General features: G+C 48.8%; 1 protein-coding gene across 1 annotated transcript; it reads left to right on the forward strand.

The window, feature by feature from the left end:
• The first annotated feature begins 11,929 nt into the window (after positions 1-11,929).
• LOC122922595 (transcription initiation factor TFIID subunit 11-like) lies at positions 11,930-44,314 on the forward strand. The gene is made up of 4 exons (XM_044273265.1): positions 11,930-12,186; positions 22,310-22,385; positions 25,493-25,587; positions 44,025-44,314. The coding sequence occupies exons 1-4, from the start codon at positions 12,037-12,039 to the stop codon at positions 44,100-44,102; spliced, it is 399 nt and encodes a 132-aa protein (XP_044129200.1). The 5' UTR covers positions 11,930-12,036; the 3' UTR covers positions 44,103-44,314.
• The last annotated feature ends 27,775 nt before the right edge of the window (positions 44,315-72,089 follow it).

Here is a 72,089-nt window from a genome sequence, read left to right on the forward strand (position 1 = left end):
CTCTATACTGTAAGAGCAGTGAGACTATGGACTCTTTACTGTATGATCAGAGAGACAATGGACTCTTTACTGTATGATCAGAGAGACAATGGACTCTTTACTGTAAGAGAAGAAAGACTCTGGGACTCTTTACTGTGAGAGCAGTAAATCTATGGACTCTGTATTATAAGAGCAGTGAGACGATGTGATTCATTACTGTAAGAGACGGCTGAGCTCAGCTTAGCTCTGGCACATCGTGGTTGTTCTGTGGGAGGTACATCACCTCTGCTCTTTATTGCTGCCACCACCCTCTGTTGTTGCCTCCACCTCAGCACCCCATTTCTGAAGCCACGGACCACTGTGGTCTACTACTACTACTACTACTACTACTACTACCACTACTACTACTACAACTACTACTACCTCTGGATGGATAGCTCGTGCTACTACTACCCACTGGACCTGGGTCTTTCATTTGGAACCCTCCTGTATTCCAGACATTTTTAGCCTAAATGTACATAGTCACACAAAATAAGGAACGGTTTGTAAATCTGATTTCTGGAACTTTAAGATAGAGAGGCGCAATACGATGTCCTTCCTTTCCAAAAACACACTGAAGACACTGCTGTTGACAACTGTCTTTGTATCAGCGCCAGTAACAGATTTGAGCCCAATGTCTTTTGCTTGTTAAAATATGTGGATTCAGAAAAAACATGTCTCTAGTGTAAAACACAATTTGACAAACAAAAGTTGATTTTAAGATAAAGGTATTAAAACGCGCTCCACAAGCTCCTGGAATTTGTCCAGAGGTGGAGAGCGCGATAAACTGGATGAACGTAGGGGGAAAGGTTTGTGGTGAAGCCCCCGGACGGGAGGGCGACAGCAATCTGATGAGAATCTCTCTGGAGCAAAGTGAGTTCATGTAAAGCTAAATGTTCTGTGAAAAGATAAACTGTCACCTGATGCCACAAAGTCAATATTAGAAGTTGATGTATCTGGTTGCTCGCAGCATCAGCTACAGTATGTTTAAAAATGTGTTGTTTTTTTTATTTTATTTTTTTATATATTATGTACCGAGTCAGTCCAGTGATTGCCTGCAGTGGCCACGTATCATATATACTGTAGCTATAGCTCTAGTGTGGACTGTAAGCACAAATTTAAGGTGGGTACCAGAACGGCAGCACTGGAAATGGCGGGGGACTAAGTGGTCACCATATATCGCATTTGGAATGTTTTTAGCCCCATTACTCGGGACATAAGTCTTCAGCCCCTTTACTCGGGACATAAGTCTTCAGCCCTTTTACTCGGGACATAAGTCTTCAGCCCCTTTACTCGGGACACAAGCAAGTGCGGATGCGGTGCGATTTTCACGCATGGGTTCTAGGTGACAGTCTATTCACTGTATTATTTTCCCTTATAACATGGTTATAAGGGAAAATAATAGCATTCTGACTACAGAATGCATAATATAATAAGGACCTGTGGTGATGTCAGATCACATGCTCCATCACCATGGTGATGGACCATGTGATTGGAGCATGTGATCTGACGTCACCACAGGTCATTTAGCCCACAGCTAGCAAAGAACAGACCGGGAACTACGCGATCAAGAGGATAAGGTGAGTTAACTTTTTTATTTTTTTAACCCTTCCAGCATATTATATTATGCATTCTGTAGTCAGAATGCTATTATTTTCCCTTATAACCATGTTATAAGGGAAAATAATACAATCTTCAGAACATCAATCCCAAGCCCGAACTTCTGTGAAGAAGTTCGGGTTTGGGTGCCAAACATGCGCGATTTTTCTCACGCGAGTGTAAAACGCATTACAATGTTTTGCACTCGTGCAGAAAAATCGTGCATTTTCCCGCAACGCACCCGCCTCTTATCCGGGCAAAAAACATGACGCCCGTGTGAAAGAGGCCTAAAGAGTCCATAATCTCACTGCTCTTACAGTAAAGAGTCTATAGTCTCACTGCTCTTACAGTAAAGAGTCCATAGTCTCACTGCTCTTACAGTAAAGAGTCCATAGTCTCACTGCTCTTACAGTATAGAGCCCATAGTCTCACTGCTCTTACAGTATAGAGCCCATAGTCTCACTGCTCTTACAGTAAAGAGTCCATAGTCTCACTGCTCTTACAGTATAGAGTCCATAGTCTCACTGCTCTTACAGTAAAGAGTCCATAGTCTCACTGCTCTTACAGTAAAGAGTCCATAGTCTCGCTGCTCTTACAGTAAAGAGTCCATAGTCTCGCTGCTCTTACAGTAAAGAGTCCATAGTCTCGCTGCTCTTACAGTAAAGAGTCCATAGTCTCACTGCTCTTACAGTAAAGAGTCCATAGTCTCGCTGCTCTTACAGTAAGAGTCCATAGTCTCGCTGCTCTTACAGTATAGAGTCATAGTCTCACTGCTCTTACAGTATAGAGTCATAGTCTCACTGCTCTTACAGTACAGAGTCATAGTCTCAGCTGCTCTTACAGTAAAGAGTCCATAGTCTCGCTGCTCTTACAGTAAAGAGTCATAGTCTCGCTGCTCTACAGTAAAGAGTCCATAGTCTCAGCTCTTACAGTAAGAGTCATAGTCTCGCTGCTCTTACAGTAAAGAGTCCATAGTCTCACTGCTCTTACAGTAAGAGTCCATAGTCTCACTGCTCTTACAGTATAGAGTTCCATAGTCTCACTGCTCTTACAGTAAAGAGTCCATAGTCTCACTGCTCTTACAGTATAGAGTCCATAGTCTCACTGCTCTTACAGTAAAGAGTCCATAGTCTCACTGCTGCTTACAGTAAAGAGTCCATAGTCTCACTGCTCTTACAGTAAGAGTCCATAGTCTCACTGCTCTTACAGTAAAGAGTCCATAGTCTCACTGCTCTTACAGTATAGAGTCCATAGTCTCACTGCTCTTACAGTAAAGAGTCCATAGTCTCACTGCTCTTACAGTAAGAGTCCATAGTCTCACTGCTCTTACAGTAAAGAGTCCATAGTCTCACTGCTCTTACAGTATAGAGTCCATAGTCTCACTGCTCTTACAGTAAAGAGTCCATAGTCTCACTGCTCTTACAGTAAAGAGTCCATAGTCTCACTGCTCTTACAGTAAAGAGTCCATAGTCTCGCTGCTCTTACAGTAAAGAGTCCATAGTCTCACTGCTCTTACAGTATAGAGTCATAGTCTCGCTGCTCTTACAGTAAAGAGTCCATAGTCTCACTGCTCTTACAGTACAGAGTCCATAGTCTCACTGCTCTTACAGTAAAGAGTCCATAGTCTCACTGCTCTTACAGTAAAGAGTCCATAGTCCTCACTGCTCTTACAGTAAAGAGTCCATAGTCTCGACTGCTCTTACAGTAAAGAGTCCATAGTCTCAGCTGCTCTTACAGTATAAGAGTCCATAGTCTCACTGCTCTTACAGTAATAGAGTCCATAGTCTCGCTGCTCTTACAGTAAAGAGTCCATAGTCTCACTGCTCTTACAGTAAAGAGTCATAGTCTCAGCTGCTCTTACAGTAAAGAGTCCATAGTCCTCAGCTGCTCTTACAGTAAAGAGTCCATAGTCTCGCTGCTCTTACAGTATAAGAGTCCATAGTCTCACTGCTCTTACCGTATAGAGTCCATAGTCTCACTGCTCTTACAGTAAGAGTCCATAGTCCTCACTGCTCTTACAGTAAAGAGTCCATAGTCTCACTGCTCTTACAGTAAAGAGTCCATAGTCTCACTGCTCTTACAGTAACGAGTCATAGTCTCGCTGCTCTTACAGTAAAGAGTCCATAGTCTCACTGCTCTTACAGTAAAGAGTCATAGTCTCGCTGCTCTTACAGTAAAGAGTCCATAGTCTCACTGCTCTTACAGTACAAGAGTTCCATAGTCTCACTGCCTTACAGTAAAGAGTCCATAGTCTCACTGCTCTTACAGTAAAGAGTCCATAGTCTCACTGCTCTTACAGTAAAGAGTCCATAGTCTCACTGCTCTTACAGTAAAGAGTCCATAGTCTCACTGCTCTTACAGTAAAGAGTCCATAGTCTCACTGCTCTTACAGTATAGAGTCCATAGTCTCACTGCTCTTACAGTAAAGAGTCCATAGTCTCACTGCTCTTACAGTATAGAGTCCATAGTCTCACTGCTCTTACAGTAAGAGTCATAGTCTCACTGCTCTTACAGTAATAGAGTCCATAGTCTCACTGCTCTTACAGTAAAGAGTCCATAGTCTCACTGCTCTTACAGTAAGAGTCCATAGTCCACTGCTCTTACAGTAAAGAGTCCATAGTCTCACTGCTCTTACAGTAAAGAGTCCATAGTCTCACTGCTCTTACAGTAAAGAGTCCATAGTCTCACTGCTCTTACAGTAAGAGTCCATAGTCTCACTGCTCTTACAGTATAGAGTCCATAGTCTCACTGCTCTTACAGTAAAGAGTCCATAGTCTCACTGCTCTTACAGTATAGAGTCCATAGTCTCACTGCTCTTACAGTATAAGAGTCCATAGTCTCACTGCTCTTACAGTAAAGAGTCCATAGTCTCACTGCTCTTACAGTAAAGAGTCCATCTCACTGCTCTTACAGTAAGAGTCCATAGTCTCACTGCTCTTACAGTAAGAGTCCATAGTCTCACTGCTCTTACAGTAAAAGTCCATAGTCTCACTGCTCTTACAGTAAGAGTCCATAGTCTCACTGCTCTTACAGTAAGAGTCCATAGTCTCACTGCTCTTACAGTAAAGAGTCCATAGTCTCACTGCTCTTACAGTATAGAGTCCATAGTCTCACTGCTCTTACAGTAAAGTCCATAGTCTCACTGCTCTTACAGTAAGAGTCCATAGTCTCACTGCTCTTACAGTAAGAGTCCATAGTCTCACTGCTCTTACAGTAAGAGTCCATAGTCTCACTGCTCTTACAGTAAGAGTCCATAGTCTCACTGCTCTTACAGTAAAGTCCATAGTCTCACTGCTCTTACAGTAAGAGTCCATAGTCTCACTGCTCTTACAGTAAGAGTCCATAGTCTCACTGCTCTTACAGTAAGAGTCCATAGTCTCACTGCTCTTACAGTATAGAGTCCATAGTCTCACTGCTCTTACAGTAAAGAGTCCAAGTCTCCCTGCTCTTACAGTATAGAGTCCTAGTCTCACTGCTCAGTTAACAGGTACAGTCGTCTCACTGCTTTACAGTAAGTCCATAGTCTCTGCTCTTACAGTAAGAGTCCATAGTCTCACTGCTCTTACAGTAAAGAGTCCATAGTCTCACTGCTCTTACAGTAAAGAGTCCATAGTCTCACTGCTCTTACAGTAAAGAGTCCATAGTCTCACTGCTCTTACAGTATAGAGTCCATAGTCTCACTGCTCTTACAGTATAGAGTCCATAGTCTCACTGCTCTTACAGTATAGAGTCCATAGTCTCGCTGCTCTTACAGTAAAGAGTCCATAGTCTCACTGCTCTTACAGTAAGAGTCCATAGTCTCACTGCTCTTACAGTAGAGTCCATAGTCTCACTGCTCTTACAGTAAAGAGTCCATAGTCTCACTGCTCTTACAGTAAAGAGTCCATAGTTCTCACTGCTCTTACAGTATAGAGTCCATAGTCTCACTGCTCTTACAGTATAGAGTCCATAGTCTCACTGCTCTTACAGTATAGAGTCATAGTCTCACTGCTCTTACAGTATAGAGTCCATAGTCTCACTGCTCTTACAGTAAGAGTCCATAGTCTCACTGCTCTACAGTATAAGAGTCCATAGTCTCACTGCTCTTACAGTAAGGAGTCCATAGTCTCACTGCTCTTACAGTAAAGAGTCCATAGTTCTCGCTGCTCTTACAGTAAGGAGTCCATAGTCTCATGCTCTTACAGTAAGAGTCCATAGTCTCAGCTGCTCTTACAGTAAGAGTCCATAGTCTCACTGCTCTTACAGTAAGAGTCCATAGTCTCACTGCTCTTACAGTAAGAGTCCATAGTCTCGACTGCTCTTACAGTAAAGAGTCCATAGTCTCACTGCTCTTACAGTAAAGAGTCCATAGTCTCACTGCTCTTACAGTAAAGAGTCCATAGTCTCACTGCTCTTACAGTAAAGAGTCCATAGTCTCACTGCTCTTACAAGTAAGAGCTCCCATAGTCTCACTGCTCTTACAGTAAAGAGTCCATAGTCTCACTGCTCTTACAGTAAGAGTCCATAGTCTCACTGCTCTTACAGTAAGAGTCCATAGTCTCACTGCTCTTACAGTAAAGAGTCCATAGTCTCCCTGCTCTTTACAGTAAAGAGTCCATAGTCTCACTGCTCTTACAGTTAAGAGTCCATAGTCTCCTGCTCTTACTAGTAAAGAGTCCATAGTCTCCCTGCTCTTTACAGTAAAGAGTCCATAGTCTCACTGCTCTTACAGTAAAGAGTCCATAGTCTCACTGCTCTTACAGTATAAGAGTCCATAGTCTCACTGCTCTTCCAGTAAGAGTCCATAGTCTCACTGCTCTTACAGTAAGAGTCCATAGTCTCACTGCTCTTACAGTAATAGAGTCCATAGTCTCACTTGCTCTTATAGTATAAGAGTCCATAGTCTCACTGCTCTTACAGTACTAGATTCCATAGTCTCGCTGCTCTTACAGTAAAGAATCCATAGTCTCACTGCTCTTATAGTAAAGAGTCCATAGTCTCACTGCTCTTACAGTAAAGAGTCCATAGTCTCGCTGCTCTTACAGTATAGAGTCCATAGTCTCACTGCCTCTTATAGTAAAGAGTCCATAGTCTCACTGCCTCTTACAGTATAGAGTCCATAGTCTCACTGCTCTTACGTACAAGAATCCATATAGTCTCACTGCCTCTTAATAGTAAAGAGTCCATAGTCTCATGCTTTTACAGTAAAGAGTCCATAGTCTCTTGTCTTACAGTAAAGAAATAGTTTACCATAAGTCTCAATGCTTTACAGTAGAGTCCACAGTCTCAATGCCTTACAGTAAAGAAACCACAGCCCCTCTACTCTGACATAAAAGCCCCATGTGGGACTGTCCTCAGCCTCAATGCTTTTACAGTCGAGTCCTAAAGTCTCAATGCCCTTACCGGTAAATAACCCACAGCCCTCTACTCGGGACATAAACTTCAGCCCCTTACTCGGAGACATAAGTCCTCAGCCCCTTTACTCGGAGACCATAAGTCTTCAGCCCCTTTACTCCGGGACCAGACAGTCTTCAGCCCTTTACTCGGGACATAAGTCCTCAGCCCTTTACTTCGAGGACATAAGTCTTAAGCCCCTTTACTCGGGACATGTCTTCAGCCTCTTTGGCAGTGTTGCTAGCCTCCCGTCTTCTTGGAGATGATGCCACAAGGTTTACTCCTGGATTTGGGGATTTTCTGACGTTTTTTTCTGCAGATCCTCTCCAGTTCTGTCAGGTTGGCTGGGGGCCGTCGGTGGACAGCCATTTTCATCTCTCCAGAGATGTTCCATTTGGTTCAGGACTCTGGTTGGGCCCCTCAAGGACATTCAGAGTTGTCCCTTAGCTTCTCCTGTGTTGTCTAGGCTGTGTGCTTAGGACCATTGTCTTTTTGGAAGGTGAACCTTCATCTAAGGTCCAGAGCTCTGCATCAGGTATTTTTTTAAGAATATCTCTGTACTTTGCTCCATTCAGTTTTCCCTCCAAGCTGACCAGTCTCATGTCCCTCACCATGGTTATTACCACCATGCTTCACTGTAGGGATGTTGTAGTTGGTGCAGTAAAGGGTCTCAATAACGGAAAAAACGCATCCGTTTTGTCCACATGCATTCTGAATGGAAAGCAATCCGTTCAGAATGCATCAAGATGTCTTACATTCCGTCCCTTGTACGGTATTTGACCGGCCAAAATCCCGGAACACTACCGCACTTGCCGTATCCAGCATTAATTTCCATTGCGCATGCACAGTTTTCCAGTCTGTGCATGCGCAGTTCAGAAAACCTTTGAAAAAATGTAATGCCGGATCCGTTATTCCAGATGATACCGGAAAGGGGGATACGGTATTTCAATGTATACGTCCAACGGATCCAGATCTGGAAAAAAAAGATATCCGTTTGCACGCGGATATCCGGATCCGGCAGGCAGTTCAGGCAACATAACTGCCTGCCGGACTCTTCTAACACCAGTGTGAAAGTGCCTTAAAGGGAACCTGTCACCGGGATTTTGTGTAAAGAGCTGAGGACATGGGTTGCTAGATGGCCACTAGCACATCCGTAATACCCAGTCCCCATAGCTCTGTGTGCTTTTATTGTGTCAAAAAACACAATTTGATACATATGCAAATTAACCTGAGATGTGTCCTGTCGGCGATCTAGTAACCCATGTCCTCAGCTCTATACACAAAATCCCGGTGACAGGTTCTCTTTAAGTAGAGTCCAGATTTGGTGAAGTTCAATGGTTTTTACTTGAATAAACTTGCAATAAATTTGTGTCATCCAAACAATATGTGATCTTTCTCTGGGCTCCAGCAGGTTAAGGGTAAACTGGCAGCTGGACCTGAATGCTATGCTGTATCCGTCTCTGCTGCGCTAATCTCTGGCTCCAGTCTGGTTACTGGACTTTCTAGCAGCTCTGGTACCTTTGAGTGGGGTGGCTTTAGCCATTGACCCCCCCATATAATACTTCATCTGTGAACTGCCTGGAGCCAGGGTGCCCTAAAAGCTGCTTCCCGGGGCTCCTGCAGAGGGAGGGAGGATCACTCCTCTCACTGCGCCATGTCTGGTCCCTTTGGACTCTAAAACTCAACTTCTAGTTTCCTGCAGCCCCTCCCTTGGTAGGAAACTGAACTAGCCCACTTCTGCCCAAAAGGGGTGGGGGGGTCGGAATGGTAAGTTCCATTCTATGTAAAGGTACTCCCTGCCAGATACACTGCCACCTGCTGGACAACCTGGCACATTATATGTAATAACAGTTGCATAACAGTTATTCTTTCCTAGCCATTAGAGACAGTAGCAGGGTGTAAGAATGGTAGTGCTCCCTCTGGGTACTGGGCAGGTATGATGATGCTGCCACCACCATGCTTCACTGTAGGGATGGTATTGGGCAGGTGATGAGCGGTGCCTGGTCTCCTCCAGACATGATGCTGCCACCACCATGCTTCACTGTAGGGATGGTATTGGGCAGGTGATGAGCGGCGCCTGGTCTCCTCCAGACATTACCATCTGCACGCAGGATCTTTGGGGCTCAGCCAGAGGGACCCTTGGGCCCTTGGTCACCTCTCTTACTGATGTGCATTGGAGTGCACCTAGCCTTTCTGTTGGCTGAGGTTTAAAATAAAAGCAGCGCCGCTCCAAATTCTCAACCTAACCTCTTCCATCCTAATATTACATACAGAACTACGATGCACACAGGGTAATACAGCATCATAGTGTCCATACTAGTAATCATGTTCCCCATAATCCTCCAGTAATAATCCTTCTCCTTATAATGTGTGGCAGTACAATAAATGCCCCCTGTTAGTGCCCCCGATAGAGCCAACGTCTCCATAGTGCCCCCATAGTATGTACCAGTCAGTTATATTGGATTTGTTTTCTTTCATCAGATGATGCAGGATGGAGGGGACGCCGCAGAACCTGAGACGGAGGAGAAGCTTCCCCGACAGGAGTCATGAGCGGCAGATGTTTATCTTGTATAATTTGCTGTTTGCCCGACTTTCACCTGATCGTTCTGCTGATCTTGGGATAAATCACATTTCCTGCCTCCTGTAACGGCTGCTAGAAGATTGCGTCTCGCTCTCCGGGAACTAACACTGATCTGAATAAACACCGTGTGATGCTTCATTTACCCTGCGGGGGGCGCTGCAGAGAAATCCAAACCCCACAGATCACAGCTGATTATTGGGGTTCTCCAGGCTTTTATTATTGATGACCTATTCTCAGGATAGGTCATCAATGTCAGACTGGCGGGGGTCAGACACCCAGCACCCGCTCCGCTGTATGAGGAGACGGTGCACGCAGCGCTATGTCAGGATTAGCTGAGCGGAGCCGACTCCTGCCTGTGCCTGCTCCGCTAAAAGTCCTGCATGTCCACTCATAGCACAGGCAGGAGCCGCCAGCAGTTAGTAAACCTCGGGGGGGGGGGGGGGGGGGGGGTGCACAGGCAGGAGCCGCTCCATCCCGCTAATCCTGGCAGAGTAATGGTTACAGGGCACCTATGTGCTATGCCAGCATTTAGTAAACCTTGGAGCTTCACTGGGCTTTTTCACATATACGCCCTTAAACCAGCCATGATCTACTCCTGCGCCTTATCTTAGTACGTGTTCACACAGAGATTCACATGTGATCCCAAACAGCGGCACTGCCTGCAACCTTACAGAGCGGATCCGTTTTTCCATTGTGCCCAATCTGATTATTACTAATTGTATCGCTTCTGCCTTTTATTGTACACCTAATACCACCAGCACTGTTTTTTAAATACTCGCACACTAACATGAGAAGTTTTATAGCCAGCCTGTCAGTATAGCAGAGCCATAGAGCGACAGATGTAGCAGAGAGGAGTTTGCCTGCTGAGACCAAGACAAAGTCTGTAAACCGTTTGGAGAAATGTTTATGCAACGTAAAGCTGTTATTCAACTTAATTACAAGGTCTGGACTTAAAAAAAAAAACATTTCTCAGCTTTTATTTACATTTGAGCCAAAAATCTCCAGTCCAAAATTATTCCTACCCTCCTCAATAATCAATAGAAAAGCCTTTATTGTCTATTACAGCGATCAGATGCTTCCTATAATTGCAGACCAGCTTTTTGCAGGTCTCCACAGGTATTTTTGCCCATTCATCTTTAGCAATGAGCTCCACATCTTTCAGGTCGGAGGGTCTTCTTGCCATCACCCAGATCTTTAGCTCCCTCCACACATTCTCAATTGGATTCCAGTCTGGACTCTGGCTGGGCCGCTCCAAGACGTTAATGTTGTTGTCTGCTAACCATTTCTTCACCACTTTTGCTGTGTGTTTTGGGTCATTGTCCTGCTGAAATGTCCACTGGTGCCCAAGGCCAAGTTTCTCTGCAGACGGCCTGATGTTGGCGTTGAGAATCCTCATGTGTTGCTCTTCTTTTCATGGTGCCGTTTACTGTGATTAGGTTCCCTGCTCCATTGGCTGAAAAACACCCCCAAAGCATAAGGTTCCCACCACCATGTGTGACAGTGGGGATGGTGTTCTTTGGGTTGAAGTCTTCTCCTTTTTTACGCCAAATGAAGGAAACATCATTGTGACCAAACAATAAAATTTTTGTTTCATCTGACCATAACACAGAAGACCAGAAGTCTTCTTCTTTGTCCAGATGAGCTTTTGCAAAGGCCAAGCGAGCTTTTGTGTGCCTTATCTGGAGTAGTGGACGTCCTCCTTGGTCTGCATTGTGCAGCGTCCGTTGGATTGTCTGCCTTGAGACATTGCCACCAGCAGAGCCCAGATTCACCAGGATGGCCTTTAAGTCAAAATTTGCCAGGGGTATGAATAATTATGGGCAGCACTGTATATATGTATGATGTGGAGTTACGCAATATACTAAAAGTGGTTTTCCGAGAGCTTTTTGTTGATGACCTACCTGGATAGCTCATCAGTATCTGATCGGTGGGGGTCCAACACCTGGTTCCCCTGTAGATTTAGCTGTTTGAGAAGGCAGTGGTGCTGACAGTAGCGCCGCGGACTTCTCCAGCTTTTTCTAGTCCATGTGACAAGTTCATCAGTCGTGTGGCGTAGGCGATGCTGAGCCCCATAGAAGTGAATGGGGCGATTCCAAAAACAGCTGCTATACAATGTACGGTGCTGGGCTTGTTGAGCTCGGAGAAGGCCGTGAGGGTCCCGGGTGTCAGACCCCACGATCAGATATCCTGAGGATAGGCCATCAGTAAAAAATCCTGGAAAACCTCTTCAGGTATGTAGTGTAGCTCCACAATACTTTTACAATATTCCTTTAAAGAGGAGTTACACTTTATGGAGATTTCCTCGCCGTCTCTTCTCCTCCTTGTTCTTTCCTTCCAGTCTCTATAAAAGGCACTCACTTTCCTGATTCTCTTCAGACTTAGTTTCCTCAGTCGCTCGGCAGACACATAAGGTGCAGCCTGCAGCGCAGTCAGTGTAGCGGAGCTGTGTTCCTGGAGCGGGAGCGATGGGCGTCTTCCTGATTTACTTCTTATGTCTTCATACGTGTTTTGTGCTCTCAGCCCCCGGATCTGAAGATGACTCCTCTGTCGATCATGTTTCTGAGGAAGAGTCTCAAGAGGAGGCAGACGACTCGGGGAGTGATGAATCCGACCTGGTAATATTACACTTATTATTACTATGTGTATTACTCTGCTGCGGTATTATTAGGTATTAGCAGTAACAGTTTTATTATCAGAGCACCTGTTCACAGTTGTATTTCTTTACTGCACAGATTTACAATAAATTGCAGCTTTTTTTGGTGCAGGTTATTTTTCCGTCATAGAATCGCGTCATGGTCTGTGGTAACGGAATCCATAACGCAATTCACATTATACCACAACCCGAACACGAACTCAACCTTCAAAGTATGAAGTTCGCTCATCCCTAGTAGTAATATTATTAGATTTATTATTCTGATTTTATGGTTTATTAATTTATTCCATATGCTTATGATATTTATTACTTATTATTATTACTATTATACATATAATATTATTGCACTTTATTTGCAGTGATTGATATTACTGTATATAGTGTCAGCATTAGGCTACTTTCACACTTGCGTTCGGGGCTCTGCTTGCGAGTTCCGTTTGAAGGCTCTCACAAGCGGCCCCGAACGCATCCGTACATGCCCTAATGCATTCTGAGTGGACGCGGATCCGCTCAGAATGCATCAGTCTGGCTCCACTTAGCAGGCGGACACCTGGCCGTGCGGAGCCAAACGTATCCGTCCAGACTTACAATGGAAGTCAATGGGGACGGATCAGTTTGAAGTTGACACAATATGGCTCAATTTCAAACGGATCCGTCCCCCATTGACTTTCAATGTAAAGTCTGGACGGATCCGTCTGCGGCTACTTTCACACTTAGAATTTTTTCTGAAATATAATGCAGACGGATCCGCTCCGAACGCAAGTGTGAAAGTAGCCTTATTCCCTTTTATTAGTAGTAGTTATTGTATGTAGTATTTTTATTCAGTTTTTCATTATTTATAATTTTGCTTTCATGTTTTTTTAACTTTTCATCAAAACTGATTGCGCTCATGCGGAAAAAACTGAAAGACTGAACACAAATGCAGACAAAACTGACTGAACTTGCTTGTGAAATGGTGTGAGTTTCACTGAACGTATCCTGAGCCAATCAGTATCGTTCGTGTGTAAAGCGGTCTTATAGCGTCACTGGGTGAGGGGAGGTTCCAGCACCAGCACAACAAAACTAAATATACACCTGCCCGTCTGGGCTCTGCCTAATACTCAGACGGTTCTGCAGCGCACGGGGGTTAACGTCCATGGGATCCCTTTAAGATGGTATAAGTGTTTGTCGTGATACCAGTTGCCCGGAAGCAACAGGGGCTCAGGGCCCCCTTTTCAGTGATGTGGATGGTACCCAGGGTAGGAATGCCAGAGTGGTGTTGGGGGGCCTAATGTCCCTTAAAGTATAACTGTCATATTTTTTTTTTTGAGTATTCGTTTGTGGTGATTAATATCTCCTTGGTGGCCCTATTTCAACTTTTCACTGTGTACTCAATTACCCCTTAATTCCACAGTTTTGTTCCCTGTACTGCCTACTTTATTTCTGCTTAAAATCAGGTTGCTATGCAGGGTCCGTCTGTCTGTTGCTAGGCATGGTCCGTCTATCTGTTGCCATGTAGGGCCCATCTATCTGTTGCTATGCAGGGTCCGTCTATCTGTTGCCATGTAGGGCCCATCTATCTGTTGCTATGCAGGGTCCGTCTATCTGTTGCTATGCAGGGTCCGTCTATCTGTTGCTAGGCATGGTCCGTCTATCTGTTGCTATGCAGGGTCCGTCTATCTGTTGCTAGGCATGGTCCGTCTATCTGTTGCTAGGCATGGTCCGTCTATCTGTTGCTAGGCATGGTCCGTCTATCTGTTGCTATGCAGGGTCCGTCTATCTGTTGCCATGTAGGGCCCGTCTATCTGTTGCTATGCAGGGTCCGTCTATCTGTTGCTATGCAGGGTCCCTCTATCTGTTGCTATGCAGGGTCCGTCTGTTGCTAGGCATGGTCCGTCTATCTGTTGCTATGCAGGGTCCGTCTATCTGTTACTAGGCATGGTCCGTCTATCTGTTGCTAGGCATGGTCCGTCTATCTGTTGCTAGGCATGGTCCATCTATGTGTTGAAGGACGCAGAAGCACGCTGCGTGCAAGGTCACATTACTGACAGCCAGGGACTGTAAGTAAATGATTAAAGCCAGGTCCTCCCCAGCAGCTGATAACAGTGCCTGGGCTGTGTGCACTTCTCCCTGTCCCTGCGCTTGGCAGACGCTCCCTCACTCAGCAGACTGGGACAATGCAGAGTTGAAGCAGCGCAGACCAGGGAAGGGAGATCTGCCGTCTGCTCAGTGTATAAATGAAAGCAACATGAGGTAAGAGGACCCGTTTGTGCTGCAGGAGATTAACCCTTTAGGGGGAGGGCTCTGGTTACTGACACTTTTGGGGGGCTATTGTTACTGGCTAGTGAGGGCAGGCGGGAGTAGCCTCAGGGTGAGGGCAGTGGTGGCCATCTTAACTGAATAGTGAAATTGCAGTTTTATGCAGACTGGTTGCTAAGGGCTGAATCTTATTAAATATGGGGTAAGTCAGTCTAATAGTAACTGATTCTGGAATATCATGTTATTAGTAACTACATATATGAAAATTGAAATTAGGGTCTAAGTGTGACAGTTATCCTTTAAATGTGGCTTTGCACTTGTCACAGTGCTCCTACCTGGATACGGTGGCATCCCAGGCGTTGTTGTGTGCAGCAAAATTAAGGGGTATTTGAATGGTGGGATGAAGAAATGAATTGGTATTTATTCTGGCAGGGAATCAGACTCGGCTCTGCTACATCAGATGCTCTCTGGCTCTGCTGTCCTGATAGGATTAAATAGGAACTTTTATCCTTTGCTGTGCTTAACTTTCTGTAGTCTGGTTTGTCTTTGTCTTTATCCAGAGGAGCTTTCTCTCCCTGGCTCCTGAGGCTTGTAGCTTGGGCCTCTACGTCCAGCAGAGCTGAGGGTGCTCTGCTGGCTGGAACACAGGGGGTAAGCTAGACTCACCACTGACCTTCAGTAACTAAGTCAACTCCTCCCTAGAGGGAGAGAAGAGAATCCTCTGTCCCTGTAGCTCTGCCATTGTTGCCGCCATCTGCTGGTCAACCAGGCACATTACACATAAACAGTTGCATAATCAGAAATAGCAATACACATTTTGCAGGATCTGGAAATCAATACATATGATGACATATTAACCATAAAAGATAGTGGAGAGGTGTAAAAGGTGGTAATGCACCTCTGGGGCGTTACAGTTCCACTCTCACGGATAGAGTCCTGTTCACACCAGGGAAGTTCAGCCTCACGGTCAGACGGTCACCAAGCTCTATCCATGCAGGTCAGCTCTCCAGGGGTATCTCCCGCGGACTGACAGTCTAACATCCGCTTTATTCCCCAGTAATGACCCCAGCACCTCACCTCAGGCTTAGAAATATCTGTAGTGGAAGGGTGTGGACTGGGAGGTCCCACTGCCAATCCTACCAAAAATCCAGCCCATAAAGCTTCAACACCTTCAGCAACTATGTTCTGCTGCAGCTTCCTGGATTCATCTATCTCAGCAGCTGAGGAGCCTGGGTGAGACATCCACGCTCTCCAGCACTTCACCGGACACATCACCTCACCATAGTGAGGGACAATATGTGTGCGCGATCATCGCTTCACCTCTTTTCATACTAGGCCACGTCTCTACTCTGCCCAAAGCATAATCACTGACTCTGCAGCCGCCGGGGATCGGTTAGACGAGTATACCGCATGTGGAGCCCCCTGGGACAACTCCTTTTCTTACACTTCAATATCCGTTTAAATATTGGCTCATAAATCATCAGATTATAGATATTTTAAGGTCCAAATGGCACCAAATAATGACGTTCTGGTCTAATACAGAGGCAGAAACCAGACACATAGTTTAGTAAGGAGCAATTCAGTAAGTGTATTAATTCACCAGGTCAAAAAGAGGGACATTTAAGGAACAAAGAGGGACAGAGGGACCTGGGTCAAAAACACGGACACTTGGGAGGCATGCCGCACTGAGTTATAAAAATCTAATAAAATCTCTCAATAATAATAATAATAATAATAAAAAAAGAACACATAATTCGGTACCTGGCATTCTCCAGCGCTGCAGCCGCTCCTCTCCTCCGCTTCCTGTTTGCAGGCTGCAGTGCTGATGTAGCTGTGCACTCACTGGGCTCTGCTGCTTCATGCCATGTACTGAGTCAGTGCAGTGACCGGATATATGACTATAGCTCCACTGTGCCCTGTATACACAAGCTTGAGGTGGGTACCAGAGTGGCAGTATACCGGAGTCGTCAGTTTGCAGCACATTTCTTCACACCCTTCACTGTCCTCACATTCTGTTCTCACGCTCCTTGTGCCGTCAGATCCCCCATAATGAGAACGAGAGAACAGAAGGCAAAAACTCTTCACTGATTTACTGAAAAGGAAAAACTACAATCTTACATTGACATTAGTCTTCAGCCCCTTAACTCGGGACGTAAGTCTTCAGCCCCTTTACTCGAGACATAAGTCTTCAGCCCCTTAACTCGGGACATAAGTCTTCAGCCCCTTAACTCGGGACATAAGTCTTCAGCCCTTTAACTCGGGACATAAGTCTTCAGCCCCTTAACTCGAGACATAAGTCTTCTGTAAGCCATGTACCGGGGTGTGCTCCCTAAAATACAGCGAAGTCACCGACAAGGAAAGCGACACTGACACCAGCTTACTATGCATGAACAGAAACTTTACTTAGGCAAAAAGTAATAACATAAGCATCACCAAAACAATACAAACAGGTATAGAAAACGCTATATCCCGGACCCACAGTCAATGTCCCTGCCCACTGGACAGGCCTAGCCAATGGCGGACACAGCAGAGCCTGCAAGTCGTGCTGTGCCACTACAGAGAACACCCCTAGCCGGTGGCAGGCGCAGCAGAGCCTGCAAGTCAATAACTGCGCTGCAGTCCTGTACAGTAAAGCCTAGCAAACAATATAATCCTGACTAACTAACTAATGCAAGGCCTAGGCTAGTCTCTGTTACTTCAGGCGCCACACAATATATTACAATCAGCAACCAGGTGTACTGGCCTGTGTCCGTTCTGGGACCGAGGATGCAGCCTACCAGGGATGGCCACCAACTTCTCTGCAACCGTGCGGTCTTGCTTGATGATGAGGCCTTCTGTACACACACTGAACTGGTCTTCCTGGAACAACCTCTCTTTCCAAAGAGCTGGATTCAGTAAGGGTATAACAGCTACTCTCCTTCTTCTGAGTGTCCATTAACTGCTGGACATCTGCAAGCCAGGATGGAATCGGATTCAGTCACTCACAGCACAATCCTTCCGCCATGCCAGATCAACACTTCCTGGCTCACTCACAGGCAGCAGCATGAGTCATAATCTGTTTTGCAGATTCAAATCTCAGAGTGTGCTGGCTGTAGCTGCAAAACAGTGGCCTCTAGTGCCCGGAATGCCAAATGACAGTTTAAGTACAGACATTATGCAGAAATAGCTGTTTCACAATCTCACCCCTTTGGCAGTGATTCCAGCCTCCAGTCTTCTTGGAGATGATACAACAAGATTTACTCCTGGATTTGGGGATTTTCGGCTGTTCTTCTCTGCAGATCCTCTCCACCTCTGTCAGGTTGGATGTGGGCCATCAGTGGACAGCCATTTTCAGGTCTCTCCAGAGATGTTCCATTGGGGTCAGGGCTCTTGCTGGGCCCCCGAAGGACATTCCCAGAGTTGTCCCTAAGCTGTTCCTGTGTTGTTATGGTTCTGTCCTGAGGGGCGGCGAGGGATGAGCGACCCGGGACCCCATTTACTTTATTATTTTCCATTACAACATGGTTATAATGGAAAATAATAGCATTCTTTATTACAGAATTCTAAGTAAAATGTCCATTAAGGGTTAAAAAAAACATACAAAAATTAATCACCCCATCCACTTGATCGCGCAGCCGAGATCCTCTTATTTGTTTTCTTGAACGACCTGCAAAAGGACCTTCGCTGACGTCATCGCGCTCACCATGTGGTTTGCAGGTCCTGCAAGAAGAAGAAAAAAGACGATAACAGCTGCGCGATCAAGTGGATGAGGTAAGTAATTTTTGTATTATTTGTTTAACCCTTAATGGACATTTTACTTAGCATTCTGTATTAAATAATGCTATTATTTTCCTTTTTAACCATGTTATAATGGAAAATAATAAAATCTACAGAACAACAAACCCAAACTTGAACTTCAGTGAAGAAGTCCGGGTTCGGGTCTGGGTACCAAACATTCCGTTTTTTATCACACACGTGCAAAACGCATTGCACTTGTGCGGAAAACACAGAAGAACGCAACAATTTTTCCTGAACGCACCCGCATCCTATCCAGCCCTCACCTGCGATGGCCGTGTGAAAGAGGCCTTAGATTTGAGGTCAGAAAGTTCCATCTTGGTTCCATCAGAGCAGAGAATCTTGTTCCTCACAGTCTGAGGTCCTTTAAATGATTTTCTCAGCCAGGTGGACCATTGGGTTCTTGGTCAGCTCTCTTACTAAGCCACTTAGTTTGGTGGGGCGGAAGCTCTAGGAAGAGTCCTGGTTGTTTCAAACTTCTTCCATGTAAGAATTATGGAGACCAATGTGCTCCATAATTCCAGTGCAGTGCAAATGTGTTTGTTCCCTTCTTCAGATCTGAGCCTCCACACAATCCTGTCTCTGAGCTCTACAGGCAGTTCTTTCCTCCTCATGGCTTGGTTTTTGCTTTGAAATACATTGTCAGTTGTGAGAAAAATGTTGTCACAAACCAGCGGGTGTGGACCCATTGTGCCCTGTGACCAACCTCCTCTAATGTCGTTGTGTAAGTGAACTCATCATTCTTTAGCATTCCTTATCGTGAGGATTGATTTCTCCGAGGGGAGCACCAGGTGTCTACCCCTTGAGGAGGATTGGCACATGAAGAAGCTGGTCCACGTGGACCAGGAGGTACCATAGCAAGGTACCAGAGGTACAAATGTAGTCAACAGGCAGAGTCTTAACCAGGAGTGACAGAGCAGGACCAAGGATGAGGCAGAGGCGTAGTCATGCAAGCAATGGGTCAGGGCAGGTGGCACAGATACAGGTCAGGCATCCCGGGTCATCCACAGAAGAGGTGAGAAGGAGCAGGCAAGGATCAGACAGGTAGCAGAATCCAGAAGACAAGCACGTGTCAAGAGCACAAGCACAGACAAATTCACCTTTGCAGGACACAAAGGACCTTTGATGCTCGTGCACCTGGGAAGGGGACTGGACCACCCAAATAGGTGCAGGATGGCAGGGATTGGTTAAACAGGACACATGTACAAAACCTTTAGGCCCCTTTCACACAAGCAAGTTTTCTGCGCAGGTGCAATGTGTGACGTGACCGTATAGCACCCGCACTGAATCCAGACCCATTTATTTCAATGGGTCTGTGTACAGGAGCGGTTTTTTTTCACTCATCAGTTCTGCGTTGCGTTAAAAACTCAGCATGTTCTATATTTTGCGTTTTTTCACGCAGCCCTGGCCCCATAGAAGTGAATGGGGCTTCAGTGAAAATCCCATTGCATCCGGAAGCAAGTGCGGGTGTGATGCGTATTTCACTGATGGTTGCTAAGAGATGTTGTTTGTAAACCTTCAGTTTTTTATCACGCGCGTGAAAAACGCATCAAAACGCATTGCACTCGCGTGGAAAAAACTGAACAACTGCAGACAATTGCAGACAAAACTGACTGAACCTGCTTGCAAAATGGTGTGAGTTTCACTGAACGCATCCTGTCATAAATCTTCTATATAAAAAGAATCTTCATATAAAAGAGAGGATTAAAAAAAATAATATTTATATTATCCTTCAGGCAGACATAAAAACCTCCAAGTTCTTTTTATCAAGTATCTTAATTTGATTTGTGCAAGCAGTGAAACAAAGGGACAATTGTGTATGCAAAAATATATATTTGTTTATTATAAAAACTAAGAATATAAAAACAATACAATTGCAAAACAAATGATGAAGGTACAAAATAACACCCAAAATGTACCACACGGTGGCGCTAACACACCCCTATCTGATCAGCACAGTGTGATTTGGTAAATTATGACAACCAGTGTCATACTTTTAACAAACAGACTCATTTACCAAGAGAAACTTAGGATCTTCTGTTTATCAAACCGGCTATAACAACAAAACCCGGATATACAGGAAAATAACTGTTATCCCTTGACTCTGTTTTCCTATGACCAATCAAAAATATATGATATTAATATGATAAAATATTCAGCTCGGCAATCAGACTATGGAAAAGAGGTTTAGTCCTCTTTTCAAATAATGTCAGATCTTCCATTAACAATATGCATCTTTGCTAAGAGAATAATCAGCATTAAGGAGGCGCCTAACACTATATATTCCCACAGTATGGGAACTCTTGGCTATATACCGAGAGAAATACCTTATTAATATCACGAGTAGTAAACAAAATATACGTTACCGGGTCAAAGGTAGACAGAGTTCAGATGGGACCAGTTCTGAAGAAATTTCCTAGTAATCCCAAAAAATAATCCAAGTTTCTTCTGGTAAAGTTTTCTTTTTGATTGAATGAATGGATGGATGAATGGATCTATGGATCTTTGGATCTCTTGCCCCATGGCTGTTCCACACACGAGTAATTATTCCCCCCTTATCTAAGAATCATCCCCTTTAGATTAGGGATTCCCAATCAAGTAATGTGGGTGTATTCGCATGCTAATAATACCATGATGTCATATTAACTCCTAATATGGTATAGAACAAATAATGGAATAATATAATATTGTCCATCTGCCTCCAGATGGCGCTGCGGTACGGCAGATGAATAGCACAACTTTTAAGCATTAAAATTAAATATTGAATAATACGCTCTCATGACCTGTTTGACCTTCTTAATATAAAATCATTGAGGAAGATCTTTTCCTGACACTTTTAATTACCTATATCCTGGACTTGTTGGAGTTGGCTGTCTTCTCCCATCTTTTTGAAATCTAGGTTGACTGGATGAAAATTTTATATAACGGCTTTGATGCTTGGCATTGGAACTTGTACATTTCACTTATCTACATCCATGAATAACTATTGTTTTGAAATAACATTTACTCTTCTCAGAAATCCAATTAACATAAACTTATTTCAATGTTTCTGTACCTTCTACAATACCTTCTAAATGATAAATACATGGTATGACATATATATATATGTAAATCGATACACTGTTACACATAGATAACACATTATATGAATTATTGATTAACATATGTTGTAAACTAAATATACCATACAGATATATATATATATATATATATACATATATATATAATATATAATTATGAATATATAAATTGAACCTCATGCAGCAGGTGTGCCTCAAGGATATGAATCCTTATCACGTCATGGCTTATCCATGACATAACCTTGTTCCCTCCAGACAGACATGTCTTAGGAAGTTGGTATACTCCCCATAGATAAAGCCATATCCTTAGCAATAACTTTTAAATACAATGTCTGTTTATGTTCACAATTATTTTTATATAAACTGAACTTGCCATGAACTCATCTTGGCTTCTTCAGCCACATAATAGGACTTTGGTTTAGGCTGATTTTATTCTTAAAGGCAATGAGATGAGCATTCATTTTGATTATAACGCCATTAGATAATATTGTATACGTATGAAAATGCACAACAATCCGTAGCCAATCCGTCACGCTCGTGTGAAAGAGGCTTTAAAGAACAGGAAGAGACGCGCGCCGGCCCTTGACAACGTGCTACAGGGCACAGGCTGGAAGGCATGAAGTGTGCAGGGCTGGAAGGAAACCACGGAACAGATTCCAGGAAGGACAATGCCTGCAAGGACAAAGCCCAGGACCGCGGCAGTGAATGGTAAGACACGGGCAACAGATCACCACATCTACCGGGCGCGGACAAAGACAGAGGCAGCGAGGGAGGACAGTGCTTACCCGAACACCTAGCCCAGGACTGAGGCGGTGAGAACATCGACAGTCAGCAACCACCGTTATAAGTGTCCATGCAGAATTTTTGTTTTTTTCTGGATGCTCTGTGTCTTCTGTGTCTCTTCTGTTTTCTTGCATTAACATGAATATTATGTTGTTTCGTTTTTTATCATCATTTTATTCTCTTACATTTTTCTTTTTCCAAATCATACAGGATGACGATGGAGGGGACTCCTCAGAACCTGGTGAAGATCTTCCAATAAGATCCAAGGATAGGAAACATCAATCTGGTATATTTTCGATATTTTCTAAACCATTATTGGCTTTAGCCTGATCGTTTTGCTGATCTTAGGATAAATCACATTTCCTGCCTCCTGTAACGGCTGCTACAAGATTGCGTCTCGCGGTATCTGGATTCGCCATGTAAACGGCTCTCTGGGTGGCTTGTTAATAAAGCAGCTCTCTCTTCCTCGCTCCTAGCAGGTCTGGACTTATTCATACCCTCCTCAATAATCAATAGAAAAGCCTTTATTGGCTATTACAGCAATCAGACGCTTCCTATAATTGCAGACCAGCTTTTTGCAGGTCTCCACAGCTATTTTTGCCCATTCATCTTTAGCAATGAGCTCCACATTTTTCAGGTTGGAGGGTCTTCTTGCCATCACCCAGATCTTTAGCTCCTCCACAGATTCTCAATTGGATACAAGTCTGGACTCTGGCTGGGCCACTCCAAAACGTTAATGTTGTTGTCTGCAAACAATTTCTTCACCACTTTTGCTGTGTGTTTTGGGTCATTGTCCTGCTGAAATGTCCACTGGTGCCCATGGCCGGTGCAAGGATTTTTGTCAACACAAGAAAATCTACATTTTGGCGCCCCCCCCACATCATTTCACATTTCTGCCCCTCATGATTCATGTCCATTTCTTGCCCCCCCATCATTTCACATTTCTGCCCCTCATGATTCATATTCATTTCTTGCCCCCCCATCATTTCACATTTCTGCCCCTCATGATTCATATTCATTTCTTGCCCCCCCATCATTTCACATTTCTGCCCTCATGATTAATATCCATTTCTTGCCCCCCATGTGCCGATATCATAGTGCCATCTTCTCCCTCTGCCCCCTAATGTGCCAGTATCAAGTGCCTCTCTCCTCCCCCCTCCATGTGCCAGTATCATGGCGCCAATAGCCGCCCCTACCCCATGGCAGTAAAGTAACAGTCCGGTATAAAAAAAAAAAACTTTTATACTTACCTCCATGTCAGCGATGCAGCCTCTACTGTTGAAGATTTGGTGCTCATATTCTTATTTAGCCTGTCTTTCATAAAAGCTTGTGATGGGATTCAAACCCATGCCATTCTGTATCAAGGCCAAAGCACTTACCCACACAGCTATAAAAGCTGTATAGCCAGTTATAAAAAAATAAAATATAAGACTTCTACTGTAGATAACTTTGATACCTAGTGTACAACCATACACATGACAGCTGCCCCAACACACCCAGCTCTGCTACATCCATACACAGTGTGCTGGAGCAGCTGTCATGTGTATGTACACTAGATTTTAAAGTTATCTTCAGTAGAAGTCTTATATATTATTTTTTTTTTATAATATTTTTTTTATTAACTGCCTATAGAGCTGTCATAGCTGTGTGGGTAAATGCCTTGCCTCTGATGTGAAAGGTCGCGAGTTCGAATCCCAGGAGAAACTTTTCTGAAAGACATGCTAAATAAGATGTCTTGTAGCCAAGAGTATGTGTTGCTGCGGCTGCTGCCTCAGCCTGTCAGCTGCGTGCCACTCTGTGACTGAGACAAGGCGGGGGGCAGCCGAGCTGCTCGGCACACAGGCTCAGCGAGGTAAATGTAAGTTAGCAAGTTGTTTTCCGCAGCGCCGCCCCCCTTCTCTGCGCCCTCAAGCAGCTGCTTGGGCTGCCTTACGAAAGAGCCAGCCCTGTTGGTGCCCATGGTCAAGTTTCTCTGCAGACTGCCTGATGTTGGCATTGAGAATCCTCATGTATTGCTCTTTTTTCATGGTGCCGTTTACTGTGATTAGGTTCCCTGCTCCATTGGCTGAAACCCCCCCCCCCAAAGCATTAGGTTCCCACCGCCATGTGTGACAGTGGGGATGGTGTTCTTTGGGTTGAAGGCTTCTCCTTTTTTACGCCAAATGAAGGAAACATCATTGTGACCAAACAATTCAATTTTTGTTTCATCTGACCATAACACAGAAGACCAGAAGTCTTCTTCTTTGTCCAGATAAGCTTTTTTAAAGGCCAAGCGAGCTTTTGTGTGCCTTATCTGGAGAAGTGACGTCCTCCTTGGTCTGCATTGTGCAGTTTCCGTTGGATTGTCTATCTTGAGACATTGCCACCAGCAGAGCCCAGATTCACCAGGATGGCCTTGGTGGTGATCCTTGGATTCTTTTTCACCTCTCTAACTATCCTCCTGGCCAGCACAGGTGTCACTTTTGGCTTCCGACCACGTCCTCTGAGATTTTCGACAGTGCGGAACATCTTGTATTTTTTGCTCAAATGTAAATAAAAGCTGAAAAATGTTTTTTTTCCACAATAATGCCTCTTGTACACCGTCTTATTATCTTTTGGGAGACACCTATGCCATTTCCCGTCAAAAAATTACTTGCTGGTTAAATAAAAGTAACTTTAAGTCAAAATTTGCCAGGGGTATGAATAATTATGGGCAGCACTGTATATATGTATGATGTGGAGTTACGCAATATACTAAAAGTGGTTTTCCGAGAGCTTTTTGTTGATGACCTACCTGGATAGCTCATCAGTGTCTGATCGGTGGGGGTCCAACACCTGGTTCCCCCATAGATTTAGCTGTTTGAGAAGGCAGTGGTGCTGACAGTAGCGCCGCAGACTTCTCCAGCTTTTTCTAGTCCATGTGACAAGTTCATCAGTCGTGAGGCGTAGGCGATGCTGAGCCCCATAGACGTGAATGGGGCAATTCCAAAAACAGCTGCTATACAATGTACGGTGCTGTGCTTGGTGAGCTCGGAGAAGGCCGTGGGGGTCCCGGGTGTCAGACCCCAACGATCAGATATCCTGAGGATAGGCCATCAGTAAAAAATCCTGGAAAACCTCTTTAGGTATGTAGTGTAGCTCCACAATACTTTTACAATATTCCATTAAAGAGGAGTTACACTTTATGGAGATTTCCTCGCCGTCTCTTCTCCTCCTTGTTCTTTCCTTCCAGTCTCTATAAAAGGCGCTCACTTTCCTGATTCTCTTCAGACTTAGTTTCCTCAGTCGCTCGGCAGACACATAAGGTGCAGCCTGCAGCGCAGTCAGTGTAGCGGAGCTGTGTTCCTGGAGCGGGAGCGATGGGCGTCTTCCTGATTTACTTCTTATGTCTTCATACGTGTTTTGTGCTCTCAGCCCCCGGATCTGAAGACCACTCCTCTGTTGATCATGTTTCTGATTGGCGGTCCCAAGAGGAGGCAGACGACTCGGGGAGCGATGAATCCGACCTGGTAATATTACACTTATTATTACTATGTGTATTACTCTGCTGCGGTATTATTAGGTATTAGCAGTAACAGCTTTATTATCAGAGCACCTGTTTACAATAAATTGCAGTGTTTTTTCGGTGCAGGTTATTTTGCTTGTGTTTTTAACATATTTTACCTATAAAAGCCGCGTAGCTTGTGGTTATTACTGCACGGATTTGACGCTCACACTGGGAGTACCAGCACTCAGAGACTTTGTCATTATTTCCCATGTGATGATTTGTATTAGTTGTAATTAGGGATGAGCAAACTTCATACTTTGAAGTTCTGGTTCGTGTTCGGGTTGTGGTATAATGTGAACTGCGTTATGGATTCCGTTACCACGGACCATAACGCAATTCCATGACGGAATGCCTTTAGAGTCCGTCATAGTCTATGGCCAGCATAATGGATCCGTTATGCAGCCCATAGACTTCTATTATGACGGAATGAATAACGCAATACCTCTAAAGGCATTCCGTCATGGAATTGCGTTATGGTCCGTGGTAACGGAATCCATAACGCAATTCACATTATACCACAACCCGAACACGAACTCGAACTTCAAAATATGAAGTTCGCTCATCCCTGGTAGTAATATTATTAAATTTATTATTCTGTTTTTATGGTTTATTAATTTATTTAATATGTTTATGATATTTATTACTTATTATTACTATTATTTATATTATACATATAATATTATTGTACTTTATTTGCAGTGATTGATATTACTGTATATAGTGTCAGCATTATTCCCTTTTATCATTAGCAGTAGTTATTGTATGTAGTATTTTTATTCAGTTTTTCGTTATTTATTATTTTTTACTTTTATGTTTTTTTGATCGAAAAATGCATCAAAACTGATTGCACTTGCGCGGAAAAAACTGAAAGACTGAACGCAAATGCAGACAAAACTGAGTGAACTTGCTTGTGAAATGGTTTGAGTTTCACTGAACGCACCCTGAACCAATCCGTATCGTTCGTGTGAAAGTGGTCTTACAGCGTCACTGGGTGAGGGGAGGTTCCAGCACCAGCGCAACAAAACTAAATATACACCTGCCCGTCTGGGCTCTGCCTAATACACAGACGGTTCTGCAGCGCACGGGAGTTAATGTCCATGGGATCCCTTTAAGATGGTATAAGTGTTTGTCGTGATGCCAGTTGCCCGGAAGCAATAGGGGCGCAGGGCCCCCTTTTTAGTGATGTGGATGGTACCCAGGGTAGGAATTTCAGAGTTGTGTTGGGGGGCCAAATTAAAATGTGCCCCTTAAATGTGGCTTTGCACTTGTCACGGTGCTACTACCTGGATACGGTGGAATCCCAGGCGTTGTTGTTCGCAGAAAAATCAAGGGGTAGATGAATGGTGGGATGAAGAAATAAATTGGAGTCCAGACTCGGTATAACGTTGAACAACAGCTTTACTTGAATAAACTTTCATCGAGGAACAATCTTTAAAATTTGTCTTGGTCACCAGCAGGCTTTTGCATTAATTCTGGCTCTGCTACATCAGATGCTCTCTGGTTCTGCTGTCCTGATAGGATTAAATAGGAACTTTTTCCTTTGCTGTGCTTAACTTTCTGTAGTCTGGTCTGTCTTTGTCTTTATCCAGAGGAGCTTTCTCTCCCTGGCTGCTGAGGCTTGAAGCTTGGGACTCTAAGTCCAGCAGTGAAAGCCGTGTACCGGAGTGGGCTCCCCAGAATACAGCGAAGTCACAGACAAGGAAAGTGACACTGACATCAGTTTACTATGCAAGAACAGAAACTTTACTTAGACAACGAGTAATAACATAAGCATCACCAAAACAATACAAACATGCATAGAAAACGCTATATCACTGGACCCACAGTCAATGTCCCTGCCCACTGGACAGGCCTAGCCAATGGCGGACACAGCAGAGCCTGCAAGTCGTGCTGTGCTGCTACAGAGAACACTCCTAGCCGATGGCAAACGCAGCAGAGCCTGCAAGTCAATAACTGCGCTGCAGTCCAGTACAGTACAGCCTAGCAAAATAATCTAATCCTAACTAACTAACTAATGCTAGGCCTAGGCTAGTCTCTGTAACTTCAGGCACCACATAATATAACAATCAGTAACCAGGTGTACTGACCTGCGTCCGTTCTGGGCCCGAGGATGCAGCCTACCAGGGATGGCCACCAACCTCTTAGCAACCGTGCGGCCTTACTTGATGATGAGGCCTTCTGTCCACACACTGAATTGGTCTTCCTGGGACAACTTCTCTTTCAAAAGAGCTGGATTTAGTAAGGGTATAACAGCTACTCTCCTTCTTCTGAGTATCATTAACTGCCGAACATCTGCAAGCCAGGATGGAATCGGATTCAGTCCCTCACAGCACAATCCTTCCACCTTGCCAGATCAACACTTCTTGGTTCACTCACAGGCAGCAGCATGAGTCATCAGCATGAGTCATCATCTGTTTTGCATATTCAAATCTCAGAGTGTGCTGGCTGTAGCTGCAAAACAGTGGCCTCTAGTGCCCGGAATGCCAAATGACAGTTCAAGTGCAGACATTATGCAGAAATAGCTGTTTCACAATTTTACAGCAGAGCTGAGGGTGCTCTGCTGGCTGGAACACAGACTTCCCCTCGAAGGGGGTGAGCTAGACTCACCACTGACCTTCAGTAACTAAGTCAACTCCTCCCTAGAGGGAGAGAAGAGAATAGAAAGAGGGGTTCCATCCTCTGTCCCTGTAGCTCTGCCATTGTTGCCGCCAGCTGCTGGCGCACATCGCTTTACTTCTTTTCATACTAGGCCACGTCTCTATCTCTGCCCAAAGCATAATCACTGACTCTGCAGCAGCCGGGGATTGGTTAGACGAGTATACCGCATGTGGAGCCCCTTGGATAACTCTTTTCTTGCGCTTTAATATCCGTTTAAATATTGGCTTATAAATCATCAAATTATAGATATTTTAAGGTCCAAATGGCACCAAATAATGACGTTCTGGTCTATTACAGAGGCAGAAACCAGACACATAGTTTAGTAAGTATTATTTTAGTAAATTTATTAATGCACATTTCTGCATTAACTCCCCAGGTCAAAAAGAGGGAGATTTAAAGGGGTTGTCCCACTTTGCTTTTTCAATCTTACCAGCAGTAGATGTCCTGATAACTTCCTGGTTTGGCTCCTGTAGTTGAGTGAAGGCCACGCCTCCTCATGACTCACCCTGAGAGCTCAGTCCTTGCTGCTCGTTCATGTGGATGAGTCATCCACATGGAGCCGACAGTGTATGTGAGGTCCCCCCCAGTATAATAAACATTAAGTGCGCCCCCCCAGTATAATATACATTGAGTGCGCCCCCCCCAGTATAATATACATTGAGTGCGCCCCCCCCCCAGTATAATATACATTGAGTGCGCCCCCCCAGTATAATAAACATTGAGTGCGCCCCCCCAGTATAATAAACATTGAGTGCGCCCCCCCCAGTATAATATACATTGAGTGCGCCCCCCCAGTATAATAAACATTGAGTGCGCCCCCCCCAGTATAATAAACATTGAGTGCGCCCCCCCAGTATAATAAACATTGAGTGCGCCCCCCCCAGTATAATATACATTGAGTGCGCCCCCCCCAGTATAATATACATTGAGTGCGCCCCCCCCAGTATAATAAACATTGAGTGCGCCCCCCCAGTATAATATACATTGAGTGCGCCCCCCCCAGTATAATATACATTGAGTGCGCCCCCCCCAGTATAATATACATTGAGTGCGCCCCCCCAGTATAATAAACATTGAGTGCGCCCCCCCCAGTATAATAAACATTGAGTGCGCCCCCCCAGTATAATATACATTGAGTGCGCCCCCCCCAGTATAATAAACATTGAGTGCGCCCCCCCCAGTATAATAAACATTGAGTGCGCCCCCCCCAGTATAATAAACATTGAGTGCGCCCCCCCCCAGTATAATATACATTGAGTGCGCCCCCCCCAGTATAATATACATTGAGTGCGCCCCCCCAGTATAATAAACATTGAGTGCGCCCCCCCAGTATAATAAACATTGAGTGCGCCCCCCCAGTATAATAAACATTGAGTGCGCCCCCCCAGTATAATATACATTGAGTGCGCCCCCCCAGTATAATAAACATTGAGTGCGCCCCCCCCAGTATAATAAACATTGAGTGCGCCCCCCCAGTATAATATACATTGAGTGCGCCCCCCCAGTATAATAAACATTGAGTGCGCCCCCCCCAGTATAATATACATTGAGTGCGCCCCCCCCAGTATAATATACATTGAGTGCGCCCCCCCCCAGTATAATAAACATTGAGTGCGGCCCCCCCAGTATAATATACATGGAGTGTGCCCCCCAGTATAATATACATTGAGTGCGCCCCCCCCAGTATAATATACATTGAGTGCGGCCCCCCCCCCAGTACAATATACATTGAGTGCGACACCCCCCCCCCAGTATAATAAACATTGGTGGCGCAGTGGGAAGTGCCAATGAGGGTTAAAAAAATAAATAAAAAATTAACTCACCTCCTCCAATTGATCGCGCAGCTGCCGGTCTCCTGTTCTTTCTTTAGGACCTGTGAAAGGACCTGTGGTGACATCACTGTGGTCATCACATGGTACATCATATGATCCATCACCATGGTAATGGACCATGTGATTAGCTCAGTGACGTCACCACAGGTCCTGAAGCAAGAACAGGAGACCGGCAGCTGCGCGATCAATTGGTGGAGGTGAGTTAATTTTTTATTAATTTTTTTAACCCTCATTGGCACTTCCCACTGCGCCACCAATGTTTATTATACTGGGGGGGGCCCGCACTCAATGTATATTATACTGGGGGGGGGGCGCACTCAATGTATATTATACTGGGGGGGCCGCACTCAATGTTTATTATACTGGGGGGCCTCACTCAATGTTTATTATACTGGGGGGGGGTCCGCACTCAATGTTTATTATACTGGGGGGCCTCACTCAATGTTTATTATACTGGGGGGGTCCGCACTCAATGTTTATTATACGATCAGCGATCAGCGGCAGTTAACCCCTAAGGTCCCGCTCCCTGTCATAGAGGTCGGGTGCCGGCTATTTGATTCCGGCACCCGCCTCCTGTATTTGCGCATGCGCGGACATGCGCGTACTCGTAGGAATGGAGAGGCGGCCCGAGTACTTGTTCAGCTGTTGTGCGCAGGCGCGGCACAGCGATGCGGCCGGACGAAAGAGGCCGTATCCATGGGATACCGAAATCAACAAAGGGATCGCATAACAGGATTTTTTGTAAGAAAGGTAGCTTTTTGATTATGACATAGATAGGAAGATATGTTCTGTGGGGGTAAATAAATTAGATAAAACCTATTTAATGAAGTGGGACAACCCCTTTAAGGATCAAAGAGGGACAGAGAGACATATGTCAAAAACAGGGACACTTGGGAGGCATGCCACACTGAGTTATAAAAATCTCAATAAAATCTCTCAATAATAGGAAAAAAGAACACATAATTCGGTACCTGGCATTCTCCAGCGCTGCAGCCGCTCCGCTCCTCCGCTTCCTGTTTGCAGGCTGCAGTGCTGATGTAGCTGTGCACTCACTGGGCTCTGCTGCTTCATGCCACGCACAAAGGATAAACTGAGACTAGACGGGTATAGTAGCAAAATATACATATACTTTATTAGACAATACATAAAAAAGTTTTTTATATATGATGTATTACATCAGATACAAAGGTGGACTAGACCTGAGGGGACACAACATAGTTACATAACAATTAAGGGAAGAGGGCAGTGAGGCTACCAAAAAGCTAAGATGTACAACAAACGCACTGACGTATACGGGTGTCACACAGAACTGTCACAAGTGTCCAGAAACAAATGCAGAGGTTTTTCTCCAAACACACACAAATACACTCACCTAAATAATTATTAGGATCCGGATAAACATCCAAATTCGCATATAGACTTATTTTGTCGACTTCTCCCTCGCACCCGAAGCCCTGTATTTCCTCATCTGCTCTGATTTTACATGCCATTGGCTCCAGGAACAACGAAAAGAGCAGAGGGGATAGGGGGCATCCCCGACACGTTCCTCGAGTCAGGGGAAAAGAGGTAGAACATTCTCCATTAACTCAAACTCTGGATACCGGGTTTTGATACAGAATGTGAACCCATCTGGAGAAATATTCACCTATCTTCACCCGTGACATCACTCTATCCAGAGGAAGGGCCACTCCACCCTGTCGAAGGCTTTGGCCGCGTCCAAAGACAGGATGGAGCAGTCCTCCCCATCCCCCATCTGGATATTCAAGAAAGCCCTCCTTACATTGTCCTGTATGTTCCTTTTGGGAATAAACCCAGTTTGGTCCGCGTGGACGACTTTGTGAATAACGGTTTTTAATCTGTTGGCTAACAGTTTGGCAAGGATTTTATAATCTGTGTTCAACAGAGAGATGGGACGGTAGGATGTGACCAACAACGGGTCTTTTCCCTTTTTGGGGATTAATGTGATGGTTGCATGAGGGGGGTAGCGAGCCCAGTATCCATGATTGGTTTAATACTTCCAAAATTTGGGGGAGGATAATTCCCTCATGTTTTCGGTATATTTCGAATGGGAAACCGTCCAACCCTGGGGACGTATTGCCCTCAATAGATTTCAGCGTGGTTTGTAACTCGATCAGTTGGATCGGTCTATTCAGCCAATCATTATCTTGTTTGTCAAATTCCGGAATCTTAAAGGGAACCTGTCACCAGGATTTTGCGCATAGAGATGGGGAAAGGAGCCCAGCACCGCCCCGCGTCCTCCGAATCTCCTCCTTGCTGGGTGATGTCACAGAGCTGGAGCGCCGAAATCTTGCGATGCGCGAGCTAGCGCATGCGCAGTGTCGGCATCATGTTCATTCCCTGTACTGGCATCAGCACAGGGAACGAACTACGCATGCGCTAGCTCGCGCATCGCGAGATTTTGGTGCTCCAGCTCTGTGACGTCACCCAGCAAGGAGGAGATTCGGAGGACGCGGGGCGGTGCTGGGCTCCTTTCAGCTTGACTCATCTCCGGCTACAGGACTCATATCAGGTCATTTGCATATCAATCAAAACAGTTTTTTAACACAATAAAAGCGCAGAGAGCTATGGGGACTGGGTATTGCAGATGTGCTAGTGGCCATCTAGCAGCCCATGTCCCCAGCTCTATGCGCAAAATCCTGGTGACAGGTTCCCTTTAATGTTGTCTAGGTACTGATCTATTTTTCCTCCCTGATCTATGGGCCCAGACTGGTATAGCATGGAAAAATATCGAGTAAATGCCCCTAAGATGTCATCAGGGTCTCGTAAAATATTTCCTGCCTCTGTCCTAATTCCCATGATATTATTACTCCCCCTTTGATTTCTTACTATTGTGGATAACAATCTCCTTGGTTTACCGGATTCACTAAAGGTCCTCTGCCCCGAAAAGAACATTTTATTCTGTGCTTTTTTATATAGATATTGTTTATATTCATCTCGTACTTTTTTTAATTGATATTGTTTTTCTGGGGTGTTTACCTGAGTGATCTCATTCATCATCTGGTTGAGCGTACCTTCTATTTCTTTTTGAGTTTGGGCAAAGAAATTCTTTTGTTTCCTAATTTGATGTGAATATATACCTGTGGGGGCCATTTTAGTGCAGTGAACTCATTGTCATGTTCAAGACCAATTTGAAATGATTGGAGCTTTGTGACATGGTGCATTATCCTGCTGGAAGTAGCCATCAGAGGATGGGTACATGGTGGTCATGAAGGGATGGACATGGTCAGAAACAATGCTCAGGTAGCCCGTGGCATTTAAACGATGGCCAATTGGCACTAAGGGACCTAAAGTGTGCCCAGAAAACATCCCCCACACCATTACACCACCACCACCAGCCTGCACAGTGGTAACAAGGCATGATGGATACATGTTCTCATTCTGTTTACGCCAAATTCGGACTCTACCATTTAAATGTCTCAACAGAAATCGAGACTCATCAGACCAGGCAACATTTTTCCAGTCTTCAACAGTCCAATTTTGGTGAGCTCGTGCAAATTGTAGCCTCTTTTTCCTATTTGTAGTGGAGATGAGTGGTACCCGGTGGGGTCTTCTGCTGTTGTAGCCCATCCGCCTCAAGGTTGTGCGTGTTGTGGCTTCACAAATGCTTTGCTGCAGACCTCGGTTGTAACGAGTGGTTATTTCAGTCAACGTTGCTCTTCTATCAGCTTGAATCAGTCGGCCCATTCTCCTCTGACCTCTAGCATCAACAAGGCATTTTCGCCCACAGGACTGCCGCATACTGGATGTTTTTCCCTTTTCACGCCATTCTTTGTAAACCCTAGAAATGGTTGTGCGTGAAAATCCCAGTAACTGAGCAGATTGTGAAATACTCAGACCGGCCCGTCTGGCACCAACAACCATGCCACGCTCAAAATTGCTTAAATCACCTTTCTTTCCCATTCTGACATTCAGTTTGGAGTTCAGGAGATTGTCTTGACCAGGACCACAACCCTACATGCATCGAAGCCACTGCCATGTGATTGGTTGACTAGATAATCGCATTAATGAGAAATAGAACAGGTGTTCCTAATAATTCTTTAGGTGAGCGTATATCTCCACATAAGAGGCTGCCGGTGCACTAAAGACAAAAATCCCAGCTCGAGACATACACGAGTATAGCAACTGGTCACTAAAATGGTCCCATCCACTTGTGATAAAGTCAAATGTCTAAACCTCAGCAAAAAAGTGCGTATGTGCATAGTATCATCTATCACAAAAACAGAGAACCAAGTCCTGTAGACATGCGTGAACACACATGTATATATCACCTTAAAGGCAAATAAGGTTACTGCCATTGCCCTGAAATAGAGCCATGTATAGAGGCATATACATGTACGAAAATATACAGGAATCGATCACCTAAATAACTGCGTCCACCAAGTGAAGTCAAAGATCACAGAGATTGACCCCTGCAGCAAACACACAGTAACTGGATTATATCACAAAGACATTGGTTTATAAAGCAGAAGGTAGCCTCACGCTATGAAATTACATACCCATAAAATGAAAGACTGTCCAACTCAGGAGAGCCACGTACCCCGACGCGCGTTTCGACTGGAATGCCTTCTTCTGGGGGATGCTTCATGCCATGTACTGAGTCAGTGCAGTGACCGTATATATGGCACATTTTGAAAGTCTGTTCTCGCGCTCCTTGTGCTGTCAGTTCTCCCATAATGAGAACGAGAGCAAGTCTTCAACCCCTTTACTCAGGACATAAGTCTTCAGCCCCTTTACTCAGGACATAAGTCTTCAGCCCCTTTACTCAGGACATAAGTCTTCAACCCCTTTACTCAGGACATAAGTCTTCGGCCCCTTTACTCGGGACATAAGCCTTCAGCCCCTTTACTCGGGACATAAGTCTTCAGCCCCTTTACTCGGGACATAAGTCTTCAGCCCCTTTACTCAGGACATAAGTCTTCAGCCCCTTTACTCCGGACATAAGTCTCCAGCCCCTTTTCTCAGGACATAAGTCTTCAGCCCCTTTACTCAAGACTTATGTAGCTGAAGCCCCTTTGGCAGTGATTCCAATCTTTTTGGAGATAATGCTACAAGGTTTACTCCTGGATTTGGTGATTTCCGGCCGTTCTTCTCTGCAGATCCTCTCCAGCTCTGTCAGGTTGGATGGGGGCCGTCAGTGGACAGCCATTTTCAAGTTTCTCCAGAGATGTTCCATTCGGTTCAGGGCTCTGGCTGGGCCCCTTAAGGACATTCAGAGTTGTCCCTAAGCTGTTCCTGTGTTGTCTTGGTTCTGCCCTTAGGGTCGACGAGGGATGAGTGACCCTGGGCCCCTATTTACTTTATTATTCTCCATTATAACATGGTTATATTGGAAAATAATAGCATTCTTTATTACAGAATGGTAAGTAAAATGTCCATTAAGGGTTAAAAAAAATACAAAAATTAATCACCCCATCCACTTGATCGCACAGCCGGGATCCTCTTCTTTGTTCTTCTTGAACGACCTGCAAAAAGACCTTCGCTGACGTCATCGTGCTCACCACGTGGTTTGCAGGTCCTGCAAGAAGAAGAAAGAAGACGGTAACGGCTGCGCGATCAAGTGGATGAGGTAAGTAATTTTTGCATTATTTTTTTAACCCTTAATGGACATGACGAGGGTATTGGTTATCCCCGTTCGCCACTTTCATTTAGCTTCATACCCTCCAAATACCACTTTGCCACCAGTACACTTCCCCGCCACAAAGCCCCAATCCCAATAAAAACTCGGACCACCAACTGGAAATGTAATGGCCACAGCAGCCGTTTATTAAATAACATTTACAAAAATAACATAACATAATACTGTAAACCCCAATGGGGGAAGGTCCTTGAAGCCACAAAAACATTGAGCTGTCGAATCAGGGTGAGCCATTCTTGCCTCCAGCCGTAACGCCCAGCTCAAAGGCACCACCGAATGACCCCTCCTCGATTCACCACAACCGCTCGTTCCACCTGGGAGTCCACCCCCCACTGTGGGGCCCCCCCAATTGTCCTCAGATTCCACCGTGACAAACTCCAAGGACCCCCCCACCGCCACAATTCGCTGTGACAAACCACTCCCCACGAAACTCCCAATACCCCAACCCCCAATCCCTTCAACTCTAAACCCAGAAAAGGGAAGGGTGGGTGGGAGATTTTCTTCATTACCAAAATGGCGCCCTGGCTTCTTCCTCCCTGCCTATTTAACCCCTTAACTCCACCCCCTCACTCAAATTAACCTATCCTAACCTTACTATCTCCCATAGCCTTATCCCTCTACCCTGGCCCAACCACCCCCCCACCCAGCTCACTAAACCAAACCCCCGTCATGGGGGCCTCCCCTAAAGGGGGCTCCGCCCCCCCCCCAGTCCGGCCATTGCTTGACGAGGGTATTGGTTATCCCCGTTCGCCACTTTCATTTACCTTCATACCCTCCAAATACCACTTTGCCTCCAATACACTTCCCCGCCACAGAGCCCCAATCCCAATAAAAACTCGGACCACCAACTGGAAATGTAATGGCCACAGCAGCCGTTTATTAAATAACATTTACAAAAATAACATAACATAATACTGTAAACCCCAATGGGGGAAGGTCCTTGAAGCCACAAAAACATTGAGCTGTCGAATCAGGGTGAGCCATTCTTGCCTCCAGCCGTAACGCCCAGCTCAAAGGCACCACCGAATGACCCCCCCTCGATTCACCACAACCGCTCGTTCCACCTGGGAGTCCACCCCCCACCGTGGGGCCCCCCCAATTGTCCTCAGATTCCACCGTGACCAACTCAAAGGACCCCCCCACCGCCACAAGTCGCCATGACAAACCACTCCCCACGAAACTCCCAATACCCCAACCCCCAATCCCTTCAACTCTAAACCCAGAAAAGGGAAGGGTGGGAGATTTTCTTCTTTACCAAAATGGCACCCTGGCTTCTTCCTCCCTGCCTATTTAACCCCTTATCTCCACCCCCTCACTCAAATTAACCTATCCTAACCTTACTATCTCCCATAGCCCCATCCCTCTACCCTGGCCCAACCACCCCCCCACCCAGCTCACTAAACCAAACCCCCGTCATGGGGGCCTCCCCTAAAGGGGGCTCCGCCCCCCCAGTCCGGCCATTGATTGACGAGGGTATTGGTTATCCCCGTTCGCCACTTTCATTTACCTTCATACCCTCCAAATACCACTTTGCCTCCAGTACACTTCCCCGCCACAGAGCCCCAATCCCAATAAAAACTCGGACCACCAACTGGAAATGTAATTGCCACAGCAGCCGTTTATTAAATAACAATTACAAAAATAACATAACATAATACTGTAAACCCCAATGGGGGAAGGTCCTTGAAGCCCCAAAAACATCGAGCTGTCGAACCAGGGTGAGCCATTCTTGCCTCCAGCCGTAACTCCCAGCTCAAAGGCACCACCGAATGACCCCCCCTCGATTCACCACAACCGCTCGGTCCACCTGGGAGTCCAGACCCCACCGTGGGGCCCCCCTAATTGTCCTCAGATTCCACCGTGACCAAATCCAGGGACCCCCCCCCCACCGCCACCAACGACCGGACTTGACTACCTCAACTCTGGACGTTCCTCCGCAACCTCAGGGCCACCTCAATGACATCCTGCAACGCCAAACTCCACATATCCAGCCCCACCGCATTCAAATGCACTCCGTCCGATCTCCAAAAAGCCCCCGTTCCCGCTTCCAACTCCCTATGCCTAACTACCACTGCCCCGTTCCTAGCCATAAAACGCCCCACTGCCCTATTCACCTTCACCCTCGCCTTATTCACCACATCCACAGACCAAGCCCCTCCCTCCATACCTGCCGGGGAACAATATCAGACCACACAGTCACCATACCCGGAAATAATGACCACAAACGTAAGAAATCCCACTTGACCTCTTTAATCAACTCCCGAATAGGCTTAGCCGCCAAGTCGTTGCCCCCCGCATGTACCACCAACACATCCGGTGCCCTATCCATTCTCACGAACCTATGAATCTCAGGCAGCACCCCCTTCCAAACCATACCCCGCCTCCCAATCCACCTTACCACCGCAGACTCCCTATCAAAGCCTAGCTGTTGACCGTCCGGCCGAACCGCTGCCCGGACAGCCCCCCAGAAGACATAAGAATGCCCCAGAATCCACACCAGAGCGGGCGCCGCATCTGCAACGAGAGAAACAAAAGAACAATACCGCAGCTTTGCACCAACACAACAAACCCCAAACACAACCACCCCCCTTGTCTCTATAGGCGATCCAAACGAACATAAGACTTAAACCTTGCCGACTCCCAACGACCAATCCTCTTAATAACCTCCTCACCAAGACCCCATCTAGCCGCTTCTGTCACTGCCTCAATCCTAAAGGAGTGGCTGGAATACCCCACCTTATCCACCCCCACCCGGCTCAAATACCTCTAAAAAACTGCATAAAACTGAAAGCGAGACAAAAAGGTGCCATCTGCATGAACCAACAAAGGGGACCCCATAATAATCCCGCAAACACTGAACCGGGCACATATCACAACCCTCAACCCGGAAAAGCACCACCTTCCGTCCTCTACCCAATGTATCCGTTTTTGACCGCCGGATAACAAACTCCACCCTATCCTCAAACCACTCAACATCCCCCCTCAAAAGTCCCCCCACCCGACTCACCGATGGACAAACCAACTCCCCCACACGCTTCCCCTTCTGACCGACAAACCGCCCGCAACTGCCCCCCCAACTGAAGCAACAACCCAAACGAGACTGGCCTCCTCCCATCCACCCCAGCACCCATCCTCCTCCACCCTTTCAATGCCTGCACCACCAAAAAGGATTTCGTAACATCCACCATCTGCCAGCCATGTAACCGTTAACCTTGCTAACCGACCAACCCTGCTCCCTACCATGACCTAAAAACATTAATAAAGCCAACTCCGGCTCCTCCATCCCCCCTCCCAAAACGGTACACCAATCCTCCCAGGCCCTTCAAGCCCTCATATACATATCCCACGTACCCGGAGCCAATGACGCCCGAATAAGCCCCATCAATGTTCCTCCAACAGCTCCCACAGGCAAGCCGGACACTCCAAACCAACCGCGTCCGCCTCTGGAGCCAGCTGCCGAAAACGATTCCACTGCGAACGAGAAAGGGCGTCAGCAATAGAATTGTCCACCCCTGGCACATGTACCGCTAGAAGCCAAGCATTAAGCGACAAGCACTCTAACAGCAACCGCTGCAGCAGCCGCACCACCAATGGCGCTGACGCCGACAGACCATGGATCGCTTGAACCACCCCCATATTGTCGCTGTGAAAACAAACCTTCCTGTCCCGGAACCGCTCTCCCCACAACGAAACCGCCAGCACAATAGGGAACAACTCCAACAACGCTAAATTCCTCACCCATCCCCGTTCAACCCATACAGCCGGCCAAACCCCAGCACACCATTGACCTCCACAAAACGCCCTAAAACCTGAACCCCCCGCCGCATCAGTGAATAACTCAAAATCAAAAGCCTCAACCACTCCCCCCATAAACAGCGAGCGACCGTTGTACTGGTCCAGAAAAGAACTCCAAACCTGTAAGTCCGCCCGCAGCTCCCTCCCTAACCGGATATAATGATGCGGAACCACCACTCCCCCGGTCGCCTGCACCAACCGCCTACAGAACACTCGACCCATGGGCATTATCCGGCAAGCGAAATTAAGCTTCCCCAACAGCGACTGAAGCTCCCTCAACTGCAACTTTTTTGCCTGAATCGCCCTAGCCACCAGACCTTTCAGATCTTCCAGCTTATCACCCGGCAACCGAAACTTTATCCTCACTGAATCAATCACTATGCCAAGGAAACTCAATTCCGTTACCGGCCCCACCGTCTTGCCCTCCGCCAGCAGGACCCCAAACTTCCCAAACTTCCCAAAAATCAAGCTTAACGTCTCCAATAACAATGCGCAAACCGGCGACCCCGGGCGACCAATACACAAAAAATCAATGATTCACAGCCTGACGAGTCCACAACCGCCCACTCCAAAAATGAGCTGAACGTTTCGAAGTAAGCGCACGACAGCGAACACCCCATGGGTAAACAACGATCCACAAAGAACCCCCCATCCCAAAAACACCCCAACAAATGCCTCGCTGAGGCAACTGCTGTATTGCCCGTCCCTCCACTACCACCTTCCCCCCGAAAGGGCTGCCCCAAACGCACTGGGGCCGTAACCTTTAACCACAAGGTGATATCCTTATGATCCCACAGCATCTCCGGGCGCACCGCCTTCCGCTGCCGGAACTGCTCATCGTAACGCAACCATGCCACCCCCCCATACACCCTATACACCTCACCGATCGCGTCCAGATAAAAAAACAACCCCGAACAAGCCTCTCCCCAATCACACTCGCCAATATCGCGAACGCCTGCAACCAGTTTGCGAACGTCCGCGGTATTAACCTATAACGGCGCTTCTCCTCTTCTTCCCTCTTACCATCCTCCCTTCGCACCCTATCTAGATTGAAGCGCTCCAAAGGAAGCAGGGAAAATATCTCCACATATTCCCCCCTCCAAATCCTCTCCCCCACCTCCGACTTCAAATGCACCCCCAACGGGCCCTCAAAGCAAACATAAACCTCCCCTTTCGCCTTATCATCCACCCGAACAGAGTCCTCCTCCACCTACGCCCCAGGCCTGTAACGGCGTCCCCCACTCAACCCCCAACTAGCAACCAACCCAGCCAAACCACCTAACAATTGCCCCAAGCCCTTACTAAACTCTAACTGGGAGACATCCCCCACCCCAGCCCCCACACCCTGCTCTACCTGCGCAAGTGGTCCCCAAGAAATATCACCTGGCTGCCTGGGTGCTGTGTTCCCATCAGCCGCAAATCCTGACTCCTGATGATCCCTCCTCTGCGTCGCGCCGTCGTCGTCCTGCTGTCCCCTGGACCCGCTGGGACCAGGGACATCCTCGCCAGGATAGACCATAAAGCTGGAACCCTCATCTTCGCCTTGCCTCCTGGCAAGGCAGGACTGCGCGGTGCAGCAGAACCCCTCAGCCGCCCGGACCTCCTGACATCTCCTGGGCCTGGCCGTCTCCTGTCCCCACACAGACGAGGAACGCCGGGGTTAACAGTCTCTTCTGAGCTTCCCCTGGGGGCAGAGCCTCTTGCACTGCTTGCCTCAAGGGGCCTGCTACCACCGACGGATCCACCTGCAGCAGCCCCGCACTGCACGCCTGACCTCCCACGCCGAGGGGCTGCCTCTGTGCCTGGAGTTACAGAGGCGCCCGCAGTACCCGGTCCCGCTCCCACGACTTCGCCGCTTGCAGGAGTAGATGGCCGGGCCCCCTCAGCAGCAGCTGAATCTGTTCTTGAGCCCACGCTGGGCCCCTCACCTCCGCCGCTGCCCCCAATTCCCCGCAAAAGCTTTACTCTCAGCTTTTCTTCTTTACCAAAATGGCGCCCTGCCTTCTTCCTCCCTGACTATTTAACCCTTTAACTCCACCCCCTCACTCAAATTAACCTATCCTAACCTTACTACCTCCCATAGCCCGCTCCATCTACCCTGGCCCAACCACCCCCCCACCCAGCTCTCTAAACCAAACCCCCATCACGGGGCCTCCCCTAAAGGGGGCTCCGCCCCCCCCCCCCCCCCAGTCCGGCCATTGCTTTTTACTTAGCATTCTGTATTAAATAATGCTATTATTTTCCACGATAACCATGTTATAATGTAAAATAATAAAATCTACAGAACACCGAACCCAAATCCGAACTTCAGTGAAGAAGTCCGGGTTCGGGTCTGGGTACCAAACATTCAGTTTTTTATCATGCGCGTGCAAAACGAATGATGAAGAACGCAATGATTTTCCCTGAACGCACACGCATCCTATCCAGCCCTCACCTGCGACGGCCGTGTGAAAGAGGCCTTAGAATTGAGGTCAGAAAGTTCCATCAGAGCAGAGAATATTGTTCCTCACAGTCTGAGGTCTTTTAGATGATTTTCTAAAAACTCCAGGCGGCTTTCATGTGTCTTTTACTTTTACTAAGAAGAGGCTTCTTTCTAGCTGCTCTGCCACAAAGCCCAGATTGGTGGAGGCTGCAGTGATGGTTGACCTTCTGGAAGTTTCTCCCATATGCACACAGGATCTTTGGAGCTCAGCCAGGTGGACCATTGGGTTCTTGGTCACCTCTCTTACCAAGCCACTTAGATTGGAGGGGCGGCAGCTGTAGTTGTTCCAAACTTCTTCCATGTAAGAATTATGGAGACCAATGTGCTCTTGGGAACTTCCAATGCAGTGGAAATGTCTTTGTTCCCTTCTTCAGATCTGAGCTTCCACACAATCCTGTCTCTGAGCTCTACAGGCAGTTCTTTCCTCCTCATTGCTTGGTTTTTGGTTTGAAATGCATTGTCAGTTGTGAGAAAAATGTTGTCACAAACCAGCGGGTGTGGACCCATTGTGCCCCGTGACCAACCTCCTCTAAGGTCGTTGTGTAAGTGAGCCCAGCATTCTTTAGCATTCCTTATGGTGAGGATAGATTTTTCTGAGGGGAACACCAGGTTGGACACGAAGAAGCTGGTCCAGGTGGACCAGGAGGTACCAGAGCAAGGTACCAGAGGTATGGATGTAGTCAACAGGCAGAGTCTTAACCAGGAGTGACGGAGCAGGACCGAGGATGAGGCAAAGGCATAGTCATACAAGCAATGGGTCAGGGCAGGTGGCACAGATACAGGTCAGGCAATCCGGGTCATCCACAGAAGAGGCGAGAAGATGCAAGCAAGGATCAGAAAGTAGCGGAATCCAGAAGACAAGCACGCGTTAAGATTCACAAACAAATTCACCTTTGCAGGACACAAAGGACCTTTGATTCTCATGCACCTGGGAAGGGGACTGGACCAAGCAAGCAAGTTTTCTGCGCAGGTGCAATGTGTGACGTGACCGTATAGCACCCGCACTGAATCCAGACCCATTTATTTCAATGGGTCTGTGCACAGGAGCGGTTTTCTCACGGATTAGTTCTGCGTTGCGTGAAAAACACAGCATGTTCTATATTCTGCGTTTTTCACGCAGCCCTGGCCCCATAGAACTGAATGAGGCTTTAGTGAAAAACGCATTGCATCCGGAAGAAAGTACGGTTGCAATGCGTATTTCACTGATGGTTGCTAAGAGATGTTGTTTGTAAACCTACAGTTTTTTATCATATCACACACGCGAAAAACGCATCAAAACACATTGCACCCGCGCGGAATAAACTGAACAACTGAACGCAATTGCAGACAAACTGACTGAACCTGCTTGCAAAATGGTGCGAGTTTCACTGAACGCATCCGTAGCCAATCCGTCACGCTCATGTGAAAGAGGCTTTAGAGAACAGGAAGAGACGCGCGCCGGCCCTTAAGGAAGTGCTACAGGGCACAGGCTGGAAGGCATGAAGTGTGCAGGGCTGGAAGGAAACCACGGAACAGGTTCCAGGAAGGACAATGCCTGCAAGGACAAAGCCCAGGACCGTGGCAGCGAATGGTAAGACACGGGCAACAGATCACCACATCTACCGGGCGCGGACAATGACAGAGGCAGCGAGGGAGGACAGTGCTCGCCCGAACACGGAGCCCAGGACTGAGGCGGCGAGAACATCGACAGTCAGCAACCACCGTTATAAGTCTCCATGCAGAGTTTTAGTTTTTCTTTTTTAATAAGTTTGCAAAAAATTCCAAAATTCTATTTTTAATTTCTCGTTATGGGGTATTGATTGCAGATTTATAGGAAAAACACAAAATGTAGATAAAGTGAAAGACGTTCTGGATGCTCTGTGTCTTCTGTGTCTTCTGCGTCTCTTCTGTTTTCTTGCATTAACATGAATATTATTTTGTTTCGTTTTTTATCATCATTTTATTCTCTTACATTTTTCTTTTTCCAAATCATACAGGATGACGATGGAGAGGACTTCTCAGAACCTGGTGAAGAATTTCCAATAGGATCCTACGATTGGCTGGTCTTAGGATAAATCACATTTCCTGCCTCCTGTAACGGCTGCTAGAAGATTGCGTCTCGCTCTCCAGGAACTAACACTGATCTGAATAAACACCGTGTGATGCTTCATTTACCCTGCGGGGGCGCTGCAGAGAAAGCCAAACCCCACAGATTACAGCTGATTGCTGAGGGTTGTACAGAAATCAATTTGAGCAAGAAAATAAAATAAAAAAACTTTTCTCATCATGTGTTTGTGAATATTTCATAGAGTGCGGTATCTGGATTCGCCATGTAAACCGCTCTCTGGGTGGCTTGTTAATAAAGCAGCTCTCTCTTCCTCTCTCCCAGCAGGAAGTGACAGTATCAGAGCGACCAGCAGTCAGAAAGCTCTTCTTTCTGTTTCCTTCTCTCACATTGAACACATTTACAGAAGGATCAGACGTGATGTGAACAGAACTTTAGTTTTGCTCTAAGAGCTGAGGGTTTGTAACCGTTGTATCCAGTCTGGACAGTCCTCTAAGCTGAACAGTCTGGACTCAAGACTGATACATTATAACCTCCACTGATACATTATAACCTCCACTGATACATTATAACCTCCACTGATACATTATAACCTCCACTGATACATTATAACTAGGGATGAAACATCTGAAGTTGATTCGCATAAAACTTCCTTCCAATACTGTACAGAACAGGAGCTCCGTACAGTATTAGAATGAATTTGCTCCGATGAGCCGAAGTTATTGCTTTGTGAGACTTTGCGCAATAACTTCAGAAATTAATTTGTACTGTAAAAAAAACATTTCCCGAACTCGGGTTCGGTTCCAAGGTACCACTCATCTGAGCCAATACATTCTAATATTGTACGGAGCTCCTGCTCCTGCTCTGTACAGTATTAGAATGAAGTTTTAATGCGAATCGACTTCGGATGTTTTATCCGAAGTCGATTCCCTCATCCCTAATTATAACCTCCACTGATACATTATAACCTCCACTGATACATTACAACATCCACTGATACATTATAACCTCCACTGATACATTGTAGCTATGAGGGCAGATGAGGGATTTGTGGTGCTGGGGTGTTTAACAGACAGGATTGTCTATGCTAGATACAGACCAGTGGTGTACATACAGGGGTCGCAGTTGCGACCGGGCCGGGCACTCCAGGCCCCTACAGTCAGTGTCCCCTTCCCTCTAACTGAGCTGCGTGGGTGGCTGGCCGCGCAGACATATCGCGCCGCTCAAGTTTCTGGCAAAATGCCAGCGCTCAGCATTCAGTGCAGTGAGTGTCAAAAACATCTCCGTCGTGCGCCTCCTGCCCCGTCTGCCTGCTCCTCCCACTTTATGAATGAAGCAGGCAGGCGGGACAGGAGGAGCATGATGGAGGGAGAGAATATAAGCTCAAGCTGCCGGCGCGGCGGCGAGTCTGAATGCCACACACCGGCAGCACAGCAGCAACAGCAGGGCGGGGAGCGGCGCTCTAGATCGGCTGCCCCCTGGTGGTGTTCTGCCAGACTTCTATACAGGAGACTTGTGTAGCAGCAGTTGCAGTGCGGTTGGGGCTCGTCTTCCCGACCCCCCACAGTGCATGGCCAATGTGCCTGTCCCGCTGCCCTGACAGCCGCTCACTCTGCAGCCGCTGCCACGTGCTCAGCATCTCAGCAGCAGCAGAAGAAGTCCGGTGAGGAGCTGGGCCATGACGCGGTGTGGAGCAAAATGTCCTGCAGCAGAACTCCAGAGGGTAGGAGCTGCCCCCGGCCCCACCGCAAGTGTCCCTGCCTCCTCCCTCCCCACTGACACATTACTAGAAGGCACTTATGGGGATATCTATGGAGAGCACTGTTGTGGGGGGATCTGTGGAGAGCACTGTTTTGGAGATATCTGTGGGTGACACATATATAGCATGAGATGCTACATACACTCACCTAAAGAATTATTAGGAACACCTGTTCTATTTCTCATTGATGCGATTATCTAGTCAACCAATCACATGGCAGTTGCTTCGATGCATGTAGGGTTGTGGTCCTGGTCAAGACAATCTCCTGAACTCCAAACTGAATGTCAGAATAGGAAAGAAAGGTGGGCTACAACAGCAGAAGACCCCACCGGGTACCACTCATCTCCACTACAAATAGGAAAAAGAGGCCACAATTTGCACGGGCTCACCAAAATTGGACTGTTGAAGACTGGAAAAATGTTGCCTGGTCTGATGAGTCTCGATTTCTGTTGAGACATTCAAATGGTAGAGTCCGAATTTGGCGTAAACAGAATGAGAACATGTGTCCATCATGCCTTGTTACCACTGTGCAGGCTGGTGGTGTAATGGTGTGGGGGATGTTTTCTGGGCACACTTCAGGCCCCTTAGTGCCAATTGGCCATCGTTTAAATGCCACGGGCTACCTGAGCATTGTTTCTGACCATGTCCATCCCTTCATGACCACCATGTACCCATCCTCTGATGGCTACTTCCAGCAGGATAATGCACCATGTCACAAAGCTCGAATCATTTCAAATTGGTTTCTTGAACATGACAATGAGGTCACTGTACTAAAATGGCCCCACAGTCACCAGATCTCAACCCAATAGAGCATCTTTGGGATGTGGTGGAATGGGAGCTTCGTGTCCTGGATGTGCATCCCTCAAATCTCCATCAACTGCAAGATGCTATCCTATCAATATGGGCCAACATTTCTAAAGAATGCTATCAGCACCTTGTGGAATCAATGCCACGTAGAATGAAGGCAGTTCTGAAGGCAAAAGGGGGTCCAGCACCATATTAGTATGGTGTTCCTAATAATTCTTTAGTTGAGTGTATGTGCCCTCCACACATATCCCCTGTAACTGTGTGCCCTCCAGAGATATCCCCCATAACTGTGTGCCACCTACAGATATCCCCCATAACTGTGTGGCATCCACAGATATCCCCCATAACTGTGTGGCATCCACAGATATCCCCCATAACTGTGTGCCCTCGACAGATATCCCCCATAACTGTGTGCCATCCACAGATATCCCCCATAACTGTGTGGCATCCACAGATATCCCCCATAACTGTGTGCCCACCACAGATATCCCCTGTAACTGTGTGGCATCCACAGATATCCCCCATAACTGTGTGCCCTCCACAGATATCCCCCATAACTGTGTGCCATCCACAGATATCCCCCATAACTGTGTGCCATCCACAGATATCCCCCATAACTGTGTGCCATCCACAGATATCCCCCATAACTGTGTGCCATCCACAGATATCCCCCATAACTGTGTGCCATCCACAGATATCCCCCATAACTGTGTGCCATCCACAGATATCCCCCGTAACTGTGTGCCATCCACAGATATCCCCCGTAACTGTGTGTCCTCCAGAGATATCCCCCTTAACTGTGTGCCATCCACAGATATCCCCCATTACAGTGTGCCACCCACAGATATCCCCCATAACTGTGTGCCATCCACAGATATCTCCCATAACTGTGTGCCATCCACAGATATCCCCCATAACTTTGTGCCATCCACAGATATACCGCATAACTGTGTGCCACCTACAGATATCCCCCATAACTGTGTGCCATCCACAGATGGCAGTACAGCAGGATTGCCATCCACAATCGGCCTGTCCCGCACAAAGCGGTACTGTTGGGAGGCATGTTGGGTGAATGGTAGGGGAGGCAGCGGCAGGTTGGGGGATGGACGGGGAGGGGGCCCCATGGATTGTGTGTACGGCACTGATACAGACCCTCAGTTGTGAGAATTATTAGGCTAGAACAGCATTTTCCACTATTAGAAAGTTTTAGAACTTTTCATTATACAGTACTAAAGCTTTATTTATATAGAAAAACTCAAAATACTTTACACTGCAGCTATGCTCCTTCAGAACATAGCTACGATCAGTGACTCCAGCTAGGCTGCGCTGAGTCTGAGGTTATCTGAGATTCACTTTTTGCATAAAATGATGAAGCTGCTGCTCTGTCCCTCCCTTATGCTTTACACTGCAACTCTGCTTGTAAAGATTGGCTGCTGTGTTTGAGCACATGCTCAGAAGATCAGTACAATGGGAGGTGATTACATGACAGCAAGGGCTGAAGATTATAAACTACAAGGGACTAAATCTCCAGTGAAGGTGCCGAGCACATTAAGGGGAGGAGCCTAAACAGGAGGAGGAGCCTAAATCAGCAGGTAGCGAGAAAAGAAGGAGCGGATTAGAGGTAATCTCTTCTGACCGCCACTGATTGCTGAATCTCTGTGAAATTTACTGTGCGGAGCGTGACCGGCCATAACAGGGGGCGGGACTGTGACAACCTCTCAGACATGATATACAGGCAGGTTGTCGGCAGTAATAGGTGACTAGATGTTGCTGTAGTATATGGTGTGTGGATCTCATGTCTGATCACATGTCATTATATCAGTGATGTCATCAGCAGGGGGCGGGGCTGTGACATCAAAAGTAGCAGCAGCAGTAGCAGCATAGCATGGAACATATAAGGCAGTAAGTCCGCTGTTTATGAGTAGTAGTGTTGAGAGCAAATATTTGAATCACAAATTTTAATCACTAATAGCTCCACTTCGAGAATTTGAGAATATTTAGAATATAGTGCTATATATTCGTATTCGCGAATAGTGTTGAATATTCTAATCGATAATTTATCGCAAATTTATAGCAAATTTATCGTGAATATATTACAGTGCCGATTTTTTGCAATCAGGTAAACAATGACGTGATCACGAATTCTTGAATTTGCAAATTTCTGGTGAATATTTGGCAAAAAATTTGCGAAATATCGCTAATTTGAATATTGCATTTGCCGCTCATCACTAATGAGTAGTAGTGGTAGCAGTAGTGGTATGAGTAGTAGTAGTGGTGGTAGCTGTAGTGGTATGAGTAGTAGTGGTGGCAGTGGTAGCTGTAGTGGCATGAGTAGTAGTGGTGGCAGTGGTAGCTGTAGTGGTATGAGTAGTAGTGGTGGCAGTGGTAGCTGTAGTGGTATGAGTAGTAGTGGTAGCAGTGGTAGCAGTAGTGGTATGAGTAGTAGTGGTAGCAGTAGTGGTATGACTAGTAGTGGTGGCAGTGGTAGCTGTAGTGGTATGAGTAGTAGTAGCAGTGGTAGCTGCAGTGGCATGAGTAGTAGTGGTAGCAGTGGTAGCAGTAGTGGTATGAGTAGTAGTGGTAGCAGTGGTAGCAGTAGATGTATAAGTAATAGTGGTGGCAGTGGTAGCAGTAGTGGTATGAGTAGTAGTGGTGGCAGTGGTAGCAGTAGTGGAATGAGTAGTAGTGGTGGCAGTGGTAGCAGTAGTGGTATGAGTAGTAGTGGTGGCAGTGGTAGCAGTAGTGGTATGAGTAGTAGTAGTGGCAGTGGTAGCAGTAGTGGCATTAGTAGTAGTGGTGGCAGTGGTAGCTGTAGTGGTATGAGTAGTAGTGGTAGCAGTGGTAGCAGTAGTGGTATGAGTAGTAGTGGTAGCAGTAGTGGTATGAGTAGTAGTGGTGGCAGTGGTAGCTGTAGTGGTATGAGTAGTAGTAGCAGTGGTAGCTGTAGTGGTATGAGTAGTAGTGGTAGCAGTGGTAGCAGTAGTGGTATGAGTAGTAGTGGTAGCAGTGGTAGCAGTAGATGTATAAGTAATAGTGGTGGCAGGGGTAGCTGTAGTGGTATGAGTAGTAGTGGTGGCAGTGGTAGCAGTAGTGGTATAAGTAGTAGTGGTGGCAGTGGTAGCAGTAGTGGTATGAGTAGTAGTGGTGGCAGTGGTAGCTGTAGTGGTATGAGTAGTAGTAGTGGCAGTGGTAGCTGTAGTGGTATGAGTAGTAGTGGTGGCAGTGGTAGCATTAGTGGAATGAGTAGTAGTAGTAGTGGTGGCAGGGGTAGCTGTAGAGGTATGAGTAGTAGTGGTGGCAGTGGTAGCAGTAGTGGTATGAGTAGTAGTAGTAGTGGTGGCAGTGGTAGCTGTAGTGGTATGAGTATTAGTGGTGGCAGTGGTAGCAGTAGTGGTATGAGTAGTAGTAGTGGTGGCAGCGGTAGCAGTAGTGGTATAAGTAGTAGTGGTGGCAGTGGTAGCAGTAGTGGTATGAGTAGTAGTAGTAGTGGTGGCAGTCGTAGCTGTAGTGGTATGAGTAGTAGTGGTGGCAGTGGTAGCAATAGTGGTATGAGTAGTAGTAGTGGTGGTGGCAGCAGTAGCAGTAGTGGTATGAGTAATAGTGGTGGCAGTGGTAGCTGTAGTGTTATGAGTAATAGTGGTGGCAGTGGTAGCTGTAGTGGTATGAGTAGTAGTAGTAGCAGTGGTAGCTGTAGTGGTATGAGTAGTAGTAGTGGCAGTGGTAGCAGTAGTGGTATAAGTAGTAGTGGTGGCAGTGGTAGCTGTAGTGTTATGAGTAATAGTGGTGGCAGTGGTAGCTGTAGTGGTATGAGTAGTAGTAGTAGCAGTGGTAGCTGTAGTGGTATGAGCAGTAGTAGTGGCAGTGGTAGCAGTAGTGGTATAAGTAGTAGTGGTGGCAGTGGTAGCTGTAGTGGTATGAGTAGTAGTAGTGGCAGTGGTAGCTGTAGTGGTATGAGTAGTATTGGTGGCAGTGGTAGCTGTAGTGGTATGAGAAGTAGTAGTGGCAGTGGTAGCTGTAGTGGTATGAGTAGTAGTGGCAGTGATAGCAGTAGTGGTGGCGGTGGTAGCTGTGGTGGTATGAGTAGTAGTAGTGGCAGTGGTAGCAGTATTGGTATGAGTAGTAGTAGTGGTGGCAGTGGTAGCTGTAGTGGTATGAGTAGTAGTAGTGGCAGCGGTAGCTGTAGTGGTATGAGAAGTAGTAGTGGCAGTGGTAGCTGTTGTGGTTTGAGAAGTAGTAGTGGCAGTGGTAGTAGTGGTATAAGTAGTAACGGTGGCAGTGGTATAAGTAGTAGTAGTGGCAGTGGTAGCTGTAGTGGTATGAGTAGTAGTAGTGGCAGTGGTAGCTGTAGTGCTATAAGTAGTAGTGGCAGTAATAGTTGTAGTGGTATAAGTAGTAGTAGTGGCAGTTGTAGTGGTGTAAGTAGCAGTAGTGGTATGAGTAGTAGTGGTAGCTGTAGTGGTATAAGTAGTAGTGGTGGCAGTGATAACAGTAGTGGTATGAGTAGTAGTAGTGGCGGATGCGTAGCGTTCATAGTGGTACGGTACGGGATTAGCAGCAGCCATACGGAATATGATGGTAGGCAGGACGGCAGACAGCAGCAGCGGGAAGATGGGCACCGCCAGCCAGGGAGGTCTGTTCATCAGAATCAGCCGGAGGAGTGTGAAATCCCCCGGATCCAGGCTTGGTTCATTTTGACAAAAGTAATGTTTTGGACACTGACAGAGGACAACTTGGTCCCTTTGGGTGTCACCGCTCCCCCTGCGGCTCTTACAACCCTCTGAGATGACTCTAGAGCAGGGATCAGCAACCTTCCGCACTGCAGCTGATGTGAAACTACAATTCCCTTAGAAGAGCAGAGCAAGTATGCCGGGCAGGGGCGGACACAGGCAGAAAAGGGCCCCTGTGCAAAGGATGTACCTGGGGCCCCCCAAACCACACATACAAATATAAACATATATGTGCAAATAAAAAACCATCTTGTGAATATGTATATATATTCTTTTCATACTAGAGATGACGCCTCTAACTCTGCCCAATGCATAACTATACACACCCAGTCCCCTTAATGCCCCCACAAAGTATTTATTCCCCCTTTGTGCCAGTACATAGTAGTTATGTCCAAATGTGTGCCCCCTCACAGTAGTAATGGTCAGATATGGGCCCCCTCACAGTGGTAATGGTCAGAAATGTGCCCCCTCACAGTAGTAATGGTCAGAAATGTGCCCCCTCACAGTGGTAATGGTCAGATATGTGCCCCCTCACAGTGGTAATGGTCAGATATGTGCCCCCTCACAGTGGTAATGGTCAGAAATGTGCCCCCTCACAGTAGTAATGGTCAGATATGTGCCCCTCACAGTAGTAATGGTCAGATATGTGCCTCCTTACAGTAGTAATGGTCAGATATGTGCCCCCTCACAGTAGTAATGGTCAGATATGTGCCCCCCTCACAGTGGTAATGGTCAGAAATGTGCCCCCTCACAGTAGTAATGGTCAGAAATGTGCCCCCTCACAGTAGTAATGGTCAGATATGTGTCCCCCTCACAGTAGTAATGCCCAGATATGTGCCCCCTCACAGTGGTAATGGTCAGAAATGTGCCCCCTCACAGTAGTAATGGTCAGATATGTGCCCCCTCACAGTGGTAATGGTCAGATATGTGCCCCCTCACAGTGGTAATGGTCAGAAATGTGCCCCCTCACAGTAGTAATGGTCAGAAATGTGCCCCCTCACAGTGGTAATGGTCAGAAATGTGCCCCCTCACAGTGGTAATGGTCAGAAATGTGCCCCCTCACAGTAGTAATGGTCAGATATGTGCCCCTCACAGTAGTAATGGTCAGATATGTGCCCCCCTCACAGTAGTAATGGTCAGATATGTGCCCCCTCACAGTGGTAAGGGTCAGAAATGTGCCCCCTCACAGTAGTAATGGTCAGATATGTGCCCCCTCACAGTAGTAATGGTCAGATATGTGCCCCCTCACAGTAGTAATGGTCAGATATGTGCCCCCTCACAGTAGTAATGGTCAGATATGTGCCCCCTCACAGTAGTAATGGTCAGATATGTGCCCCCTCACAGTAGTAATGGTCAGATATGTGCCCCCTCACAGTAGTAATGGTCAGATATGTGCCCCCTCACAGTAGTAATGGTCAGATATGTGCCCCCTCACAGTAGTAATGGTCAGATATGTGCCTCCTCACAGTAGTAATGGTCAGATATGTGCCCCCTCACAGTAGTAATGGTCAGATATGTGCCCCCTCACAGTAGTAATGGTCAGATATGTGCCCCCTCACAGTAGTAATGGTCAGATATGTGCCCCCTCACAGTAGTAATGGTCAGATATGTGCCCCCTCACAGTAGTCATGGTCAGATATGTGCCCCCTCACAGTAGTCATGGTCAGATATGTGCCCCCTCACAGTAGTCATGGTCAGATATGTGCCCCCTCACAGTAGTCATGGTCAGATATGTGCCCCCTCACAGTAGTCATGGTCAGATATGTGCCCCCTCACAGTAGTCATGGTCAGATATGTGCCCCCTCACAGTAGTCATGGTCAGATATGTGCCCCCTCACAGTGGTAATGGTCAGATATGTGCCCCCTCACAGTGGTAATGGTCAGATATGTGCCCCCTCACAGTAGTCATGGTCAGATATGTGCCCCCTCACAGTAGTCATGGTCAGATATGTGCCCCCTCACAGTAGTAATGGTCAGATATGTGCCCCCTCACAGTAGTAATGGTCAGAAATGTGCCCCCTCACAGTAGTAATGGTCAGAAATGTGCCCCCTCACAGTGGTAATGGTCAGATATGTGCCCCCTCACAGTAGTCATGGTCAGATATGTGCCCCCTCACAGTAGTAATGGTCAGATATGTGCCCCCTCACAGTAGTAATGGTCAGATATGTGCCCCCTCACAGAAAGTTAAAAAAAATACACTCCCCTAGTTCCTCATGATCACAGTTCAGCCGCTGGCGCTCCGCAGCAGTAGCAGGATGTAGTGTCACACATAGGAGGAGGGGCACAGCAGATTCCCGGCCGCTCCTCCTCATACACAGACCAGCAGTGTGATGGGTGACACTACATCCTGCTACTGCTGTGGAGCCATGTTTAGATTTGATGCTGCACTTTAGTGCCAGCTTTCTCCCCCCAATGAAGTCCATAGCTGATGGTAAAATGCTCCCTAAGCCTTCAGCTATCCCTCAGGGCTCCCTCATACACTTGGACAATTAATGACCTGTTCCGCGTGCGCTCTGCAGCTGAAGGCGTCTGTGTGGGTCCCATGTTCCTATGTGTCTGCACTTATGAGAAACGTGATGTTTTATAATATACAAACGGGGCGTTACCATTACACCTAGAGGCTCCGCCCTCTCTGTAACTGCCACGCCCTCTGCACTTTAACATGGCCCGGCCCATTAACAATGGCACTTCCATTGTGGGAGCGCTCATCTCCATAGGCATCTGTATCGTCGTCCTAAGGACAGTAATACAGATGCCTGTGCTAGTGTGGCGAGGGAGAGAGAGGCGTGTCCCTTCCCATTCCTCTGATAGGCTGCCGGCCTAGAGCCGGCAGCTTATCAGAGGCCAGCGCAGGCGGAGCAATGACGTCATCGTGCTGCCTGAGCAGTACAGAGCGGGATACAGGCCGGAAGAGGCTGCATCGCTGACATGGAGGTAAGTATAAGTGTTTATTTTTTATATGTTCAATAGTTTTACTGGCACATTAGGGGGGGGCTATTGTTACTGGCACATTAGGGGGGGCTCTTGCTACTGACACATCATGGGGGGCTCTTGTTACTGGCACATGATGGGAAGGCTCTTGTTACTGACACATTAGGGGGCTCTTGTTACTGGCACATGATGGGGAGCTCTTGTTACTGGCACATGATGTGGGGGTGTAACGGAACGCCTAGCTCCCCGACCGGGTACCTCCGTTGATACATGCTCCTAGTGCTTCCAGAGGACTCCAAGCACTCCACTTGACACCGTCAGCGCTGCAGTCCCCACGAAGCTTGGTGGAGGTCTCGCCGTCTCCTACCCACCCTGGACCTACTACAAGGCTCCAGGCTCCAGTGGGTGAACCTCTCCTACATCCAGAGAGCAGGAACCTTGAACAAGCTCTTACAAGAGTATTGTGATATAGCAATCCCCAAGAGTGTCGTTATCGCATTCCCCAAACATGAGCCAAGACTTCATGAAGGTATAAAAGCAGCAACTCTTTATTTTAAACACACAAGCATTTTATACACATCTTCCAACAAGGTTACCACCCACAGGGTTTTGTAAAAACAGCCAATAACCACGTACAATACACTCAGACACTCCCACACAGAATCCTCCCCTCTGTCTGCGATAGAATTACCTCACACTGGGTTGAAGCAATCATCACAGACAGGCGAATACACAATGTCCTCTCTCCTGGAGAAAACCGAGAAGTAATTCAATTATCTCTCAGGACAAAGGACATCGCTAATCCACACAGAGAGACAATGGAACAGACCTCCCTACTCAGCGTATACAATGTCCCACCCTTTACAATACACAGACATTTAACATCTAACAATGGCATAAATTAGACCAGGGGTTCAAGTTAGTCCAAGTCCTTTGTGAACAAATGAGGCCTGGCTGATGAGAAGGCCCGTAATCCTGAGGCAAGAGGCTAGTAGCCAGGCCCCTCCAAAACCCAGTGGCGAGGTTGGTTTCGTCACAGGGGGCTCTTGTTACTGGCACATCATGGGGGGCTCTTGTTACTGGCACATCATGGGGGGCTCTTGCTACTGGCACATGATGGGGGGCTCTTGTTACTGGCAAATTGGGGGGGGCTCTTGTTACTGGCACATGATGGGGGGGCTCTTGTTACTGGCACTTTAGGGGGCTCTAGTTACTGGCACATTAGGGTGATCTTGTTACTGGCACATTAGGGGGCTCTTGTTACTGGCACATTAGGAGGGACTCTTGTTATTTGCAAATTAGGGGGCTCTTGTTAATGGCACATTAGGGTGGGCTTTTGTTAATGGCACTTTAGGGGGGGCTCTTGTTACTGGCACATAATGGGGGGGCTCTTGTTACTGGCACATAATGGGGGGGCTCTTGTTACTGGCACATAATGGGGGGGCTCTTGTTACTGGCACATAATGGGGGGGCTCTTGTTACTGGCACATAATGGGGGGCTCTTGTTACTGGCACATAGTGGGGGGCTCTTGTTACTGGCACATTGTGGGGGGCTCTTGTTACTGGCAAATTGGGGGGGGGGGCTCTTGTTACTGGCACATGATGGGGGGGCTCTTGTTACTGGCACATTAGGGGGCTCTTGTTACTGGCACATTAGGGGGGATCTTGTTACTGGCACATTAGGGGGGATCTTGTTACTGGCACATTAGGGGGGATCTTGTTACTGGCACATTAGGGGGGATCTTGTTACTGGCACATTAGGGGGGATCTTGTTACTGGCACATTAGGGGGGATCTTGTTACTGGCACATTAGGGGGGATCTTGTTACTGGCACATTGGGGGGGATCTTGTTACTGGCACATTGGGGGGCTCTTGTTACTGGCACATTGGGGGGCTCTTGTTACTGGCACATTGGGGGGCTCTTGTTACTGGCACATTGGGGGGCTCTTGTTACTGGCACATTGGGGGGCTCTTGTTACTGGCCACCCTTTTCAATACACATAGACATTTAACATCCAACAATGGCATAAATTAGACCAGGGGTTCAAGTTAGTCCAAGTCCTTTGTGAACAAATGAGGCCTGGCTGATGAGAGGGCCCATAATCCTGAGGCAAGAGGCTAGTAGCCAGGCCCCTCCAAAACCCAGTGGCGAGGTTGGTTTCGTCACAGGGGGCTCTTGTTACTGGCACATCATGGGGGCTCTCGTTACTGGCAAATTGGGGGGGGGCTCTTGTTACTGGCACATGATGGGGGGGCTCTTGTTACTGGCACATTAGGGGGGGCTCTTGTTACTGGCACATTAGGGGGGGCTATTAATACTGGCACATTGGGGGAGGCTCTTGTTACTGGCACATTATGGGGGCTCATGTTAATGGCACATTATGGGGGCTCATGTTAATGGCACATTATGGGGGCTCATGTTAATGGCACATTATGGGGGCTCATGTTAATGGCACATTATGGGGGCTCATGTTAATGGCACATTGAGGGAGGCTCTTGTTACTGGAACATTAAGGGGCTCTTGTTACTGGCACATAAGGTGGGGCTCTTGTTACTGCCACATTAGGGGGGCTTTTGTTACTGCCACATTAGGGGGGCTTTTGTTACTGGCAAATTGGGGGAGGCTCTTGTTACTGGCACATTAGGGGGGATCTTGTTACTCGCACATTAGGGGGGGGATCTTGTTACTGGCACATTAGGAGGGGCTCTTGTTACGCGCACATTAGGGGGGCTCTTGTTACTGGCACATTATGGGGCTCTTGTTACTGGCACAAAAGTTTGGGCTCTTGTTACTGCCAGATTAGGGGGGCTCTTGTTACTGGCACATTGGCGGAGGCTCTTGTTACTGGCACATTAGGGAGCTCTTGTTACTGGCAAATTGGGGGAGGCTCTTGTTACTGGCACATTAGTGGAGATCTTGTTACTCGCACATTAGGGGGGGCTCTTGTTAATGGCACATTAGGGTAATCTTGTTACTGGCACATTAGGGGGCTCTTGTTACTGGCACATTAGGGGGGGCTCTTTTTACTGGCACATTAGGGGGTCTCTTGTTACTGGCACATTGTGGGGGCTCTTGTTACTGGCACATTAGGAGGGGGGCTCTTGTTACTTGCACTTTGGGGGGATTTTGTTACTGGCACATGGGGCGCCTCATGTTACTGGCACATTGGTGGGCTATTGTTACTGGCACATTGGAGGGGGGCTATTGTTACTGGCACATGGGGGGCTCTTGTTACTGGCACATTTGGGGGGCTATTAATACTGGAACATTTGGAAGGGGGGCTCTTGTTACTGGCACATGAGGGGGGCTCTTGTTACTGGAACATTAGGGGGGGCTCTTGTTACTGGCACATTTCGAGGGGGGGCTCTTGTTACTGGCACATTAGGGGGCGTTCTTGTTACTGGCACATGAGGAGGGCTCTTGTTACTGGCACATTACGGGGGGGCTTTTGTTATTGGCACATTAGGGGGCGTACTTGTTACTGGTACTGTAACGGATCACCTGGCACCCCGACTGAGTACCTCCGTTGCTAGATGCTCCTAGTGCTTTCCGAGGACTCCAAACACTCCACTTGACACCGTACGCACTGCAGACCCCACGAACCGCCGTAGCTTGGTTGAGGTCTCACCGTCTCCTACCCACCCTGGACCTACGACAAGGCTCCAGGCTCCAGTGGGTGAACCTCTCCTAAAACCAGAGAGCAGGAACAGCTCTTACAAGAGCTAGTAGTTATGCCAGGGGAGTATAGCAAATCTTCAGCGTATAGCAATCCCCCAGTTTTGATCAGTTATCCAAACACCAGTCTCAACATGATGAAGGATAAAACAGGAACACTTTATTGAGGGCTACTCGCCCATATTTATGCAGGTCCCCATCTGGTGGCCACGCCCTTAGGGGAACAGAAGGGAGACTGTGACACAGGACAGATATGCAGCATTTCAGGATACACAGACACAACACATCCCCACAATGCATCATGGTTTCCTCCTCTCTGCCCTAGAGACACCCGAGGAGCAATCCAATTATGTCTCAGGACAAAGGGAAATCGCCAATACACATGTGGAGACAACAGGACAGAAATCACCACCCAAACACACAATGTCACACCCCCACAGCAAACACAGACATTTAACATATCCCCAGATAGCTCAAGTCTGAGTGCATATCATTAGGTGAATGGCACTCAGAATACACAAATACAATACTATTAGCTATCTGGGTACCCTCACATAACATACAATTTAACCGAACGCATAATAACATAAAATACAATTCCAAAGACAGATTTAAGCTGTGCGGCCGGTCTGTCTTCTCCTTTAAAGTTAGTATGGGCCATAATCCTGAAGCAAGAGGCTGGCAAACAGCCCCCTCCAAAACACCGTGGCGAGGTTGGTTTCGCCACAGGTACATTACGGGGGGCTCTTGTTACTGGCACATGAGGGGGGCTCACGTTACCGGTGTGGCGGAATGGGATGTCCGCCTGCGGTCCTACTCCTATCTGACCCCCTGGTTGGTGATGTCTCGGACGTCTGCGGAGGGGATGGGGCACCCACGGTGGAGATCAGCCCGACTGCCGAGTGGCCCGGCCTTCTTGGTACAATGCGTGGCGCCCTGGAATCACTCACCAGACGTTGCTGTATGACTTGAAACAGGGACTGACTGAATTTATTTAGGGTCTTGGACACATGCATTTATACACACACTGCAAGCCTTATGTAACCCTAGACATGTCCAGGCTGGAATCAGACCATCGGATTTGCATACAGATGGCCTTCTTACAACCTCAGATTACACACCCCTGGAGAGGTGAGGTACACAGTAATTAGCATACAATTGCATTTCAACCAGGCCATTCCAATCCTTACAACAAAGGGAAAAGAGAATACATTTAAAAGCACAACACCAGTAACCAAATCTAGCACGAAATAAGATGTCCATACATTTAAACGCACAACCGAAATATAAAAGGAAGGAAAATGGTCTCTCAAATTGTCTGAGTTATTAGTCACGTGGCCCGCTGGACGGCACGCTCAGGGCCGTTTCGTGACATTTCTCCCCCCCAATAAAGTCCGACGGACACGGTTGGACCCCAACGGGTCGAATAGGGGGAGTCGGTGAGCTCGGGTCTCCGGGTTCCCGGGCAGATTGCCGCGATAGTCCATCGGCATTCCCATTCTGAGACCCGGGCCAGTACTGGACTGTAAAATTAAATGGTTGGAGGGCCAGGCTCCACCGCAACAGCCGTCCGTTTTCCCCCGCCACCCGGTTGAGCCACACCAGTGGATTGTGGTCGGTCATAACGGTGAAGGACCGCCCGTAAACATATGGCTGAAATTTCCTCAGGGCCCAGACCAAGGCCAATCACTCCTTCTCCACCGCGGCGTATCCCACCTCCCGGGGTAAGAGTTTGCGGCTGATGTACGCCACCGGATGATCCCCCCCGTCGTCCCCCACTTGGTTTAGCACGGCTCCCAGTCCGAACATTGAGGCGTCCGTATGGACGATAAAACGTTTGTTATAATTCGGAGCTGCTAAGAGGGGGGCGTGGGTTAGGGCGGTTTTCAGCTTCTGGAAGGCTGCTTCACACTCCAGGGACCACAGGACTTGGCGGGGTAGGGATTTCTTGGTCAGGTCTGTCAGGGGTTTGGCGAGGTCGCTGTAGTGGGGGACAAACTTCCTGTAGTACCCCGCGGTGCCCAAGAAGGCGAGGACCTGGATCTTGGTCACGGGGGTGGGCCATTCTAGAATGGCTTCTACCTTGGCGGGTTCTGGTCGCTGGGTCCCACAGCCCACCCGGTGGCCGAGGTACTGCACCTCGGACATCCCTATTTTACATTTTTCCGGTTTAAGGGTCAGGTTGGCGTCCCTGATTCGATCTAATACCACCCCTAGATGGTGGAGGTGTTCCTCCCAGGTCTGGCTGTATATGGCTATGTCATCCAGGTACGCGCAAGCGAACTCCTGTAGGCCATCGAGGAGGCGATCGATTAACCGCTGAAAGGTGGTCGGAGCGTTCTTCATCCCGAACGGCATGACCCGGAATTGGTACAGGCCGAACGGGGTGATGAAGGCCGACTTCGGGGTCGCCTCCTCTGCAAGGGGAATCTGCCAGTACCCCTTGCACAGATCGACGGTGGTCAAGAAATGGCCCTGGGAGATCTTGTCTAACAGCTCGTCGACTCGGGGCATGGGGTAAGCATCAGTGATGGTGCAGTCGTTTAACCTCCGGTAGTCGACGCAAAACCGAGTGGTACCGTCCTTTTTGGGGACCAGGACTACGGGCGATGCCCAGGGACTGGTCGAAGGCTCGATCACCCCCAGCTCCAGCATTTCCTGGATTTCAGCCCGCATGGGTTCGCGTACTGCCTCCGGGAGTCTGTATGCTGGTTGCCGGAGGGGTCTCTGGCCGGGGGTTTCTACTTGGTGCACGGTCCGGCTGGTATAGCTGGGGAGGGCAGAAAAGATCTCTTGGCGGTCTTGGAGCAGCTGCCTAACCTGTGCCTGTTTATGGGGTCCCAACTCCTCCCCCAGCTGCACCTGCGCTACCCCTGAGGGCTGACTATCTATCCCGGGAAGCTCTATCAGGGGAAACTGTTCTGCCTCCTCGGTGGCTGGAGTGCAGATGGCAGACACCGTCTCCGGGCGCTCGTGGTAGGCCTTGAGCATGTTGACATGGAATGTCCGCTGAATCCTGGTGTCGGTACAGCTGACAACCACATAGGTGGTTTCTCCCACTTGGGTTACCACCCGATAAGGGCCCTGCCAGGACGCCTGCAGCTTATTCTGCCGCTGTGGCTTTAACACCAGGACTTTCTGCCCCACGAGGAACGAGCGGCTGCGGGCAGAGCGGTCGTACCATGCCTTCTGCTGGGCCTGAGCTGCCTGCATGTTCCCCTGAACTAATTCTGTGAGTTCGGTCAGGCGCTCTCGGAGCTCCAGGACGTAACTCAGGACGGGGAGACCATCGGCTTCCTGTCCCCCCTCCCACTGAGCCCTGACTAAATCCAAGGGACCCCTGACCCTGGGTCCGTACAATAATTCGAAGGGGGAGAACCCGGTCGATTCTTGGGGGACCCCTCGGTAGGCAAATAACAAGTGGGGCAGGTATTTTTCCCAGTCCTTCCTTTCGTGGGCAAAGGCTCGGATTAGCTGTTTCAGGGTCCCATTAAACCGTTCGCACAGCCCGTTCGTCTGAGGGTGAAATGGGGCGCTGTGAAGCGCCTTAACACCGCACAGGCGCCAGAGCTGTTGGGTCAGCTCAGCAGTGAACTGGGAGCCCTGATCAGACAAAATCTCCCGTGGGAATCCTACCCGAGAGAACACCCGTAGGAGGGCATCGGCGATGGTGTCAGCCTGAATGTTGGACAGGGCCACCGCCTCGGGGTATCGGGTGGCGTAGTCCACCACGGTGAGAATATATCTCTTCCCTGTGGCGCTGGGGCGAGGCAGGGGGCCAATTATGTCGACCGCCACCCGACTAAAGGGTTCTTGTATGATGGGCATGGGGTGCAGTGGGGCTTTCGGGTGGTCTCCGGTTTTCCCCGTCCTCTGACAAACCGGGCAGGTGCGACAGTACTCTCGGGCATCCTCACTAAGACAGGGCCAAAAGAACGCTTGTGTTAACCGGTGTCAGGTCTTGGTCACCCCTAGGTGACCGGTGAGGGGAATGTCGTGGACCAGTCTCAGGAGGGACTATTAATTGTTTATGGGGAGCCTGTGGCTTCCGGGTGCCCCCCCTTGCGGTGTACCTATACAATAACCCATCCTCCCACTCAATGCTATCGTCCCTTGCGCCTTCCGGGCCCTTGCCGGGCCGGTCGCGATACCTCTCTAGGGTGGGGTCGGTCTGAGTCTGGTGTCGGAAGGTGGCCGGGGAGCCCCATGTGAGGGGGTGGTCAGGTCGAGGGGATGTGGTCTCGTTTGGTCGGGGTTTGGGTTGTGGTCTCACCTGGGTCCTGACGGGAGTGCCGTGGTTGTTCCGGTGGCTCTTTTGCCGGGTGGTCACCGGGGCTGCCGCGTCCGTGGCGTAGGCCGAGACCAAGCGTCCCAGGTCGTTCCCAAGGAGGATTTCAGCCGGTAGTTGGTCTAGTAAGCCCACCCTCACAGATCCCTCCCCAGACCCCCAATCAAGGTGGACTCGGGCAGTAGCGAGTCGAAGCACTTTTCCTCCGGCCACGCGGACAGCGACGGTATGGTCTAGCCGGTTCTTTTTGGATATCAGGTGGGGGCGCACGAGCGTGATGGTGGCGCCGGAGTCTCGGAGGCCCTCGGCGGCTCGCCCGTTGATCCACACCGCCTGTCGGTGGTGTTGGCGGTTGTCAGCCGAGGCAGCTTGTACGGGGTCGGCCTCGTGCAGCATCCCCCATTCTTCCTGGGGGTCCCAATACGGGGATTCGGTTTGGTAACAGTGGGCCGCAGGTGGTGCTCGGGGGGGTCCCCGCGGAAGGGGAGGTTGGTTGGGACAGTTCTGACGGTAGTGCCCCCCCTGGCCGCACCCGTAACATCGGATGGTAACCGTGGAGTGCGAGCGGTTTGTCTGGGGGCGGTTCGCCAGTCTGGGTTCCAGCCAGCGAGTCGGTGGCTCCGGGGAAGGGGTGGATAGTGTGGGTCGAAGGGGTGGGGGTCGCTCTGTCCCGCTGGGTTTCCGTGTGTCCGTATACTCATCTGCCCAGGTAGCCGCTTGCTGCACCGTCTGGGGCTTCTTGTCCCTCACCCACTCCCGTACTGCCGGGGCGGTGTGGTCAAAGAATTGTTCGAGGAGGAACAGCTGGGTGATGTCTTCCACGGTTTGAGCTTTGCTCCCTGCGAACCAGGTCTTCAGGTCTCTTTGCAGCCGATGTGCCCACTCCACATGGGTAGTGCCGTTGGGCCGGCGTGAGTTCCGGAACTTCATCCGGCTGGCCTCGGGAGTGATGGCAAAGCGGGCCAGTAAGGTTTGCTTTACCTGCTCGTAGTCCCGGGCTTCCTCGTCTGGGACGGTTCGATAGGCCTCCGCAGCTCGTCCGGTCAACTTACAGGCGAGAATCCCGACCCAAGCGGAACGTTGAACCTCGTGTATTTGGCACGACCGCTCAAAGTCTTGGAGGAAGCTCTCGATCTCTTCCTCCACCTCGTTAAAAGTCTTGAAGACCTGGAAGGGTACTTTCCGGGCCGCTGGTCTCTCGGGGTTGGGGCTCTCCACTCTCTGGTACTGGATTTCTGCCAGCCGTAGCTCATGCTGGCGCACCCTCTCCCGCTCTTCCTCTTGAGCGATTCTTGGACAATCTTGTGGAAGGTGGCTTCCGGCCTTCTTGGTACAATGCGTGGCGCCCTGGAATCACTCACCAGACTTTGCTGTATGACTTGAAACAGGGACTGACTGAATTTATTTAGGGTCTTGGACACATGCATTTATACACACACTGCAAGCCTTATGTAACCCTAGACATGTCCAGGCTGGAATCAGACCATCGGATTTGCATACAGATGGCCTTCTTACAACCTCAGATTACACAGGTACACAGTAATTAGCCAGTAACAAGAGCCCCCCCTAATGTGCCAGTAACAAGAGCCCCCCCTAATGTGCCAGTAACAAGAGCCCCCCCTAATGTGCCAGTAACAAATGCCCCTCCTAATGTGCCAGTAACAAGAGCCCCCTAATGTGCCAGTAACAAGAGCCCCCCCCTAAAGTGCCAGTAACATGAGCCCCCCTCCTAATGTGCCAGTAACAAGAGCCCCCCATGTGCCAATAATAAGAGCCCCCCCACAATGTGCCAGCAACAAGAGCCCCCCATGTGCCGGTTGTCACGAAACGGCCCTGAGCGCGCCGTCCAGCGGGCCACGTGACTAATAACTCAGACAATTTGAAAGACCATTTTCCTTCCTTTTATATTTTGGTTGTGCGTTTAAGTGTATGGACATCTTATTTCGTGCTAGATTTGGTTACTGGTGTTGTGCTTTTAAATGTATTCTCTTTTCCCTTTGTTGTAAGGATTGGAATGGCCTGGTTGAAATGCAATTGTATGCTAATTACTGTGTACCTTACCTCTCCAGGGGTGTGTAATCTGAGGTTGTAAGAAGGCCATCTGTATGCAAATCCGATGGTCTGATTCAAGCCTGGACATGTCTAGGGTTACATAAGACTTGCAGTGTGTGTATAAATGCATGTGTCCAAGACCCTAAATAAATCAGTCAGTCAGTCCCTGTTTCAAGTCATACAGCAACGTCTGGTGAGTGATTCCAGGGCGCAACACATTGCATCAGGAGGGCCGTGCCACTCGGCAGTCGGGCTGATCTCCACCGTGGGTGCCCCATCCCCTCCGCAGACGTCCGAGACATCACCAACCAGGGGGTCAGATAGGAGCAGGACCGCAGGCGGACACCCCATTCCGTTACACTGGTGACAGCGGTGGGATTGCTCTCTGCACCCCCAGAAGAGACCCTCATCTTAGCATGGCAGCCTACGCCAGCTGTAAACGAGACACTCTGCGAGATCTGCTGGAGAACCGTGGAGGGACTGCGGGCTCGAAAACCAAGGATGCTCTGGTCGAAGAGCTAATGGACATGGATCAGCGGGAGAGGGCCGCGCCCGTACCCCCACCACCGACCCCCTCCCAGGCACCCATCTCTGAAAATTCCTTCCAGAAAAAGGTACAGCAGCGGGCAGCGGCTTACGGAGAAGCCCCGACGGAAGCCACCTTCTACAAGATTGTCCAAGAAATCGCTCAAGAGGAAGAGCGGGAGAGGGTGCGCCAGCATGAGCTACGGCTGGCAGAAATCCAGTACCAGAGAGTGGAGAGCCCCAACCCCGAGAGACCAGCGGCCCGGAAAGTACCCTTCCAGGTCTTCAAGACTTTTAACGAGGCGGAGGAAGAGATAGAGAGCTTCCTCCAAGACTTTGAGCGGTCGTGCCAAATACACGAGGTTCAACGTTCCGCTTGGGTCGGGATTCTCGCCTGTAAGTTGACCGGACGAGCTGCGGAGGCCTATCAAACCGTCCCAGACGAGGAATCCCGGGACTACGAGCAGGTAAAGCAAACCTTACTGGCCCGCTTTGCCATCACTCCCGAGGCCAGCCGGATGAAGTTCCGGAACTCACGCCGGCCCAACTGCACTACCCATGTGGAGTGGGCACATCGGCTGCAAAGAGACCTGAAGACCTGGTTCGCAGGGAGCAAAGCTCGAACCGTGGAAGACATCACCCAGCTGTTCCTCCTCGAACAATTCTTTGACCACACCGCCCCGGCAGTATGGGAGTGGGTGAGGGACAAGAAGCCCCAGACGGTGCAGCAAGCGGCTACCTGGGCAGATGAGTATACGGACACGCGGAAACCCAACTGGACAGAGCGACCCCCACCCCTTCGACCCACACTATCCACCCCTTCCCCGGAGCCACCGACTCGCTAGCCGGCACCCAGACTGGCGAACCGCCCCCAGACAAACCGCTCGCACTCCACGGTTACCATCCGATGTTACGGGTGCGGCCAGGGGGGGCACTACCGTCAGAACTGTCCCAACCAACCTCCCCTTCCGCGGGGACCCCCCCCGAGCACCACCTGCGGCCCACTGTTACCAAACCGAATCCCCGTATTGGGACCCCCAGGAAGAATGGGGGATGCTGCACGAGGCCGACCCCGTACAAGCTGCCTCGGCTGACAACCGCCAACACCACCGACAGGTGGTGTGGATCAACGGGCGGGCCGCCGAGGGCCTCCGAGACTCCGGCGCCACCATCATGCTCGTGCGCCCCCACCTGATATCCAAAAAGAACCGGCTAGACCACACCGTTGCTGTCCGCGTGGCCGGAGGAAAAGTGCTTCGACTCGCTTGGTCTCGGCCTACGCCACGGACGCGGCAGCCCCGGTGACCACCCGGCAACAGAGCCACCGGAACAACCACGGCACTCCCGTCGGGACCCAGGTGAGACCACAACCCAAACCCCCCAAACCCCGACCAAACGAGACCACATCCCCTCGACCTGACCACCCCCTCACATAGGGCTCCCGGCCACCTTCCGACACCAGGATTCAGCGGACGTTCCATGTCAACATGCTCTAGGCCTACCACGAGCGCCCGATGTCGGCCATCTGCGCTCCAGCCACCGAGGAGGCAGAACAGTTTCCCCTGATAGAGCTTCCCGGGATAGATAGTCAGCCCTCAGGGGTAGCGCAGGTGCAGCTGGGGGAGGAGTTGGGATCCCATAAACAGGCATAGGTTAAGCAGCTGCTCCAAGACCGCCAAGAGATCTTTTCTGCCCTCCCCGGCTATACCAGCCGGACCGTGCACCAAGTAGAAACTTGGTAGGCAACCAGCATACAGACTCCCGGAGGCAGTAAGCGAACCCATGCGGGCTGAAATCCGGGAAATGCTCGAGCTGGGGGTGATCGAGCCTTCGACCAGTCCCTGGGCATCGCCCGTAGTCCTGGTCCCCAAAAAGGACGGTACCACTCGGTTTTGTGTCGACTACCGGAGGTTAAACGACTGCACCATCACTGATGCTTACCCCATGCCCCGAGTCGACGAGCTGTTAGACAAGATCTCCCAGGGCCATTTCTTGACCACCGTCGATCTGTGCAAGGGGTACTGGCAGATTCCCCTTGCACAGGAGGCGACCCCAAAGTCGGCCTTCATCACCCCGTTCGGCCTGTACCAATTCCGGGTCATGCCGTTCGGGATGAAGAACGCTCCGACCACCTTTCAGTGGTTAATCGATCGCCTCCTCGATGGCCTACAGGAGTTCGCTTGCGCGTACCTGGACGACATAGCCATATACAGCCAGACCTGGGAGGAACACCCCCACCATCTGGGGGTGGTATTAGATCGAATCAGGGACGCCAACCTGACCCTTAAACCGGATAAATTTAAAATAGGGATGTCCGAGGTGCAGTACCTCGGCCACCGGGTGGGCTGTGGGACCCAGCGGCCAGAACCCGCCAAGGTAGAAGCCATTCTAGAATGGCCCACCCCCGTGACAAAGATCCAGGTCCTCACCTTCTTGGGCACCGCGGGGTACTACAGGAAGTTTGTCCCTCACTACAGCGACCTCGCCAAACCCCTGACAGACCTGACCAAGAAATCCCTACCCCGCCAAGTCCTGTGGTCCCCGGAGTGTGAAGCAGCCTTCCAGAAGCTGAAAACCGCCCTAACCCAAGCCCCCCTCTTAGCAGCTCCGAATTATAACAAACGTTTTATCGTCCATACAGACGCCTCAATGTTCGGACTGGGAGCTGTGCTAAGCCAAGTGGGGGACGACGGGGGGGGGGGGGGGATCATCCGGTGGCGTACTTCAGCCGCAAACTCTTACCCCAGGAGGTGGGATACGCCGCAGTGGAGAAGGAGTGTTTGGCCTTGGTCTGGGCCCTGAGGAAATTTCAGCCATATGTTTACGGGCAGTCCTTCACCGTTATGACTGACCACAATCCACTGGTGTGGCTCAACCGGGTGGCGGGGGAAAACGGACGCCTGTTGCGGTGGAGCCTGGCCCTCCAACCATTTAATTTTACGGTCCAGTACCGGCCCGGGTCTCAGAATGGGAATGCCGATGGACTATCTCCATTCCCCAGCGGCAGTGTGAAGTGCAGGGAGGGGAGAGCAGCGTCCTCCCTCCCCAGCGGCAGGCTGAGTTACAGGGGGCAGAGTTAGTTGTTCCTGCCCCCCAGCAGCAGAGTGATATGCCGGGAAGGCAGTGTGAAATGCAGGGAGAGGAGAGCAACGTCCTCCCTCCCCAGCGGCAGGCTGAGTTACAGGGGGCAGAGGTAGTTGTTCCTGCCCCCCAGCAGCAGCATGTTTTTTTGGGAATTGGGAGCCCAGTCTCCATTCCCAGCGGCAGGCGGAGTTACAGGGGGCAGAGACAGTCAGTCCTGTCCCCCAGTGGCAGAGTGTCCTACAGGGAATAGAGAGCCCAGTCTCCTTTCCCCAGCAGCAGGACACTGTATTGTGAGCGGAGGCGGTCAGTCGCCCTCCCCAGCGGCTGGAAGTATGTATGGGAGAGGAGCTCGTTACCCCCTCTCCCCAGCGGCAGCTTAACGCACCAGGGGGAGACAGTAAGCCCCACAACAGTGCAGATGGGACCGTGGTCTCTGCACTTACAGCACAGGGGGTAGGGACAGTCGGTCCTGCCCCCCAGCAACAGGGCTGTTTAGCCAAAGGGGAGACAGTCGGTTTCCCCCTCCAACAACCAGACTTCAACCAGGCTTCTTCCATGGTAACGTTGGCACCAGGGCAGAGTACCGCTGATACCTGCCCACAAAGCAACCTCCACTCCAAGCCAGGGAGCAACTCAGAGACCGGGAGTACCAGCTACCAATATAACATTGGTGGATTCACTGGACAGAGACAGGCTGCTAAATTCAACAGGTCCAGTATTTGGTTGTGGGTGGGCTGCCAGACTAACTCAGGTACCGACCGGCGTGAGGTCAGGTACCTGGTTAGTCTTCCCTGGGGGGGGGGGGGGGATATGTGTGGCGAAACCAACCTTGCCACGGTGTTTTGGAGGGGGCTGTTTGAAGGCCTCTTGCCTCAGGATTATGGCCCATGCTAACTTTGGATAGGTTTGTCCCCCAAGTTATACTGTTTAAATTGATGTAAGTTATATGTATGGACAATGTAACCTCACAAAGTTGTAACAATTTATAATAAGTGTAACTTGTCAGCTTGGGAGGAATATGCTGGGTGTGGTTCTATTGTCTCATTGTCCCATTGTGTGTTTAAATGGTGATTTCTGTCCTGTTGTCTCCACATGTGTATTGGCGATCTCCCCTTTGTCCTCAGAGATAATTGGATTGCCCTCGGTTGTCTCTGGGACAGAGAGGAGGAAACCATGATGCATTGTGGGGATGTGTTGTGTAACGGATCTCCTAGCACCCCGACCGGGTACCTCCGTCGATAGATGCTCCTAGTGCTTTCCGAGGACTCCAAGCACTCCACTTGACACCGTACGCCCTGCAGACCCCACGAACCGCCGCAGCTTGGTTGGGGTCTCACCGTCCTCCACCCACGCTGGACCTACGACAAGGCCCCAGGCTCCAGTGGGTGAACCTCTCCTACAGCCAGAGAGCAGGAACAGCTCTTACAAGAGCTAGTAGTTATGCCAGGGGAGTATAGCAAATCTTCAGCGTATAGCAATCCCCCAGTTTTGATCAGTTATCCAAACACCAGTCTCAACATGATGAAGGATAAAACAGGAACACTTTATTGAGGGCTACCCGCCCGTATTTATGCAGGTCCCCATCTGGTGGACACGCCCCCAGGGGACCAGAATGGAGACTGCGACACACCGAACAGATACAACACATCCCCACAATGCATCATGGTTTCCTCCTCTCTGCCCCAGAGACAACCGAGGGATAATCCAATTATCTCTCAGGACAAAGGGGAGATCGCCAATACACATGTGGGGACAACAGGACAGACATCACCATTTAAACACACAATGTCACACCCTCCCAGCAACCACAGACATTTAACATATGCACTCAGACTTGAGCTATCTGGGAATATCATTAGGTGAATGGCACTCAGACCACACAAATACAATTAAACTAGCCATCTGGGTACCCTCACATAACAAAATACAATTCCAAAGACAGATTTAAGCTGTGCGGCCGGCCTGTCTTCTTTAAAGTTAGTATGGGCCATAATCCTGAGGCAGGAGGCTGGCAACCAGCCCCCTCCAAAACACAGTTGCGAGGTTGGTTTCGTCACACATCTCCCCCTCCCAGGGAAGACTAACCAGATACCTGACCTCACGGTCAGTGCCTGAGTTAGTCTGGCAGTCCAACCACAACCCCATACTGGACCTGTTGAATTTTGGGGCCTGGCTCTGTTCTGTATGTCCCCAGCTGTTGAGTGGGCATCTGCGACTCCTTGCTGCCTTGTGGTTCTCCAGCTTGGAGCTGTAGGTACTTGGTGGGCAGAGGCCGACTGCGCTCTGCCCAGATGCCAGCTCTTCCGCTGGGATGGGGTCAGGAAATCCTATCCCCAGGACCTTGTTGCAGATCGGCTGTGGAGAGGAGGAATCGCTTACCTCTTCCTGCAGGGTTGGTGGGGGATCTGAACCGGCCGTCCAGCATCCCAGTAGGCCTGGTGCAGAGACCGCGGTCCCATCTGCACCATCAAAGTTAGGGGTGCTGTAACACTGTGGTTGGGGATAGAGACCGGTTGTCTCTTCTCTCTTTACAACACACTGCTGCTGGGGAGTCAGACCGACTGTCTCAACTCTCTGTAACGCTGCCTGGTGCTGGGTAGTGGGTGCGACCATCTCCACTCCTAGTAATGCTGGTTGCTGCAGGGACAGGGGACTGAGAATCTCCTCTCCCTGTGATCCTGTCTGCCGCTGGGGAGAGAGACCGGTTGTCATCTCTCCCTGTAAATTAAGCTGTCGATGGGAAGTCAGACCGACTGTCTGGACTCCAGATAAGGCTGGCTGTAGTTGGGGATCTGGGCCGGCTACCCAGCATCCCTGTAGGGCCGGTGGAGAGACTTCGGTCCCATCTCTACCTGCCGTCGGGAGGTCTTCCCAGAACCAGTCGATGAAGTTCCCTACTTTGGGAGTTGGTAGGGAAGCAGGGGGTATCGCCGGCAAGTCTTCCCAGTTGTAGGAGGGCAGATCTGGCTCTACTTGTCGAGTAGGTTGGGGATGAACGGAGCTGAGCAGGTGTTGGTAGGTCTGCTCCAGCTCCCACTCCCTTGTTGCCAGGTGGGTCATGTCTTTGCTCACCTCCCTTCCGTCAGCATAATCATGCATGCCCATATGGTAGTCGTAGATGTCCCAAAACCTAGACTCCTCCATGCTGCCAAGATCAATGTCCTCCTCCAAGGCATCCCATAGTAACCCAGGTCCATCATAATCCTCACCCTCGGGTCTGTCGTGCTCAGCCATCCAGGGGGAATGTTGAATGACATGCCACCTTAGGGCCTGGTAAGCGTCCTCTAGCCAAAGCTCCTTACATACCAGGTTCTGGAGCTCTGTTACCCAGTCATCCAGGGGCTGCTCTCCCAAGAGACCCATCCGCATCGCCACACGCTTCTGTAGCCGCTGCTCATAACTGGGGAGACTCTCACCTCGCCGCCGCTCTGCATTTTCCAGGGCATCATACCAGACTTCCTTTCTGTCTGCATCCCTGTAGTCCGCGGCTGCCTCCTCCTCCTCGTCATAGAACGCTGTCCGAAGACTAGCCGATTCCATCCTGCTGTAGCCAGGGGCGCTGTACGGATACTAGCGTTGCCCTCAATATACTCCACGAACGGTGTCTCCGAGCTGCTTCTCCTCACACTAGGACGCCATCCCACTGCTGCCACCAATGTAACGGAACGCCTGGCACCCCGACCGGGTACCTCCATCGATAGATGCTCCTAGTGCTTTCCGAGGACTCCAAGCACTCCACTTGACACCGTACGCCCTGCAGACCCCACGAACCGCCGCAGCTTGGTTGGGGTCCCACCGTCCTCCACCCACGCTGGACCTACGACAAGGCTCCAGGCTCCAGTGGGTGAACCTCTCCTACAGCCAGAGAGCAGGAACAGCTCTTACAAGAGCTAGTAGTTATGCAGGGGGAGTATAGCAAATCTTCAGCGTATAGCAATCCCCCAGTTTGATCAGTTATCCAAACACCAGTCTCAACATGATGAAGGATAAAACAGGAACACTTTATTGAGGGCTACCCGCCCGTATTTATGCAGGTCCCCGTCTGGTGGACACGCCCCCAGGGGACCAGAATGGAGACTGCGACACACCGAACAGATACAACATATCCCCACAATGCATCATGGTTTCCTCCTCTCTGCCCCAGAGA

The sequence above is a fragment of the Bufo gargarizans genome, unplaced genomic scaffold, assembly GCF_014858855.1.
Source record: "Bufo gargarizans isolate SCDJY-AF-19 unplaced genomic scaffold, ASM1485885v1 fragScaff_scaffold_549_pilon, whole genome shotgun sequence".
Classification (NCBI taxonomy): Eukaryota; Metazoa; Chordata; class Amphibia; order Anura; family Bufonidae; genus Bufo; species Bufo gargarizans.

Bases quoted from the DNA above. Each gene is read 5' to 3' on its own strand.
- LOC122922595 (XM_044273265.1), top strand. From the start codon at position 12,037: ATGGGCGTCTTCCTGATTTACTTCTTATGTCTTCATACGTGTTTTGTG. The intron at 12,187-22,309 runs GTAATATTACAC...CAAATCATACAG, and splicing joins GGAGTGATGAATCCGACCTG to GATGACGATGGAGGGGACTC. The intron at 22,386-25,492 runs GTATATTTTCGA...TTGTGCTCTCAG, and splicing joins GGATAGGAAACATCAATCTG to CCCCCGGATCTGAAGACCAC.